General features: G+C 36.3%; 7 protein-coding genes and 1 non-coding gene across 8 annotated transcripts in view; 4 read left to right on the forward strand and 4 right to left on the reverse strand.

The window, feature by feature from the left end:
- Positions 8217–9248, forward strand: LOC109128377 (uncharacterized mitochondrial protein AtMg00810-like). Its single transcript, XM_019234589.1, has one exon. It carries the CDS (start codon positions 8217–8219, stop codon positions 9246–9248), a length of 1032 nt encoding a protein of 343 aa, XP_019090134.1.
- On the forward strand, positions 13432–14208 carry LOC104737119 (dirigent protein 13-like). Its single transcript, XM_010457223.2, has one exon. The coding sequence runs from the start codon at positions 13581–13583 to the stop codon at positions 14142–14144; it is 564 nt and encodes a 187-aa protein (XP_010455525.1). The 5' UTR covers positions 13432–13580; the 3' UTR covers positions 14145–14208.
- On the forward strand, positions 14936–15715 carry LOC104737120 (dirigent protein 13-like). The gene has a single exon (XM_010457224.2). The coding sequence runs from the start codon at positions 14977–14979 to the stop codon at positions 15529–15531; it is 555 nt and encodes a 184-aa protein (XP_010455526.1). The 5' UTR covers positions 14936–14976; the 3' UTR covers positions 15532–15715.
- On the reverse strand, positions 32189–32272 carry TRNAL-UAA. Its single transcript has one exon. It is a non-coding gene; the product is annotated as a tRNA-Leu (tRNA).
- On the reverse strand, positions 32897–34613 carry LOC104737121 (reticulon-like protein B2). The gene is made up of 5 exons (XM_010457225.1): positions 34161–34613; positions 33762–33942; positions 33519–33660; positions 33357–33426; positions 32897–33258 (listed from the first exon to the last, which is right to left on the reverse strand). Exons 1-5 carry the CDS (start codon positions 34402–34404, stop codon positions 33089–33091), a joined length of 807 nt encoding a protein of 268 aa, XP_010455527.1. The 5' UTR covers positions 34405–34613; the 3' UTR covers positions 32897–33088.
- On the reverse strand, positions 40803–45499 carry LOC104737122 (probable respiratory burst oxidase homolog protein I). The gene is made up of 13 exons (XM_010457227.2): positions 44877–45499; positions 44594–44765; positions 44457–44502; positions 43959–44078; positions 43095–43502; positions 42619–43005; positions 42447–42542; positions 42250–42365; positions 42008–42175; positions 41544–41916; positions 41328–41456; positions 41158–41236; positions 40803–41076 (listed from the first exon to the last, which is right to left on the reverse strand). Exons 1-13 carry the CDS (start codon positions 45496–45498, stop codon positions 40967–40969), a joined length of 2826 nt encoding a protein of 941 aa, XP_010455529.1. The 5' UTR covers position 45499; the 3' UTR covers positions 40803–40966.
- LOC104737123 (serine/threonine-protein phosphatase PP1 isozyme 6-like) lies at positions 60054–62257 on the forward strand. The gene is made up of 4 exons (XM_010457229.2): positions 60054–60488; positions 60916–61475; positions 61746–61958; positions 62054–62257. The coding sequence occupies exons 1-4, from the start codon at positions 60311–60313 to the stop codon at positions 62069–62071; spliced, it is 969 nt and encodes a 322-aa protein (XP_010455531.1). The 5' UTR covers positions 60054–60310; the 3' UTR covers positions 62072–62257.
- The window catches only part of LOC104738374 (protein SGT1 homolog B-like), a gene marked incomplete in the record, with an annotated part of 3194 nt that continues 700 nt past the window's right edge, over positions 62304–64797 (reverse strand). The window contains 6 exon segments of the mRNA XM_019235020.1: positions 62304–62608; positions 62716–62820; positions 62890–62969; positions 63090–63228; positions 63307–63372; positions 64385–64481. Coding sequence (XP_019090565.1) covers positions 62501–62608; positions 62716–62820; positions 62890–62969; positions 63090–63228; positions 63307–63372; positions 64385–64481 — 595 coding nt within the window.

Here is a 64797-nt window from a genome sequence, read left to right on the forward strand (position 1 = left end):
CGGAAAATGAGCTATATCCGTCTGCTATCAATGTACATATTTGTTGTAGTGGCACCGTGATTAGTTTTTTTTTTTTATTATCGGTAAAGCGAGTTTGATGTGAAAGTTCTTTAGATGCCTTCGTACAAGCCCTTTTGTGAACGAACATGTACGAACATGTATGTAACAAAAAGCTTTGTTTCGGGTTTAAGGTTTTTAAGAACTTGGTTTGTTTTTATGAAAGTTTAGATGACTATTGCGAGCTGAAATCTTTGTGTGTCTGTTTTTATGTCAGTCTTTGTCCCCAAATTCTCCTAGACAACCATAAGTCGCTAGTGATTTATAAGCGTCGAACGCTTAGGCCGCCGACTCAATCTTTCTAACTGATTTAAATACTATTTACTTCTTAATTATTAACAAACCGACCTTATCCAGTTGGTAGAGCGGAAGCCTGTAATTGTTGCTGTAATATTTAGGTCGCTCGTTCGATTCCGGCAGGTCGGAAATTGTATTTTTGTTAATAAACATAATTCCCATTTTTCTTCTTCCTCTTTTTTTTTGTTTTCTTTTTCTTTTCTTTTTCTTAATTTTAAACCTTAATTTAGGCTTTACTCGTTCAGTATTTGTCACTGGACTAATTAATTAATTATAAATATTAAGATTTGGTACAATCTTTTTAATTACTCAAATTGTGTCCTACTATTAAGAAAAATTATTGGGTTCATCCCTAGGGTAAACAACTCTCATTCACCCTCTCTTAATTAACCAATTAGAATACAACAATATACAAAACAAATAAAAAGAAAAAACAAATTAAGGAAACAAATTATGTAGATCCTTTATTAAGGAAATTATGTTGCTTGAGTTTATAAAACAGGATTAGGGTTTAATGAATTTACTCTTCAGCAAAATATCCACGAACTTACTCTTCAACAAAATATCCACAAACTCCACTACCATCTCAATCGTTTCATTACCACTAGCTATTTACGATGGTTAAGTTTAGTTAGCCTCTCCGAATTAAACAACAACAATACAGCAAGAATGCCGCATATCAAGTTGGTGGCGGATTGCGTGAGACGAGCGAAAATGTGTTTGCTTTGATGTGTACCGCCTCTTGGGGTGTCGCTTGCAGTTTCGACCATCCTCAATCTCATCTATATCGTTGTAGCAATCGTTCTATCCGTGTCACTATCTGAGAGATGGTATAACTAATCAAGGGATGATCAAGATTCAACATTACTTATGGTTTAACTACTGCAAAATCTGATTCTTAGCTCTGTTTTCATGTTACACCATAACTAAACAACACCAATTACGGAGACGAGTAATTGTTACAATATATAGATTATAAACGTTGCAAAAGTTGGGGGATTGATCCTCACCTTCTAAAGAGAATGAGGAAACAAGTTAAATAACCATTAAATAAATGGACATATTTGAGGTTCTGAATTTCTCATTTTAATATATATTCTCTAAACACATAATAATATCGAATACTCTAAACACATAATAATGTCTAATACTCTAAACACATAATGTCTCATTTAAGAAATGAGCTGGTTTCATTATTTTACAAGTACTTCTTAATTTTCTGTTTTCTTTATGGCTGCAAAATATGAAAACTAATATGACTATTTTAAACACAAAAAATCATATCGTCTTCTATAAAACCTCCAGGTTTAATCCCTAGTATAACTAAAAGATATAAACACAAGACGACGAAGAAGATTGAATAAAGCTAAAAGGCTTTCCAGCTTTGGTCCTTTATTGGTAGTATTGATTAAAAAGTCAGACAACGAAGAAAGCATGCACGTCACGATTGCTCAAAATCCTTACCCACTCCAGCAAGAATCATGGTGTGTATATACTACTTCCTCTAATTCTCTTCTTTCTATCGCTGCTTATGGCCAAGAGGAGATGCATGCACATAGGAATTTGCCTTTCTTCTGCCTTCAAAAGGCTTGTAGAACATATATAATAAAAGATCAAAACCAGCTTTACTTCTCTCTTAGTCTTGGTTGGTACTTCAATAGTCATTTCCCATCGTGCTTGCTTGCTAGAAACATATTGGGCAATCAATACCCCTAGGCCACATCCTAAAATTATTATTATTATTATTTTTATTTTATGTTTAGATGTTTTTGTGTTTAAGTGTTTGGAACTACAAAATTGATCTTTATCGCATTTTCATCTTTTATTGTATTCAATAATTGATGCAAAAGATTGTACATTTTATTTCAACTCTAGTAAAATTCATTTAAATATTTAAATTAGACTAAGTTTTTTTTTCTAAAATAATGAAAAGACCACATTTTAAAATTTAGCTGTATGCAGCCTCTCGAACCATAAGCATCACATAACCTAAAAAAAAAATCTGTAGATTATGTTTAAGCGTGAAGAGCTAATAATTTGTTACCATTTTCAAGTTTAGTATCTAAAATTACTTTTGTTGTTGCATTTTTTTTTCTGCTATTAACGGAATTGTGACTAAAATAATACGAAAGCATAGTAAACAATATTAGTTGGACATTTAGTTTTGCGCACTGTAGCACTAATAAAGTCCCGTTTTATTTGCACCTAGAAAGCAGATACATGGATAAGACTGATATGTGGTATGTTGAGTACCTTATCTCATTTCCTAACAGTGATTTTTTGTCTAATCTTAAAACAGTTTGATAGGGGAAAAATAGATCTGTACTGATGTGTCTGTATTTTATAGGTTTTAACCATAGTTTTTACAATTGTTTTGAGTCATTTATTGAGTCAAAGTGTGCTTTTAAAGTTTTTTAGTCGTTTGTGAGTCTGTACAGGTTCTAGGTTGCTTTTTAAGAAAACTGAGTGTTTTGGTGATGCAAACGTGCATCTGGAGCCAATTTGGTAAAGACTGATCGGACTAGCAAGCAGATGGAGCAAACACAGAAAAAGCGTCCAGGATCGACCGATCCCGTACCCGAAACAAATTTTCCTTTTTCATTTAAACAAAATTTTAGGGTTTTATTTTAGTATTTAAGCACGTGACTCGACCTCTAGAAAGATAACTTTTATTCTACGCAGATTCTGAGTACTTGTAAACTTTCGGAGAAGATCTCTAATCCTCTCTAACACTTTGGAGAAGATTTCTGAACCTTTTTTTTATTTCTTTTGCAATACAATTATGTCTTCATCATCTTTGATTTGCTGTTTCTGCCTATGTCTGAGTAGTTTCTCTGTTGAGTTTCGGGTTTCAAAGGGGTTTATAATTCTCTAACAATGGTGTTTTAGATTGAGGATTGATTTATTTTGTTCTTTATCTATTGTTGTTCTTAAAGCCTAAACTAGATTAGCTACCTAGTTTATGATCATAGGTTAAATTTATCATGGCACCAAAAGTGTTGTTGAGTTACATGAAAAGAACATAGGTGAGCAAGGTGATCCTTAGCCAACAAGAGTTGAAGTTAAGATACCTTGTGAACTAATCAAACCCGAACTTTTTAATGCTTGCTTGGTTTGCTAGATTCAAACGAGAGTTTAGGGTTTAGTAAATTCATTGCTTAGTTAGATAGTTAACTCTACGAGAGTGGATAAGCTTTACAACCATGATTTAAGTTTTAGAACGGTGTCTAAAGCGTCCCCATCTAATCACCTTAGTCCGAGAATTATATTCCTCGTAGATTCCTTTTGCCCAATATTTCCTTTTTGATTTAAAACAGCTTATTTACTTTTCGCTTTTGATAGTTACTTGTTTCACAAAACTTCCTCTTTTATCTTAGCTATATTTAATTTTCATAATTTCACAGTGCAATTAGTTGGTCTCTGTCGATTCAATCCTGGAGTGTTATGATGACACCACTAGATCGTGGTTGAGTGCACATTAGATTTTAATTGACCTTCTGATCATGTACTCATTATGCTCTCCTTTTAGCATGGTATTTGGAATGTTGAGTATCATCCTCTACGTATGTGCACACTATGGAATATATAATAGGAATTTTCCTTCTTCTCTCTTGAAAGATCAAAAGTCTCGTAGTATTGGTTGGATTTTCAGTGGTCATTACCATTTGTGTCTCTATACCAGCAATTTTAGTTAAAGTATTTTGTATTTGTATCAAATTCGCTTTGAAAACTGACATTAAATCAATATTGTATGTTGGTGATGAATTAACTACAATATTTTCAATTAATCTTAAAAAAAAAATTATTAAGTTTGTAGGGTATAGTTTTGAGATAGAAGGGTTAGTATTTAGAAATTAGAGTTTATTTTTGAAAGTTTAATTGCATGATGTTGTTTTTGAAATTTATAAATGACGTGCAAAATTTAGAAACAGAACTTATTTTTGTTGTATTTGTGAAAATTGTCTCTTTTTTTTAATCAAAACAGATTTAAATATATATTTCTCATACTTTTTTTGTTTAAGGATCTTGAAAACCTCAGGCACAATAGCCCTTACAAAATCCAACGCCTTTGGGTTCCTTCAGGCTTCCGCTTCCTTATTATAGAAATAAGATGTTGAAGCATGTGCCGAAGTTTTTTTGACATCGTCAGAAATATCTTTTAGAGTTGAGATTAGTTTAATACGTGGTACGATTTATAATGGTTAATTATTTGTGAAAAGTTAATAGTCTTATGACTAGTTAGTTATCTCTCTACTCTTTAGTAAAGTCAAATTCTTTCTCCATTTTAGTGAAGTTAAAAATCTCATTCCATTTACATGCTTACTTTTACCGATTTTAAACACACAATCAAGAAAATTTTACATGAATAGACTTTTATCTCCATCTTTTCATATCATAATAAATAAATAAGTTGTGGAGGCTTCATCTACTACAATCAATAATCTTCAGTCTCACCAACTTTTGGATAGCTGCATTTAGACTTCCAAAAGCCTGTGTAAGAGAGATTGACAAGTTATGTTCAGCTTTTCTATGTGTTGCCTCTTCTTTAAACCCTAAAAAAGTAAAGGTTGCATGGTCTGATGTCTGCTTGCCTAAGAGTGAGGGCGGTTTAGGTTTACGCTCCATCGAAGAAGCAAACAAGGTGTTTGTCCACAAGTTGATTTGGCGATTTCTTTCTGTGAAAGGTTCATTATGGGTGAGCTGGGTTAAATGAAATCTCATTAAAAGTGGTTCTTTGTGGGCAAAGCAAGAACCATCAACCTCTGGTTCGTGGATTTGGAGGAAACTACTAAAATACCGGACCATAGCAAAACAGTTATATTGAGTGGAAGTACACAACGAGAGTCTACCTTCTTTTGGTTTGATAATTGGTGCGCTTTGGACTGTCTACATGAGAAACTGGGTGACAGAGGGATAACTCTTGGGATACCACTCTCAAGTACAATGGAAGATGTTATGAAAATGAACAGGCAGAGGAGACATAGAGAAGCTCTGTTAAACCAAATAGATAAGGTGATTTTGAATCATAAACTTAGTCGCAATGGGGAGGTGCAAGACGATGCTCTCTGGAAAGGAAGAAATGATTGCTATAGCACGAAATTTATAACCAAGGACACATTGTCCTTCATCCAGGTTTCTCACCCAATTCTGGAGGCCTCTAAAGTGATTTGGTTTCCTTTTGCAACTCCGAAGTTTGCTTTTCTTACATGGCTACTAGTAAAGAACAGACTTACAACATGCGACAAAATACAAAGACGTAATCCAGGTTCTAACCCCAGCTATGTTTTTTGCAGGGATCCATTGGAAACTATTACGCATCTCTTTTTTTAGTGTCCCTTTTCACAACATATCTGGTATTGATCAATGATGTGAGATCAGTAACAAGTGATCCTGTGTCTGTACGACTGTCCGTACAACTGTCCGTACAAGTAACTAATGGTCTGTGATCCATATGAGAGTGTGGTGAAACAGAGGCCCTATTAGTACCAAGACACATTGGAATAGAAGGATCTAGATGATGGTGATTTCAGGTCGTTGTGGGCAGAATTCGAGATGGTTAGACCAAACACCATGGACCCGGCGGTTCTTAATGAGAGAAGAGAACAAGATAAAGTCTTTTCTCTCCTCCTAACTCTCAATCCAACCTTTAATGACCTTATTAAGCATATCCTTCGGGCGGACAAACTTCCTAGTCTCGATGATGTCTGCTCGCAAATACAGAAGGAACAGGGCTCGCTTGGTTTGTTTACAGGAAAAGGTGAACTTTCAATGGCAAACAAAGGAACCTATCGACATGATGAGAGAAGATCAAAGGGAGGATGTGAGCATTGTAAGTGTAAGAACCACACCAAAGATAAGTGTTGGTTTCTGCATCCTCACCTAAGACCAAGTATGACCAACAAGGAGCCCAGAGCCAACATAACCAAAGTCAAAGAAGAGCAAAGTGAAGTGGATACATCACAGACTGGAGAAGGGATGGTGTCAGGAGATTATGTGAAGAAATCAGACCTGGAAGCCTTCTTCAAATCTCTAGCTGCCAATAAAGACTCTGGTAAAATCCACTTCACTCATAGCTCAAATAGGTCTCTTGTTGTTGACTCTGGTGCATCACACCACATGATTAATAACTCAAACCTACTTGATAATATAAAACCAGCTAGAGGTAATGTCATAATAGCTAATGGTGATAGTGTTCCGGTTCAAGGAATTGGTAGCTTAAGGTTATTTGATAGAAAATCAAAAGCTTTTTACATGCCCAAGTTTACCTCCAATCTCCTCTCTGTGAAAAGAGCAACAACTGATCTAAATTGTTATGCTATATTTGGGCCAAATGATGTACTATTTTAGGATATTGAGTCTAAAAAATTACTTGGAGAAGGTGGTACCAAAGATGATCTTTACATTCTTGATGACACATCACCAAGTGCTTCTAAATCTACCTTTGCTAGTTGTTTGAATGTTTCTTTAATGCTATGTGGCATGCTAGATTAGGCCATCCTCACTCTCGAGCCCTTGAATTAATGCTTCCTAATGTTCTGTTTGATCACTTTAGATGTGAAGCTTGTATTCTTGGCAAACATTGTAAAACTGTTTTTCCCAAGTCTACTACTATCTATGAAAATGCTTTGATCTACTTCTTTCTAATGTGTGGACATCACCATGCATATCTAGGGACAGTAACAAGTACTTTTTGACGTTTATTGATGAGAAATCCAAATATACTTGGATTACGATGCTTCCATCAAAAGATCGAGTGATTGATGCATCCATAAACTTTCAGAATTATGTATCTAACCAATTTAATGCTAAGATCAAAGTATTTAGAACAGATAATGGAGGTGAATATACAAGTACTCGATTCAAAGAACACCTATCCAAACACGGCATTGTGCACCAAACAAGTTGCCCATATACTCCGCAACAAAATGGAGTTGCATAGAGGAAGAACAGACATTTGATGGAGGTTGCACGCTCAATGATGTTTCACACTAATGTTCCTAAAAGATACTGGGGAGATGTAGTGATGACAGCATGTTATCTCATCAACCGAATTCCAACAAAAGCGTTGAGCGATGTGTCACTATTCGAGGTACTGAATACTGTAAAGCCACCCATTGATCACCTAAAAGTATTCGGTTGTGTTTGTTTTGTGTTTATACCAGGAGAGCTTCTAATCAAGTTGGAGGCAAAGAGCATGAAGTGCATGTTCCTCGGCTACTCAACCACACAAAAGGGATACAAATGCTTTGATCCCACCAACAACCGTATGTTTGTATCAAGGGATATTACGTTTCTGGAAAATCAAGGCTACTTTGATAAAAAGGACTGGAGCGACTTGGAAAACTTGGCAACACCAACTGATAGATCAGCTAGTCTCAAGTTTCTTCTTGATCATCTTGGAGCCTCGTCAGGAATTGAAACATCACTGCAGATACAAGGCGACACGGTCCCTAAAATTGCAGAGGAAACCTCGACTAAGCCTCAGGAAACTCCACATAATCCACCTGCAACCCTGATCGACTTAACGGTTAGTGAGTCAGAGGGGGAGAATACAAATACAAATCCACCTGAAGAAGTAGAAGAGGTGGAGACAGCTCACCAACCATTAAGACGTAGTGCTCGTACGAGACCTCCTATGTCGACTTGGAGAGATAAAGATTTTTACTATAACAATCAAGTCGTTGCTCATCTGATCCAAGTAGTATGTTCACTAGCACGACTACCAGCTGATCATCAGGCCTTGAAGACACTATTGCTCCTGGAAAAGTGTTACAACTAAGGAAAGCTATATATGGCCTGAAACAATCCCCAAGAGCTTGCTAAGCACTACACTCCTAAATCATGGTTTCAAGAAATCTCACATGGACAATACTCTGTTTACTCTTCAAAGCGCTGAAGGTATTGTTGTTGTTTTCATTTATGTTGATGATTTAATCATCTCTGGAGACAACACAAAAGGTATTAAAGAGGTTAAGACCCATCTTAAGTCTGTTTTCGATATAAAAGATCTTGGAGAACTTAAGTATTTTCTTGGGATTGAAGTATGTCGATCTCTGGAGGGTCTATTCTTATCACAAAGAAAATATACTCTTTACTTGCTATATGAGACAGTAAAACTAGGAGCTAAGCCAGTAGGCACACCACTTCCTGATGGATACCAAGTTGAGCGAAAGGGGGAGAGGAAAGATCCATCTTATAAAGATCCCTCTCGCTACCGGCGACTTGTAGGTAAGTTAATATATTTGACTCTGACTAGACCTGATCTTTGCTATGCGGTGAACCAGGTGAGTCAGTATATGAAGTCTCCTACAACGTATCATTGGAGTCTTTTGGAGAGAATACTCCACTATCTTAAAGGAAGCCCTGGACAAGGAATTTGCATGGGAAAGAACGCTAACACTGAACTTGTGGGCTATTGCGATGCTGATTGGGGTGGTGACAAGACGGATAGAAGATCCATCCAAGGCTATTGTACTTTCATTGGAGGTAATCTAGTCACATGGAAAACAAAGAAGCAAAAGGTAGTCTCGATGTCAAGTGCAGAGTCAGAATATCGAGCAATGAGGAAGCTTACAACCGAACTCACATGGCTAAAGGCACTACTAGAAGACTTAGGCATCACGATTTCAACTCCTATTACTATGCATTGTGATAATCAAGCAGCTATCCACATCGCAACCAACTCAGTATTTCATGAGAGAACCAAACATATCGAGATAGACTGCCACAAAGTTCGAGAGAAGATTGAGGAAGGAGTTACTCTTCCCTGCCACACTCCAAGTGAAAACCAATTAGCTGATATCTTCACTAAGGCTGCAAGTCTCAAGGTTTTCTCACATATCTCCTTGATCACAAATCCTCTCTCCGTGATAATCACACTCTTTTTCCCTTGATATATTTTTGTCCTACAAGGTTTTCTATATCGAGGTTTTTAACGAGGTGATAGGTCACGGAGCTCCAAGTTTAGCCACTACTTAGGCTAAACTTGTGGGGGAGTATTGATCAACGATGTGAGATCAGTAACAAGTGATGTTGTGTCCGTACGACTGTTCGTACAACTGTCCGTACAAGTAACTAATGGGTTGTGATCCATATGAGAGTGTGGTGAAACATAGGCCCTATTCGTACCAAGACACATTGGAATAGAAGGATCTAGATGATGGTGATTGCAGGGCGTCATAGGGAGAAGTCACATGTTGTTTTGGTGAACGAGCTCAACGAGTCAAACAAGGCAACACAAGTCGCTTTCAATATGAACGTATGTAACAAGTCTATGTTCTGTCCCTTTCATTCTTAATGTCTAACAACGACAACATGTGTAGTTGTAGACTCTCTATATATGGTCTGTAATTTACAATTGACAAAAGGTTAATCTAAGTATTCTATTCTCTTTTCAGTTTCTCTTTACACAAATTCTACTTCCGCAATTCTAACATCTGGGAGACGCTAGCGAAAAAGCTTCTTCTGAACAAGTATCACACCGACTAGCAAGAGATTATGGCAATGTTTGGCGACGAGGACCTCGACAAGACCACAAAGCTTATCATCGGCTATGCTTTTCAAAACGCATTACACTCAATCTGGCTGGAGAGAAATGACCTGTTATGGAAGAGGGGCTAATAAAACTCATTGATAAAAATATCAGAAACCGGGTCCGCACCATTCAGAACGGAGAGGGTAGAGGCATCCAAATTTGGATTGCTGCAAGATTCTACTAAACATAGTTACATGAATTTTTAAGAAGTTTTAAAAGGGTTTTACCACAAGCATTGTAAAATGTTTATTTTTTTTCAATATAATTTAATATTAAATTAAAAAAAAAATAAGTTATGGAGAATTTTAGTTTTACATGTAAAACAATAGAGATAATCACTTTATGAAGAGATTTGAGCTCATTTTATACATGCGTTGCCTGTAACTACAATAATGAAACTTTCACTTTTGGCTTTGAGATGAAAATATCCTTCACAGAAGAAAATGAAAGGACTTGAGAATTTTTTTTATTTGTAAGGCTGCTAGCTATCTTAAGAGGCAAACCAAGACATCTGATAATTCCACCATAGATCTTTCATTTTCGATCCAGCTTTCAGTTCAGCTTTTTGCTTTCAAAATTTTGGTTTATAAATATATAAAAAAAAACATCCTATCTTTTGGTGCACACTCATCTTTATAAAACTTTATAAAGTCTTTATAATTTTTTTAAAAAGTTTAATCTTTATAACAGTTTTGAGATTATCTAAAAAAAAATTAACACAACTTTTTTTTTTTAAATTACAAAGTGATAAAACTGAGATGATATTAAAATTACATCACTCATTGAAACAAAAGAAAAAAGCAAAAGATGATTTAACAACGTGGGATAAGGCGTACATATAAACCACCACCGAATTGGTGGCTCTCGTTCATTTTTAATCATATTTTCATCTTTTATATTATTTTATAATTGATGCAAAAGATTGTACATTGTTTTTCAACTCTAATAAATTTCATCGTATCTATATATTTGTTGATACATATTCTTTGTTCACCTTCACATAGTTGATTACAGTATATATAATATATATAAAGGAAACATTAAGGTTTTGCATGTCTCATGGCTATATTATATATATATATATATAAGAAACATTAAAGTTTTACAAACATTAAATTAAATCTATAATCTCGATAATCATATACTCACTGAATCCGTCGGATCATTCCGATTCTCAAAACATAAACGTAAACGGTATATTGGATCAACACACACGATCGATATATATCGAAAACACCATAGACCTATTTGTTATCAACTTATTGATACTTTGTTTACACTTTTTTCTTAGACATTTCACCAATTGCTCTATTATCACTTTGTGATGACACATGACGTCATTTAACAATGGTGGAGTCACAAAGGCTAAAGAGCTATACAAACATTCAAACTTTTATGGGGCAAAAGTAAATAATTCTGATCTCCTACCACGCATGTGTATGATTGTTTCGATCCAATCTTCAGTTCAACTATTTCAATTCGCATTTCTTTATAAAAAACAAAACGAAATACATTTCAGTTTCGGGTTCATTTCATAATTAATATATTAATATATGTATATACCTGAATCCAAACATAAAGAAAAAAATATGAAACCAAAACTGACATTTGTTAGGATTCAGATCTACATATATTAATTTATGACATATATAGAGATTTTCATTAGCTAGTATAAGAAAAGAAAAACTAAAAACAAGAATGAGAGTAAAAATATGTGTATGTAGATATTTTCTTACTTATCTAATAATATTTTAAATTTTTATGTCAGTTTTTTTCACGTTCTAAAGTTGGTATTGTGGAACACAAAAGTCAAAACTCAAAACCACAGAATAACTTTTTTGTTTTTTTTGTTAAATGGTTTGCTTCAATTTATGGAATGCAGTATTACTTAAGATGTTGCTTTAAAAAACAAAGAAAAAGGAATACAGGATCACAACTGAGAGAAGTACAAAGAGAAACAAAAAAATTTCAACAACAAAAACAAAATTAAAAGCAGTGAAATTGAGCATTTACACAAAGAATAAGCGCGAAGTGAGTTAATATGAAGAGACACACGAAGGATCCTTTCCCAACCACTGCCCGTGGGAAGATATGAAGCCCAAGTAATTCCAATCAGGTAGTAACTAACATTTGGTTTGGAATCATTTATTAATATATAAACCTACTATATTGACAACTCGAATAAAATTATAATTATAAAATTATAGTCTACGTAATAAAATTATAATTCATATTATCATCTCATAATAAAGTACTTTTCAAAAGTGTTTTGAAGATTTTCTAAGAGAGTAATTTATCTCTTTTTTTCTTTTCTCAAAACATTTAGCCATGGTTTGTGTTATCATCAACTGATGTTTTTACACAATGACAATTGCCGATCGGTTGTTTTGTTTCTACTTAAGAAGGTATGTCCAATTAGAGTTTCTCAGTTGAAGACTAGACTTCTTTTGTTTCTTGTCTTAATGATCTGGTAATCACTATGTGTTGGAGTTTTAGGTCATCTTGATTAGATCTGCAAATGATTAGATAAATAAACCCAAAAAGGGAACAAACAGAAGTTTACAAAAGAAGACTACGTACAAGTGAGAAGACAACAAAACAAGGATACAAAGGAAAAATGATTTCTTTCTAGAGTGTAGGATATGATCTGGCATAACAAATAAAATATTAGAACTTTAATATTACTAATTAACCGGTGATATGCCACGAAACACATGTAGCTCGTGGAGTCGTGTGGTAACTGGTAATGAAATATGGATACACTAAATAATGATACTTAGTTTAAGAGTCATTCGACATTCACCCAAAAAGTATGCAAATTACATTTTTATTAGTTTACGACTTAGTTTACATTTTTACATTTTATGAGAACATTTAAAATGGTCTAAGACAAATGACATGAGCTGATTGGATTAGTAGAAACTGGTATGATTTATATTCAACGGTCTGTTTTAGTTAAGTTCTCTTGTGGTGAATCTCTCTTTCAAAGTGATGTTTTAACTAAGTTTTCTAGCTAAAGTTTTATAAAATCTGTGGAGTTCATTTTTGATAAGAAGCTGTGTCTTCTTCTACATAGTTCCTGAAAACTGAACCTTGATACAGTTTGATTCAATTAAAGGTTTACATACAATTAAGAAACATGCAATTAGTTTCTCTAATGAAAGGGTGATTTTGTTAGTTGTTAGTGGGTTGTTTTGATTGGTTTAATTTTGAGAAATTTAGATTGGTAATTACACCTCCAATGAATTATATAATTAGTTTAATTTAAATCGATAACGATCTCTAATTATATAATTAGTTTAATTTTTATCAATTTAGATGGGTTTCTCTAATGGATATGGTCTTATGGATATTACTACCAAAAAGAGTCATCTTTTATTCACAAGGAGTTTAGGGATTCAAGATCAAGTATCTAATTTAAATAACAGTAAATCAAATAGTAGTCAACCCAATAATTATTTAACCATCCACGTGATTTCGAAATCTTTATATTCTATTATTAAACACCAATTTCGGCATTCTAGATCAACAACCCAATTATAGGTGTCTATCACTTTTTTTTTTTTTTAATGCCCAAAGAAGGAAAGCACCTGAATTATTATGAATAAAAAATAAAGGTTCCCAAACCCCTCTTCATGCTCACAACAAAATCAGTAATACTTGCATATTGTTCTACCCAAACACTCTAACTATGGCAAAACAAATCTACAAACAAGTATTATCCTCCTTGATCTTCTTGTCTGTTTTACTTTACCAATCCAACACCGTCTCATCTTTTCGAAAATCACTCGACCTAGCGAAACCATGCAAGCGTTTCGTCTTCCACCTCCACAACGTTGCCTACGATGGTGATAACACTGTTAATGCCACATCAGCAGCAATTGTCAACCCTATCGGACTAGGAGACTTCAATTTCGGGAAGTTTATAATCATGGACAACCCTGTGACAATGGACGAGAACTATCTCTCCAAACCGGTGGCTCGTGTTCAAGGCTTTTTCTTCTACCACGGTAAGTCGAAATACGACACTTGGCTCTCTTGGTCAGTAGTATTCAATTCAACACAACACAAAGGGACATTGAACATAATGGGGGAAAATCCGTTTATGGAGCCGACCAGAGACTTACCGGTCGTTGGTGGGACTGGTGACTTCATCATGACTCGTGGGATCGCTACGTTCACGACTGATCACATTGATGGCAATAAGTATTTCCGTATCAAAATGGATATTAAACTCTATGAATGTTACTACTAAACTTACTAAGTAATTTATGTTTTGGGTTTGATGTTTGTGTGTTGGAATTTTACTGCTTTTCTCTGCTCGTAATCCATTGCATAATCAATGTCATTATTAATAGTATGTCGAACAATTATTATGTAAGTTCCGGACAATTCAACTATCCAAAAAAAAAAAAAATGAAAACAACCTCTTAATGTACGTAGTTCACGTTCACGGTAAAGATCTCATCCCATTTTCATGATTTTCTTCTTCTTGAGGTGCATTGACGAATATTAAATTCACAACCAAGAAAAATTAGCATAAACAGATTTTCATATATGAAATAATAGTTTTGTAAATTGTAATATTTTATGGCTCACAAAGAGTAATCCTGCCATACATATAAGACAGTGGAGATACTCACCTTATTCATTACCTGCATAAAGGAATCTTTAGCAAAAGAAAAAATAAAAAAAGAGAAAAAGAAGAAAATATCTTTCATAGTAGAAAATGAAAGGACTTGAGCAAAAAAATAATTAAATAATAATAATAATAATAATAATAATAATAATAATAATAATAATATGGTGTTATTGAATCCCTAAAACATCAACTAATTTGACAAAAAGCCATAACTACTAAAAACCATAACTACTTTTGAAATGGATGGAGTAATAATTTTTCAATTATTCACATGATTTTGAAATCTCCATTCATATGTGTCATTCTCATATTTTTTTTACTTTTTTCAGCGCAAAAAATGATAGCACGTGATTATTATGACTATAAATGAAGGTCCCCAAAGCCCTCTTTCATACTCACAAAGTCACTAACACTTGCTCATATTTTCTATCTAACACTCTTAACTATGGCAAAACATATCTACAAACAAGTATTCACATCCTTCATCTTCTTGTCTGTCTTACTTAACCAATCCAATGCCGTCTCATCTTTCCGAAACCTAGCAAAACCATGCAAGCGTTTCGTCGTCCACCTCCATAACGTTGCTTACGACGGTAATAACACGGCTAATGCCACGTCAGCAACAGTCGTGAAGCCTGTAGGACTAGGAGACTTTAGTTTCGGGAATTTTATAATAATGGACAACCCTGTGACAATGGACGAGAACTATCTTTCGAAACCGGTGGCTCGTGCTCAAGGCTTCTTCTTCTACCACGGTAAGTGGAAATTTGACAGTTGGCTCTCTTTTTCAGTAGTATTCAATTCAACAAAACACAAAGGGGCATTGAACATAATGGGTGAAAATCCGTTTATGGAGCCGACCAGAGACTTACCGGTCGTTGGTGGGACTGGTGACTTCATCATGACTCGTGGGATCGCTACGTTGACGACAGATCTCATTCAAGTCCCGAAGTATTTCCGTATCAAAATGGATATTAAACTCTATGAATGTTACTATTAGAGTTACTAGTAATACATATTTCTTGTGCTTGATGTTTCTGAGTTGATAATCTTGTTCCGATGTGTGTTTGTTGGCAATTTATTGCTTTTCTCTGTTTATGTACGTTGTTCCAAGTTCCAATAAATGTTGTATTCAAATCTGTTTGCAACGGGCTCTTTAATAAAACAGTCTCTTGTTTTACCAAGTTTTAAACATGTAAGGTGTGTCAAGGGAAATAAATATGTTCTTATGTTGTGTTTGAAACTTTGGAAAATTGGAAACATATATGTTTCCAAAATATGATATTTGATGGGCCGTAACATACTACTCCACTAAAGAGCATGTTGTGATATGCTTCACCAGAAGAGTCTTATGCTTTTTTAAAAGGTAATACAAATTTTGGTCAAAAAACTAGACTAGGCTAAATCTGTCTTACTTCTGTTACATTTTTTAAAGTTCATTTCCACCTGATTATAAGTAAATTCTATTAGAAAAAGATATCTAACTTTGGAATAATGCCTACGATTGCATGATTTCGGGATCGGATTAGACAAAATAATCACATGGTGTAACATCCCTACTCATTAATGTAAAGATTCAAACCAGTGGTAGGGTTCCATTTCGTATAAGCTTTCTAAAAGACTATCTTAAAAGTAAAAGCGGACAGGTTCATAATATTCATTGATTGGTTTATTGACGTGTCCCACTTTTTTTTTGTTTCTTAAACATTTATTTTCTTATATAATATTATTATTTATTGACAGTAGAAAAAGTAATATGACTCATTTCTTATTATTTAGTAAAATAATTTCTTATATAAAACCCACTTTTTTATTTGTAACACTTGACATCATCTATTCTCTTTTGTACATCATAATTAAACGAATAAATCATTTTTTCCTTTTACAATATTTTTGTTTAATAAAATTACATCACCTTATCCTACTGTCCACCAATTTTATTTCATATTTTTCACTTTATTCATGTTTACTTTTTGTGATCACATATTATTGATCATAATTAATATCAAATGAAATTCAAATACGTAAAAATTAAATAATTTATCTAATAAATTTGGAGTTTCTCTGACGAGCAGGAGTTGAATAATCATCTTCATTTGTAATGGTTTCATAAACACCACTCATACCACCAAGAGTCGTTTGTCTAGAAAATTCGGAAAATTCAGCTTCTCTCACATTCGTATTAGTTTCACTACCCATTCGAGAAAAAGAATAAGAGGGTGTTTGAGATGAATATGACATCATCAATCCATGATATTGACAAAAATTTGGAACAGCTCACGGCATGAAAAAATTTGGTGGATATCCATAGTTTGGTATATGCTGAGAATGGTTGGGAGATTGATTTTAAAACTGATAATTATTGGGATTTGGATAGTTTAAAGGGTAATTAGAAGAATTTTGGGAGCTAAAAGGGTTATTATTAAGATCCATTTTACAAAAAAAAACGGGTGAAACAAAACAACAAGAGTTTGTGAAGGTAGATAGCAAAAATATAATAGAAAATATGGGTTTTTTGTGTCCAATGAGTTGAACCCGAATTAAATGAAACAAGTCTATATTTATAAAGAATGAAAAATGATGAATTTTGGTATTAAAGTTTTAAAATATTTTTTTTGAATTCTGTGAGGTGATCTTAGTGTAGTAGCCAATGGAACGTCCAATTGTAAAAGACACCATCACACCAAGGGTCAAGTCTCGCTCTCTACGAATGTAGGGATTTGGCTAATGGAACGGCCTGTTGTGGCCTAATGATTGACAAAAAACATGGATTTTGTAAGATAATTGATCTCAAATAATTGGGTTGGATAAAAAATATCTGAAATCTTCCCATTCAATATAAACAAAACATATTTCTTTATCTAAATATTATCCTATGATTAAAAATTAACTCTTCGGAACATGCCACGTGGTGAGCAAACTCACCACTTTTATATAAGTTTAGAAAGCTTTGAATAAAGAATAACTCTCTTTATTATGTTTAGAAAATAACTCAAAACTAAACACCAAAGCTCTCAATCCCTCGTACCTTTGATCACAACTCAATCAAAGATATTTATAGTCATAATACAACTTTGTTATTCCTATTTTGATAATGGAAAACTTCTCTTTTCCTAATCCTAATACAATTGGAACTTTTCCTTTTAAGCCTATCTTGTCATTAACCAACTTGTTAATGATATCTTGGGCTTCAAGACACAATCTTCTAGAAGCTTACCTAACAATCACCCCCTTAAGCTTCAACCTTGTCTTGTCCAAGTCTTGAACACCTAACAAACTTCTCCTTTCCTTAAACTTGATCCATGCCAACGCTTTAGTCAATATATCCGCCTTTTGTTCCACACCCGGTACGTGTTCGACATTAACAAACTCGTTCTCAATGCACTCTCGTACAAAATGATAGCGTTTATGAATATGTTTGGTTTTACCATGAAAGACGGGGTTCTTAGTGAGTTCTATTGCTGATTTGTTGTCAATGTGAATGGTGATCGGCTTAGTCTTCCATCCGGTGATCTCGCTTAGTAAATCTTGGAGCCAAATGGCTTGTTTGGCTGCTTCCGTTGCTGCCATGAACTCGGCTTCACATGACGAGAGTGCAACTGTGTCCTGTTTCTGTGAGCACCAAGTTATCGGTGACGACCCAAAGTAGAAAACGTGACCAGTAGTGCTCCTTCCATCGTCTGGATCAATGTTGTGGCTACTATCACTAAACCCTACCATCTTCTTTGATCCTCCACGATTAAACTTCAGACCAAAGATAACGTAGTCTATGCTTCATTACCTCACCTTGTGATTTACGAGGACTTTGCATATACCTGCTAGCAACTCCAACAGAAAAAGCCAGGTCATGTCTTGTATATAATAAGTATCGCAAACAACCTACATTCCTTCAGTATTTTGTCGCGTCTATCTCGATTTCTTCTTAAGCTTTAGAAACTACCAATCCAAACTCCATAGGTTCTTGAGTTGAGTTGTAGGTTTCTAAACCACCTTCCCTTAAAATTCTTTGAGCATATCCCTCTTGCTTAATTTCGATTCCATCTTCGACTTGAAGCACTTCGATCCCGAGATAGTAACTGAGTTTTCCGAGATCTGACATCTCAAACTTAGAGGACATCCCAGCCTTGAAATCACTTATCACTTTTAATGTGTTTCCGGTCACAAACAAATCATTGACGTAAATGGCAACGATAAGAAGTGTTCCTCCTTCTCCCTTGCGATACACAGAACTTTCTTTCGAGCATTTTATAAATCTCATCTCTTTCAAAATCTGATCTAACTTCGTGTTCCAAGCTCGTGGTGCTTTCCTTAAACCATACAAGGCTTTCTCCAGCTTATAAACCTTGTGTTCTTCACCTTTTACCTCGAATCCTTCGGGTTGATCAACATAAACATCTTCTCTTAGCTCTCCATGTAAGAATGTTGTTTTTACAATTAAGTGATGAATTTCCCATCCATGTGTTGCCTCCAATGCAATCAACAACCATATGGTCTCTAATCTAGCAACTGGAGCAAAAACTTCATTAAAATCTATGCCGGATTCTTGTACGTATCCTTTAGCCACAAGTCGCGCCTTGTACTTATTTATAGTACCATCTGCATTTTTTCTGAGTTTGAAAATCCACTTGAGACCAATCACCTTTCCACCACTTGGTCTATCAATTAAAAACCATGACTTGTTTTTATTGATAGAAACAATCTCTTCTTTGCATGCTTCTCTCCACTTTGTCGAACCTTTTGCTTCTTCAAAACATCTTGGCTCATTGTCAATCGAAAGTAGGAGTTTCTCACATTCTACGGCAGCTTGTAAAACGTAATCATTAAGATAAGTTGGTTTGTTTACTTGACTTCCAGACCTTCTTAGTTGAGGTTGTTCTTCTTGTTAAGGATGTTAGTCATTCTCATGTGGAATTTGCTCGTCGTTGTTCACGTCCTCTTGATCACTATCGTCATCATTACTCTCGGACTCGTCATGTTCATGATGTTGATTGTTTTCGATGATGACGGGTCCTTCTCCAGCATCTATTATTTCTCCCCACCTCATGTGAAACATCCCAGGATCCCTACTTGATCCATCTCTTGTTTCATTCCACGTCCAGCTTGCTTTCTCATCAAAAACCACATCTCGACTAACAACGATCCTCCATGTCGTTGGGTTGTAAAGTCTATAGGCCTTTGATCCAGGCTCCATTTCAAGGTGAACTAGAGGCTTCGATCGATCATCGAGCTTTGTGAGGTTCGCAGATTCAACCATCGAATATGCTAAGAAACCGAACACTCTTAAGTGATCAAGACTTGGTTTCTTCTCTTGCAAGCATTCATACGGAGTCATATTTTCAAGGGCTCTTGTTGATACCCTATTGATTACATATGTAGAGTGTCGAACCGCTTCTCCCCATAAGTAGTTTGGTATCATCATAGCCTTTAGGATACTCCTTGTCATCTCCAATAGTGTTCTATTTCTCCTTTCAACAACACCATTTTGTTGTGGGGTGTAAGATGCCGTTTGATCCCGTTCGATTCACATAAATCATGAAACTCTCTTGAAGTAAATTCTCCTCCTCTATCGGTTCTTAGTGTCATGATTTCTTTCCCAAGTTCCTTCTCCACAACACTTTTAAATACCTAGAACTTACCAAAAGCTTCACTGTTTTGTTTTAACAAGATAATCCACATATATCTTGAGAAATCATCAATAATAACAAATATGTATTTGTTATGAGCCAATTTTGATGGGGTTATCGGTCCACAGAGATCAGCGTGTCAGAGCTCTAGGGGCTTTGACGCATGATACATTGTTGCTTTTGGGAAACCTTGTCGTGTTTGTTTACCTACTAAGCACGATTCACACAACCTTTTTTCTTCTCTTACTTCGGGTAGACCGTAAACCATCTCTTGGTTGGACATAGCTTTGATTGTATTGAAGCTTACATGTCCTAACCTTGCGTGCCACCTCCAAGTATCGTCTTCTATGTTTGTGTGCAAGCATATTGGTTTTCCAACGGATAGCCCAATTTTGTACAACATATTGGCTGAACGTGTAACTTTAACCAACAATCTTCCACGAGGGTCGTGTAGAGTTAAATAATCTTGTCGCATTCGAACATCATACCCAACTTTCGTAGCTTGCCCCAAGCTAATAATGTTGCTCTTGAGATCGGGAATGTAGTAAATGTCAGTGACAAGAATTTGCTCATCCGTTTTGCTTTGAAATAGAATAGATCCCTTCCCTTCTATTTCAACACATGAACCATCTCGAAACTTAACCTTCCCTTTTATGTTTTTGTTGAGTTCGGAGAAATACGTTTGATTACTGGTCATGTGATTACTTGCTCCGTTGTCGAGATACCAAATACCGTCTTCAGCTTCATAGTTCTTTGGTATCACCTTGTCTTCGTTTAAGAACACTACTTCATGCATATAAAGTGCTGGGTCGGCTTCTTCCGTCTCAGTTTTATGCGCCTCTTTTAAGTTTTATGTTCTTTCTGGACAGGTGGAGGCATAATGACCAGGTTTGTCACATCGGTAACAAATCACTTTCGAAAGATCCTTCTTCTCCTTAGCTTGATTAGGATCCTATTGATTTATTGTTCTTTCTTGATAATTGAATCTTCCTCTTTCTCGTCCTCTATATCCTCCTCTGCCTCCTCCGCCACGTCCTCTCCCTTGTGATGGTCTGAAGTCTTGTTGTTTAAAATTGGAGAACAAAAACTTTCTTTGTGTATCTCCATGATTCTCCTCATCGAGAATTCTTTCTTCATAAGTTTTAAGTCTGCCAACAATATCTTCAAAAGGTGTTGTGTTTAAATCCAGGACTTGCTCGAGGGAGGCAATAATTTGAATATATTTGTTCTTTGGTAGACCATTGAGAAATTTCTTCACAAGTTTGACCTCCTTAATAGGGTGTCCAAGCGAGGCTGCCTTCGACGCTAGTTCCGATAACTTCCCTGAGAAGCTATCAGTTGAGTCTGTATCTTTCATCTTAATTCTCTCAAACTCCGACATTAGCGTTTGAAGTCTAGCTTCGTTGACTCGATCAGCACCAAGATGACAGGATCTAATAGCATCCCAAATCCCTTTTGGAGTATATTGTTCACCGACTTGCAGAATAAGAGCCTCCGGGATGGATTGAAATAGCAACCCTATTGCGATATCGTTCTTGTTGGAGTCCGTTGACACACTTTCAACATTTTCCCACACCTTGTTGATTCGTAACACCACCTTCATCTTCATGGCCCAAACAATATAATTTATAGCGGTAAGCATAGGACATTGAATTGACGAAGAAGCGAACTCCTTTGAACGTGGGGTATTGACATCTTCCATGATGGGTTATGTCTTCTTCTTTCGAGTCTCTTAGATCGACTAACCTAGACACTCTGATACCAAATATAAGTTTAGAAAGCTTTGAATAAAGAATAACTCTCTTTATTATGTTTAGAAAATAACTCAAAACTAAACACCAAAGCTCTCAATCTCTCATACATTTGATCACAACTCAATCAAAGATATTTATAGTCATAACACAACTTTGTTATTCCTATTTTGATAATGGAAAACTTCCTTTTCCTAATCCTAATACAATTGGAACTTTTCCTTTTAAGTCTATCTTGTCATTAACCAACTTGTTAATGATATCTTGGGCTTCAAGACAAAATCTTCTAGAAGCTTACCCAACATTTTAGGCTTCAACGGAGTTGAATGTTTTCAACTAAATTGTCTCCACCTCATCTCTTTTTTTTTTTAACATCTCCTTACATTGCTTGAATTATTTATTCAACTTCTTAAAACTACACCATTGTAAGTAGCCTTATTATTTGCAGCAGAACTCAGTTTTGTGGAAGGAGAAGATTAAATCAAATGACACAAAACAGAAGAATTACAAAAAAAAAGACCACCCTCTTTTGGGCTTAAGACCTCCTTTTCTCCTAGTGTCTTCGATTAGGTTGGAAAGTGAACTTTTAGACTGAAAAACTTGTTTCCTTTTAGCCGCAATCTCCTGTTTATTACTTTTTCATCTCTTTTCTTTGAAATTGTAGTTCTGCTGAAAGGTTTGTGTTTGATTGTTCTTATTTTCCTGAGTCAAGATCTTCGTTTTCTTTCCTTGAGCGTTGTGTTTGGAGCTCTGGTTTCTTGGAGAGTAAGTGTTTGGTATTGAGTCAGTGGTTGGAAGGTGCTATCGGTGAATTAAGTATGTCGTCGGCGATGGACAAGGCGTTGATGGCGATGTCGCTAGAAGAAGAGGAGGAGGTTCCGTTTGAGATGCCAGACCTCCCTGAGTTTATGTTTATGGAGAGAAATGCTTTGAGTCTTATTGGGAGAACTCTAAATCCATCTGTGCAATCTATGAAGGATCTAATTCGGGTTATGCCAAGGAAATGGCAGAAACCTGGAAGGATGAGGGGAGTGGCTCTCTCGAATGAAAGATTTCAGTTCATCTTCAACTCAGAACATGATNTTGGAGTCCGTTGACACACTTTCAACATTTTCCCACACCTTGTTGATTCGTAACACCACCTTCATCTTCATGGCCCAAACAATATAATTTATAGCGGTAAGCATAGGACATTGAATTGACGAAGAAGCGAACTCCTTTGAACGTGGGGTATTGACATCTTCCATGATGGGTTATGTCTTCTTCTTTCGAGTCTCTTAGATCGACTAACCTAGACACTCTGATACCAAATATAAGTTTAGAAAGCTTTGAATAAAGAATAACTCTCTTTATTATGTTTAGAAAATAACTCAAAACTAAACACCAAAGCTCTCAATCTCTCATACATTTGATCACAACTCAATCAAAGATATTTATAGTCATAACACAACTTTGTTATTCCTATTTTGATAATGGAAAACTTCCTTTTCCTAATCCTAATACAATTGGAACTTTTCCTTTTAAGTCTATCTTGTCATTAACCAACTTGTTAATGATATCTTGGGCTTCAAGACAAAATCTTCTAGAAGCTTACCCAACATTTTAGGCTTCAACGGAGTTGAATGTTTTCAACTAAATTGTCTCCACCTCATCTCTTTTTTTTTTTAACATCTCCTTACATTGCTTGAATTATTTATTCAACTTCTTAAAACTACACCATTGTAAGTAGCCTTATTATTTGCAGCAGAACTCAGTTTTGTGGAAGGAGAAGATTAAATCAAATGACACAAAACAGAAGAATTACAAAAAAAAAGACCACCCTCTTTTGGGCTTAAGACCTCCTTTTCTCCTAGTGTCTTCGATTAGGTTGGAAAGTGAACTTTTAGACTGAAAAACTTGTTTCCTTTTAGCCGCAATCTCCTGTTTATTACTTTTTCATCTCTTTTCTTTGAAATTGTAGTTCTGCTGAAAGGTTTGTGTTTGATTGTTCTTATTTTCCTGAGTCAAGATCTTCGTTTTCTTTCCTTGAGCGTTGTGTTTGGAGCTCTGGTTTCTTGGAGAGTAAGTGTTTGGTATTGAGTCAGTGGTTGGAAGGTGCTATCGGTGAATTAAGTATGTCGTCGGCGATGGACAAGGCGTTGATGGCGATGTCGCTAGAAGAAGAGGAGGAGGTTCCGTTTGAGATGCCAGACCTCCCTGAGTTTATGTTTATGGAGAGAAATGCTTTGAGTCTTATTGGGAGAACTCTAAATCCATCTGTGCAATCTATGAAGGATCTAATTCGGGTTATGCCAAGGAAATGGCAGAAACCTGGAAGGATGAGGGGAGTGGCTCTCTCGAATGAAAGATTTCAGTTCATCTTCAACTCAGAACATGATCTGCTAGAAGTTTTAGCGAAAGGGGCTCATACTTACAATGATTGGTCAGTGGCAGTGGATAGGTGGTATGAACATCCGCCGGCTAATTATTTGCAAGTTATACCTATTTGGGTCCAAATTTGGAATGTTCCTATCAATTTCTATACAGTTAAGGCTATTACGGCTTTGGGGGAATTGATTGGTGAAGTAAAAGAAGTAGCTTTTGATACAGATAAACCTCAAGTGCAAGAATTTGTGAGGGTGAAGGTTCTTTTTGATGTTTCCAGACCGCTGAGGAGATCCAAGGAGGTTAGTTTACCTCAGGGTGGCTCTACTGTGGTGCGCTTTCAATATGAGAGAATTCAAAAAAGGTGCTATGAGTGTCAGAGGTTGACACATGATCGAGATGCTTGTCCTATTTTGGTTAAGAAAAAACAAAAAGAGACAGAGGCTCGGAGAACAGGGAATCCTATCCAAATCTTTGCCAAGCCCCTGTTTCTTAAGGAGTCTGATCCTTTGTTTGGAGTATTGAAAGAAGATCAAGTTGGGGTAGATCCTGCTACTGGTAGACAAAGGATCGCTAATGAGGTCTTGGAAGGAATGAGGCAGTACATTTTGGTAAATAATAATGAAGACAGGTCGATTAAGATAGCCAGGATAAGGAAGTCAATTAGTGAAGTGGAAAAAGATCTTATTGCTAAGAAGACCATTCTCATAATGGAAGCGGCCCCTTTGGTTCATCTGGATGTGAACAAGGATAAGGGTCTGGTTGTTGGTTTTGACGAAGGTGATCAAAGGATGTTGGCGGGGTCCATTGCAGGTAATACTACGAGTGGAGTAGTTCCGGATGTGAGTTCTTTTCCCAGTAAAGCTTGGGTGGAGGACTTCCATAACTCTGTGGGCAATAAAGAGTTTGGGGATTATTTGGCTTTGTCGCAACCTTTTCAGAATAGAGTAACGGGTTTTAGGGCTGGCTTCTCAGAAGCAGGTCCTTCCGGCTCTAATACAAAAGCAAAGGCAAAACCAAGGAAAAGACTTCCATCCAGATTAAGGAAAGCTAAAGCAAAGGATTCAAAGCTTCCAATAGTAGCTCAAATGGTGCGGATGGATTTAGAGCGTGGGGTGAAGGATAAAAGAAAAGCAGAGAATGAAGGTTCTAGCACTGCTAAATGTTTAAAGCTAAACCCTTTGAAGGTGATCCCAAATGAGGGATCGCCCAATGGTTAATGAGCATCATTAGCTGGAATTGCCAAGGCTTGGGACGGTCTCAAGACTTGGTGATTCCCCGTCTCAAGGAAATACGTAAAAAGTATTTTCCTGAGATCTTGTTTCTGATGGAGACTATGCATAGTAGAAATAGGTTGTTTGATATTCAGTGTCTTTTGGGTTATGATCGTTTATTTACGGTGGAGCCAGTGGGTAAGTGTGGTGGATTGGCTCTTTTGTGAAAAAGTAGTGTCCAGTTGGACTTTTTGTATGAGGATAAGAATCTGATTGACATCCAAGTGCAGTTCGGAGCTGTAAACTTTTTCCTCTCTTGCGTGTATGGTGATCCGGATAGCAGTCTGAGGGATAAGGTGTGGGAAAGAATTTCTAGATTTGGAGTTGGAAGAAAGGACAGATGGTGTATGGTAGGTGATTTCAATGCCATATTACACAATGGTGAAAAAATTGGTGGTCCGAGGAGGCAAGAGTCTTATTTCAAACCTTTCTCTCAGTTGTTGGAAGCTTGTGGGTTGATGGAGCTGCCAAGTACAGGAAATAAATTTACCTGGGCAGGAAGAAGAGGAGATTATTGGGTGCAATGCAGGCTTGATACAGCGTTTGGGAATCAAGCTTGGTGTGATGCCTTTCCTGCAGCCAATCAAGCTTTCCTTGAAATGAGAGGGTCTGATCATAGACCTGTTCTCATTTTTTTAATGGCATCTCAGGAAGTTTACAGGGGGCAATTTCGATTTGACAAAAGGTTCCTAAACAAAAAAGAGGTTAAGGCTGCTATTAAAAAGCGTGGAAGCCAGGCTTATCTAATAGGGGTTTTCTGGTGTCTCAAAGATTGAGAGATTGTAGAAAAGCGTTGAGTTCTTGGAAAAAGAAGAATAATCTCAACTCAAAACAGCGGATCCATCAGTTGGAAGCAGTTCTTGAAAATGTTCAGTCTCAATACTGGCCCAATTTACAGAGATTGCATGTTTTGAAAAAGGAGTTAGCAAAAGCTTACTTCAAGGAAGAAGAATATTGGAGGCACAAAAGTCGAAAGAAGTGGTTGAGATCAGGTAACAGAAATTCTAAGTTCTTCCATAATGCAGTTAAAGGCAATAGGGATCATAAGAGAATAGATCAGTTAAGAGATGCAAATGGAGAACTTATGAAATCTGAAGCTGCTAAAGGGGAAGTGGCATCGGCCTATTTCAATCTTCTTTTCAAATCGTCTAATCCTCAATCCTTTCAGCAATGGTTTTCTGGTTTCCCAGCCAGAGTAACAGAGGAGATGAATGATTCTCTCATGGAAAAAATATCGGCTGAGGAGATTAAGGAGGCTGTGTTTTCAATTGATCCTTCCAGTTCTCCGGGTCCAGATGGCATGTCTGGTTTGTTCTTCCAGAAATATTGGTCGACAGTTGGTGCACAGGTAATTACGGAGATCCAAGGTTTTTTCGAAGATTGTGTATTCCCTGTGGAATGGAATTATACACATTTGTGTATCCTGCCTAAAACCCACAATCTGGTTGAAATGAGTGACTTGAGACCAATAAATCTTTGTTCTGTGCTTTACAAGGTGATCTCCAAAATATTAGTCAAGAGAATGCAACCGTTTCTCCTGGTAATTGTCTCTAGCAACCAGTCTGCGTTTGTGTCTGAAAGATTGATCACTGATAATATTTTGGTTGCACATGAAGTTGTACATGGTCTCAAAACTAATAAAGAAATCTCCTCCCAATTTATTGCAGTTAAAACGGATATGTCCAAGGCCTATGATCGAGTAGAGTGGAGTTATGTGAGAGCGTTGCTAAATGCTTTGGGATTCCATAGTCGGTGGGTGGAATGGATTATGCTCTGCATAACGACAGTAACCTTCTCGGTTCTCATTAATGATCAACCTTTTGGTATGATCTTTCCTCAGCGAGGTCTGCGTCAAGGGGATCCATTGTCACCCTTTCTGTTTGTGCTCTGTACTGAAGGCCTGACTTATTTGCTCAATAAAGGACAAGAAGAAGGAAAATTACAAGGTATCAAATTCTCAGAAGATGGTCCGGAAGTTCATCATCTCTTATTTGCGGATGACAGCCTCTTCATGTGTAAGGCGGACATGGAGCAGGTGTCCTTTCTCCAAGAAGTATTGAGTAAGTATGGAGCAGCTACGGGTCAAACTATAAATCTGAGTAAGTCCTCAATTACCTTTGGTTCAAAAGTGAATCCACTTTCAAAGAGTGGTATCCAAGCAAAAATGGGTATCTCAAAGGAAGGTGGTGCATGTAATTATCTGGGTATGCCTGAAAGTTTTAGTGGGTCAAAGGTGGAGTTATTGAGCTACATCAAAGAGAGGCTAAAAGCAAAACTGTTGGGATGGTATGGAAGATTCTTATCTCAAGGAGGCAAGGAGGTTCTTTTGAAATCAGTCGCTCTGGCGATGCCGGTCTTTGTGATGTCATGCTTTAAGTTACCAAAAGCTACCTGTTCTACTCTGGCTAGTGCTATGTCAGATTTTTGGTGGGGTAATGCTGAGCATACAAAAGGAATACATTGGCAAAGTTGGGAGAAGCTCTGTCTACCAAAAGACCAGGGAGGTTTAGGTTTCAGGGACATACCATCTTTCAATCAAGCCCTCTTGGCGAAACAAGCTTGGAGAATTCTTCAATACCCCAACAGTATCTTTGCTTTGGTAATGAAGAGTAGGTCTTTTCCGGACTCTGACTTTTTGGATGCAGTGCTTGGTGTTAGTCCCTCTTATGCTTGGAGAAGTATCCTCCACGGAAGAGAGCTTCTATCTAAGGGACTAGAGAAGAATGTTGGTAATGGAAGATCTATTCAAGTGTGGATTGATGACTGGATTGAAGATGAGGGGTGGAGAGCTCCATGGAGGAAAAATAATTTCTTCAATCCAGCTCTGAGGGTGTCGGATTTGATTGACAGGGAGAAAAGGGATTGGGATAATGAATTATTGGAATTTCACTTGTTTCCAGCAGATATCATTCTAATAAAAAAAAATCAAGCCAGTAATGGAGGTTGATGATTTCTATGCTTGGAAACATAACAAAAGTGATGATTTCTCAGTTAAATCGGCTTACTGGTTAATATCTCAATCAGCCAATCCCAAGATCAGAGAGGAGGTAAACCAACAACCTTCAACTAACCCTTTAAAGTCTGAAGTTTGGGCATTGCAAACAGATCCAAAGCTCAAGGTTTTTTTGTGGAAAGTCTTGTCCGGGGCTCTACCTGTTACGTTTACTTTGAAAAAAAAAGGGATGAAGATGGATGATACTTGTCAGATTTGTGGAACTGAGGAAGAGACGATAAATCATGTGTTGTTCTCTTGTTCTTTTTCGAGACAAGTTTGGGCTCTTTCAGGTATTCCATCTTCTGAAAGGGGTTTTCAGGAGGGTTCTGTTTTTTCCAATGTACACTATCTCATGTCAAATAGAAGAAACAGGCTGTGGCCGGAGGATTTTGGTAAGATTTTCCCATGGACTATATGGAGGATTTGGAAAAACATAAATCTTGTTTCCTTTGAAGGTAAAGCTTTCACTCCTCAAGAATTGGTTCAAAAAAGTCAAGATGATCTGTTGGAATGATCTGAGGCTCAAATTCTTGATAGCGTTGAGGAAGAAGATGAAGTTGAAAAGGGTAGCAGAGACTTTGAAGGAAGGTCCAAAGAAATGAGACAAGGTAAAAAGGAATGGAAGGCTCCTCCTCTGAATTGGTTAAAATGTAACATTGGAGTTTCATGGTCCTATAGAAACAAATTGGCGGGTGGGGCTTGGGTCCTTCGAGACCACAAAGGAGTTGTTCTATTGCATAGTAGGACAGCTTTTACTTTGGTCAAAGACAAGAATGAAGCTCAGTTCAAAGGTTTAGTGTGGGCTATGGAAAGTATGCACAGTCATCGAGTTGAGAATGTGATTTTCGCCTTGCAGGATGAGTGCTTGGTAAAAGCGATTGCTAAACCTGCAGTTTGGCCTTCATTTAGATATCAATCTATGGAGGTGAGTTTTTTGTGTACATATTTCAGAAAATGGAAATTCTTTTTGGAAAAATTCTCCTCAAACAGAGGAGCTTCTCTGATAGCTAAGAGTGTGACCGAAGAGGGACGTTTTCACTCATATGTTGTCGTAAGTCATCCATTCTGGCTAGATGGGCTATTTGCTAAAGAAAGAGCATCAGCTGCTGTTTGAGTTAAAGTTTTTAGGTCATATGGTAGAGTCTTTGTTCCTTGGTAGTTTGGTTAAAAGCTAGTTGTAGTGTTTGGAGAGTCGGGAGATGAAATTTTGTTTCCTCCTGGACTAGTTGTTGTTGGATTTATAAAAAGTAACATCCTTCTAATATAATTGCAGTTGATAAAAAAAAAATTTGCAGCAGAACTAATAGTAAAATCACTTTATGCTTTTTACATGTTATCTTTAAAAGCCAAGTGACTTTAATAGTAGTGGACATAGGAGTAAGGATTTCATAGAAATATTCATTTTTTGTATGAAGTTCTTTTTAAAAAAAAAATGATTAAAAAGAGAAATGGGCCAATTGAAAATAGACAAACAGACAGCAAAAATAAAGAGATTGGTCGTGGACTCGGGGTCCCTCGCACGCACTCTAGGACCTTTGATTGGTTTTGCACTCTAGATTAATAATTGTAATTGTAAATAGTTATTTAATAAATAAATAAGTGTTTTAACATTATTACCCTCCAATAATTGTAACCGGAGCAGTCGATTAAAAGAGAATGCGTGGAGCATAATTGGTGGCAATCTACTCAGGAGTACTATTGTCTCCCACTTAAAACAAAAAGTTACACGTCCTTAAAGAATCTCAAATAAATTATGGTGACAACAAGAACTACTACTAATCCGTTTTGATTTTTGTTTTTCTTAGTTCAAAACTTTTAGATAAGAAAGATTAATATTATGTGATAGAGGTGGTTTAGCTAGTGTAGTGTACAAGCAAGCTACACACGCACACAGAGTTTCAAATTCATCAATAGTAATATGTTTTGGTTTCTAATTCGAGATATAGATCTAATTAAGTTTTATAATTTTTTTTGGTTACCTAAAAAAAATGATTTCGTTTTTACCATACTCTCAAGTCTCAAGTATGAATATATAATGTTTTCAGAAAAAGTATAATATAATTTACATTTTTTTTGGATTTAAGTAGTAGAAAGATAATTTTAGTGTATGGCTCTTTACCAAGAAGATCCTTAAAATAGAGATCCTTTAGTTATTTTAACATCAAAAGCACTCGATTAAATAGTTAAAGAAAACAAAAAATGCTATATTATAAAGATTTTTTGTGTGTGTGTGTGTGTGTGCAAAGTATGCTGTATATATAGACAAGAAGTAGAAAGACAAAGACTCTCTCTCTCTCCCCCCATTTTTAGCCATGGAAGTTTAATCAAGAACTCCCTAATTTTGGATAAAACTCAAAAGCTCTATTAAGGTTGATTCCAAAATTGGGGGAGCTTGAGCTGAACATCCATGGAAGCTTCTAGGTGGACCGAAGGGTTCCACCAAATAGATGTGAAACACAATGTTCACTCCCTGCACTTATTTAACCAGCTGTGTTTATAGTGAATCTTCAAACCGTTCTGGTTAACGCGGTGGGGTTGAACCGGCAAGTCACGGAACGGCGGATGGGCTCGATCATCTTCGAACCTACCAAGGTCTTATATCGGCTCCTTCTCTACTATCCAGGGTTTTGTTATTATTTTTTTTGTCTTTGAAATTTTCCATTAATGTTAATCTTGTTGTTTTGTCAATTTGATCGGTTGTGTTTGTTTGTGCAATTTAAGGAGCTACGATCTTTGAATTTGTTTAAAAGTTTGTATGTTTCTATGATTGTCATATATAAGAAACAAAGAGCATTTTAAATTTTAACAAAAGTGTTATATAAGTTTCTTAATAATTCGTTCAAAAAAAAAAAAGTTTCTCAATAATTATGCTTAATTTTCTTGAAGAATTAATTTTTGTAGTGATATCGATGTACAATATTTCAGATTCTTTTTGGTATTACCAAATTTAAAGAATAAAGTTGTGTATATGGTGTACTTTTATTGTCAACTGATGTGTGTTGTTGTTTGGCTGTTTGCGTTATCTGATTCTTGATTGATTTAATTTATGTAACAGAAAATACCCGTGGAAACATGAACTAATATTTATAGAAGACATATGAACTAGCAGATAACAAAATTAATGATATTGCTACATTTTTCTGTAACTAATCATATGTTTTCACTATATAAACTTTTTTTTTTTTTACAAATCATAATTTTTGTGTGTTTACAAATGATTTTGATTGTTGCAAACCATGCATTATAGAATTCATACATGGTTCTCATTCACGCAAAATTAATATAGTTACCCGAAGAATTGAACACGTTTGGAATTGGATGTTTGACATGATATGACGATTTGCCATATTTTTGCTTAAGAGAAAACATAGAGAACATGTTGTGCTGAAACGTTAAATGTTTATGACAAGGTTGTGATGAGATGGTGCTTTTTGTTACGATAATTTATTTTGGAAAACAAGAAGTGAAGTCGAACCCAACTGTATTGTTACTTATTCACCATTCTGGTCCATATTTAGCAGTTATTTTATATTGAACTGATGTTAATTGAGAAACATATACAAATCGTGAAATTAAGAAGAAAAAAAGGTTAATTACGTCTTCAAATCATTAAGCTTAGTTATATAATACAAAATTAGGCAAAAAATCCTGTCAGAAGTGGGGTTTGAACCCACGCCCTCGTAAGAGGACCAGAACTTAAGTCTGGCGCCTTAGACCACTCGGCCATCCTGACTTTTCTGATAATATGCAGTATTACTAATATCTATCTAATAGACTAATACGAACGAGCACAAGCACCACCCAAAGACAATTGAAAAAACCTATTCTTCGTTCATTATGTCGGAATATAAATATTATATCATAACTAAAATTCGTAAGACACAATTATTAGTTGTAATAAAAAATCGATAAATAAATTAATATGCATATAGCAAGATCACGACTACAAATTTGGTCCTCAAATTCTCATGCCACACACACACAACACGGCAAAAAAAAAAAAAAAGGAAAAATACATGCAAAGCTGTTAGGTAAAAATTGTATTATGATATCAAAAAGAAAACTATTTTTATTGTCAGAAGTGCGGTTTGAACCCACGCCCTCTTACGAGGACCAGAACTTGAGTCTGGCGCCTTGGACCACTTGGCCATCCTGAAATTTATGACTCAACTGCGTACTGCATATATCTAGGAATTAATATATCTAATTAACATAGCTAAGATGTGTACTCTCTCTTTTGGCCTCTCGAGTAATCGAAGCATACAAGATAACAAGACACACATATTACTACACTAAAGTCGACCAAGATCAAGAATAATACATATATAGACCAAGAGAACAGCTACAAATTTTGTCCTTCTTCCCACAACACCAAAATAACCAACCACAAATCAAAATAAAAAAAAAAGGAATTTGTTAAAGTAAAATCCGGAATGAGAGCTAACACATAAACTTTTGAGATTTACCAATTCACAATACAAACCCACATTTTAAAAAAACCAGAGTATTGTGAGCATTACACTCAAAAGAAAACCCCACAAAAAAAAACCTAATCTTTCTTCTTGTTCTTCAAAGGTCCTCTTGGGATTTTGCTCAAAACCTTTGCGTCAAACACAGCGTATTGCTTCTTCAATTCAGCCATCGCTTTCTCACCGTATGGGTCTATTTTGTCTTCGTACTTATCGTAGATAAGAGGAACAGTGAAGAGCAGAACCAAAGCTGTAAAAATCAAGACCCATATATCCCATCCATCAGAACTTGTTTTGTTATAAGAGACAGAAAAAAGAAGCAATACTTAAAGAAAATATAAGTGTTACCTATGTACGCTAATGTCAAGAAACTACAGCAGCCACCCAAGATGGATAGAACCCACAATCCAAAAATTGCCTGATTCAATCAAACAGTACAGTTATTGTCAAAAGCTTAAAAGATGAGACATTACTAAGAACGGATTAAGTCCTGGAGAGTATTAAACATACAGAGAGAAACTTCTTGATATCCCTTCCAGATGCAATCTCATGAAGAGAAGAGAAACCACGGTTGATTTCGATTCTGAGACCCGAAGCAAGCTGAAGAAGAGGATCTTCAGGGATATGAATTTCAGGAATCTTTGGTGGTGACCTGAAATTGGTACCAAATAAGGGTCAAACTCATCTAAGCTTTCAATCTATGATGCAAACAAAGCAACTTCCATAAGATTTAAAGATCACAAAGAAACTTACTTATGAATAAACATGGTGGCATTAGACCATAGAAACAACACAGCAAGAGCAACGATCATCACATGACATAACAGAGTAAGAAGATGATACTCCATTAATTCAAAGAGCACCCAAGCTACTGTAGCACCACCAATTACACCACCTGACATCTTCTTGTTCTTCCACATAAATATATCCGCCGCTGCGCAAAATTAGGGTTCTTCTATAAATCAGAGAATCTCAGAAGATCATTAATTAAAATCAAACAAATCTAATACACAGATTCAAACTATAACATCGATTAAATTTAACCATCTTCTTCACCAAATCCCTAACGAAAGCAAACCAGCGATAAAATCAACAAGATCAATTTCAAATTCGTATTAAATAAAACTGAGATCGGAGTACAAAAAAACGTACGTTTTCCACCGCCGAGAACCTTATGAACAGGTCTCTCCCTACCAAACAAACGATAAACCTTCGATTTCAAAGACCTCGGAGACGAAGAAGACGATGTTTTCTTCTCGTTCTCTTCATCTGATGAAGACGAGGAAGACGAATCACCTTTGTGATGGATCTTCTCCGATAACTTCTCCATCAACGATTCTCTCTCTACAACCTCCACCGCTGGTGAAGATTCTGCATGCTTATGTTCATCCGCCATTGATTCCGATCGCAGCTTTTCCGATTCAGTCAGAAGTACTTGTTTCTTCTTCTTCTAGGGCTTTCTGGAGAAGAAGGATCTCGAAGGAAGCCTTGAAAAAATAGAAGGAGAAGATTTAGAATCGATCTGAACCGTTGAATAGATTGTTTTGATCTGAACCGTTGATTTCAAATCTCAGCGACGCTTGGGGGAAACGATTATAAATAAATAAAGACATGCTGGGGACGTATATATAAAAAAAAACGGACCGAGAGTTTTTAACGCCGTTAATAGCCACGTTGTTTAACGGTGTCGTCATTAATGTGGTGTTGAGGTGTCACGCGGCTGGACTATGAGAAAAGGTCGAACCAGTAGTATTGTGACACGTGGTGAACTTTCGGTTTTTCTATTTAAAAGACAGTGATAATTAAATTATTATATCTTGATGACGATAAATTAAAAAAAAATATTATAATTAAGGAAGTTGGAACCGTCTTAAATTTTTTGATTAACAAAGTTAAAGACGTGTTTAAGAAAAAGAATGTTCTAGAAAGTGACGAGGCATTTAATTTAATTTTTTAATTTGACAGCGTTAGGTTTATGGGCCCAAAATGAGCTGAAGACAATGATGAAGCCCAGTTGTAATTTTCTTATACAAGAAAGCAATTCAAAACCCCGTAAAGAATTTTCGATTTGATGTTACTTTTTTTTAAACGTTCACTCCAAATAATATGAAGACCGGCTTTGTATATAATAAGGAGGTTAATCTAATTATTTGCAAATAGGTGAATGGTGACAAACGGGAAAAGGGTGTTTTAATATCTGTACAGTTTTAAAAGTATCAGTTTCTACCTTTACAAATATTTAGTGTTAATTTTACTTCAACTAAAATTCAAATTTCAAATTCAATTAATATAAGTGGTGCCAATTTCAAAACGGATGCTGACTCACATGACACATATGAGAGTGAGGTGGCATTATCTTGGTAACTCAGATGACACAAGTGAGAGAGTGAGGTGTCATCGTTTGTAAAAAACGACTGTCGTTTTGATATTGCGACTTTAAAAAAAAACAAAAAAAATTCTAACAACCAAGATTTGTACTCAGATGCATTAACATTTTTTAAAAATATATATTTATATTTATAAGATATTAAGTACATAATATATTTTAAATACCAAACTTGGTTATATTGAAACTATTACCGGATAAACTAAAGTGTGAGAGCGGTGACAAACTATACACTTTTCTCTTTTATATTTCTTAATTATCTATCTGTTTATTTTATTTATGGGAAGGTTTACCACACATGATTTTCTTCTAATAGTACAATGAATTAATGTTTTTAATCATAAGTGATTTGTGTTACATACAAAATATAAAAGATTATTTTTATTTATTTATTATTCTTTGTGTATTTGTATACAAATGTTCATTTGAAACAAGAACATCTACCCAACTATCTTTTTTCTTCATCTTTCAAGATTTTTTTTCCCAATAAAACAAGAATATAAAATGTGTATGACAGCAATCTTGAACACCTTGGGAATTCCCTCTGAAAAAATTGAAGTTATAGGAGTACACGATAAATTATCCCGAATAAGATTTCCTCATATAGCGATGATTTCCCTATGTCGCTTCGCAGTAGAATGGGGCAGCATAATCGCATACAAAAAAGACACAAACTTTGTCCTTTCTCTATTTAAATATTTGGGGGTATTTGGCATATATAGTTACGTTTGTAAGTTGTTTGATTGCTTTGTTTCTCCAAACTCACCAAATTCGTGTTTTAAGTCTTTGAGTCTGATGGTTTAGTGATGGAAATACACTCAGATTGTGGGAGTTCGAAATTGTATATCAAGGGCTATCCGGTATACCGCGTTTAGGTTCATATAAGCTTAGAACGAATAAACAAATTATAGTTTTTATTACTAAAAAGGTTAAAAATGATATATATATATATATATATATATATATATTAGATGGTTACCCATGCAATACGTAGATGATATGTATTTTTAATAGTTTATATATTTATATTATTTTATGATTATAATAAAATCATCTATATTTGCAAATTATTTGATTGTTTGATATATTGAGTATAGTTTACATTAAATTCTATATAAATATAAATTGTATGTGTGACTGTTTATATATGGCAGCAAATTAGTCATTTTTTGGTTCTTTGAAATGTTGAATAGATATTAACAAAAAATAAGCAAAACATATGTAAAATATGAACAAAACATAAGTAAAATATTTGTACGTATATGTTTCTATAACACATAAATTAGACTCTCAGATATCATATCATTTATTTTTATAGTCATACTAGCATTTTGTTAGTTCATTAAAAATATCCTTTCGTTTAAATTATTTTATACAAGTTCTCAAATTTTATTGTGTTTTTCATTTTACTTTTAAACATCTAATACATTATATAATACTCTATTAATACAAATAAAAATATGAAATAAGAAGAATTAATAACAAACAAAAAAAAAATTCCACAAATAACAAATAAAATACATAAACACATTTTCAAACTAAATAAAATAAAATATCATGGACTTTTTAGATAAAAAGCATAAACACATTTTCAAACTAAACACATAACCTAACTAAAAAGATATATGGTCTTACAATTTTTTTACTATTTTGTGGCCTTCTTTTCTCTAAAAGCAGCCTTCTTACTGTTAGCATCAAAACCTTCACATAAAAGCTTCTTCAATGTAACAGCCAAGGACTGAATTGCAATAGCCATATAGGTACCTTCGAAGATACTAATACCATCATGGCCACAGAAGCAATCCCATTCACCATTCACCAGACCAAAGTTTATGTAGACAAGGTTTAGAAATGTAACAAGATGGAAATACGCAGAAATGACACATGTCACCAACATCCAAAACAAGAAGAGATCAGATTCTTTCTTGTTGGGAATCTTATCTTTCAATAGAGTAATAGACCACTGACCACAGGATGATAGTTTCTACAAAGGACTGAAGCAACGCAAATAAACTTCCCACCCCAGTTTGCTTTGCCATTGACATAAGGAGGGAGTACAACCTTGGTTTTAAAAAGCGCGCATGTGGCGCGCCATGGCGCGTTGCGCACTGCTGTGAGGAGATGAGGGAAACAGCACACTATGGCAAGGCGATATCCATGATGCGAGCGAAACGATGAGCCATAGCCGATGCGACCATTGCGTATGGCGCGCAACATGGTTTATGGCTCAAAGGTAAAAAATCATTCTGTAATATAGTAGTTTACTTATAAATCAAACGTATATTTGATTTTCTGAATAATATCTTTCATTATTGATTTTATGTAATCAAAAATCTTTGATTTGATCATTTTTTCACCCATTATATATACGAAAACCCTAGTTTATTTAGTTTCCTCATCTCTTTCATTCACGAGTCCTAAACGTGAAGACGTCAATCGACTTTACTACACGTCTACAACTACTGCAAAAGGTAATCATCTACTAATCGAAACTGTTGTATACTTGTATTGGTGGAGGAGAGCTCTTTCAAGATACTATTTTGGATCGTGATGACTATGAGTTTGAGAATACTCAATTCGATTAGAGCCTTAGTGGTTTACTGGGTTTAAGAACTATCTCTGTTTTTTTTTTGTTTTAACTTTCTTAGTTTCTTTTGAGATGGATTGGATTGTTTTATGCTAGTTTATTCTAAAGTTTTAATAAGTTTCAGCAGAAAACCTCTTATTTTCTTTCTTTTAAACACCAAGCGCCTCATATCCATGTTGCGATGCGCCGCATGCACCATGGCGTATGGCACATTAACAGGATGTTTGTGCCACAGTGCGCTTTGCGCGATTTAAAACCAAGAGTACAACCATAAGTACAATATTCAGGACGAAGATAACAAAAATGACTAGCAGTACTTTAGAATGGAACTGCTCATGGAGGTAGAGATATGTAATCATAGAGGCTGATACAGCAGAAACGACTATAGTCAGTATTGCTAGGAACTCCATAGCCAAGTAGGTAGATACGGGTAGTACCAAAGAAAATATAGTCTTCATGATTAAGGTGCAAGGAACTTCAAAGGAAAAGGAAAAAAAGCGAGATGGGAGATGAAGATAAAGACAGAACAGAGAGACTTGGGAGATGAATGAATGAATGAATGCTACCTTCTTAAATCTGTTTTATATAGGGCTAAATCAACCAACAACATTAAAAAGTAAAACAAAGAATTAAAAAAAAAAAAAGTTGTGATTTTGAAAAGAAACGAGGTTTGTTACTTACTCATCAATGTAAACTCTTACCTCAATTCTAGTCAGCATTCAGCAATGCAGTTTGTTAAAGTACTTTTTTAAATTTCTTACTTGATATAGGGCATGAAAATATGTTTACATGCATCAGACTTATTGTTTAAGACTAACCACTTTTTTGAGTAAGTTGATTAACATTGTTAACTCGCAGATGATCCAGTTTTTCTATAACAATCAGGCTCTAGAACATTCTACTTTGAATACATAAAAGCAGGTATAAGCAATAGCTTCACACGTTCTCTCAGATATATGGCTAAAGAGTAAAGACTATAATAATTTGATTATTAAGCTTATCTCTTTTGCATTGCAATATAAATCTCCACACACAAGAAATATAAAGAGGGGTAAAGTTATAGGATATCGATACTACATATTAACCTCTCTATTTGGTATCTTTATTAAATTATACTTCTCTGGTACTTACTAATCAGAAATAGTAAAGTTTAGAGGATTGATAAAAAAAAATTATAATAGATTTACAGAAAATTTTGTTAATGATCAATCTACTATATCAATCATACGCAGAGCCGGCCCCCTCAGCCTGTGCTTGCGGCCCGGAAATATATGTAATATTTCGGCCCTCAATTGTTCTTGTAGTCTGCGGTTCGAACCATATCAACACCAAGTTTTACAATTTTTTTTTCTTTCTTTGGTCCACTAAAAAACCAGCCTTAACATAGCTTTGGGCTTGTGGCCCCAATATATTGTGCGACGGCTTCATACGGCCTATAGCACCACTAGAACATGTTAAGTTACATAACAGCAAGTATAAGCACACGTTTGACTATTAAGCTCATTTTATCGTTTTTGCATTACAATAAAATAAATCACACATGAGAAAGAAAAAGAGACGGTGAATTTAGAAGAAGATTGATACAACTAACCTCTTTTGGTATTTCTTGCATATACTTCTCTGTCTTTCCTTTATACTGATTGTCCCTATAGTTTACCTGTCAGCATTATCATCAATGTTAGTCACAAAAATTTTGAAGTGTAAATAAAAAAAACTATGATTTTTTTTATAAGTTGAACTTGTAAAACAATACATGTTATTTCATATCGTATTATGCACTGCATTGCATGCCTTTAATATATATATATATATATATATATATATATATATATATATTTAATTTTATTATTATTAAAGCAGTGACATGAGTCACACAGTCACTGCAGTGCATGCCTTTAATATATAGATCAAATAACTCTGTTTACTGGAATTTTTAACAAAGAAAATGTGATAGGACATTGGTTAATTAAAAAAAAAAGTATGTGAGGCTAACAGTATGATCAAAAGTGCACAGCGCGAGCTTTGCAAAATCCATCAAGCAAAAAAAAGGAACTAGACTCGCTTAGGGAGAGAGATTGAAGAAGGCTATTTAAAGCAGAGACCCATAGAGTTCATTGGCTTCAAGTGAGTGATGCAAAAGATGGCAACGATTTGGGAAAGCAAAAGATGAAGATGACGATGATGATGACTATCACGTGTGACTCATGTGACTGACTCGTTTATATGGGCTTGGGCCTTTCGCTAAATCTTCTTTTTTTTTTTCTTTTCTTTTCTTTTCTTTTTTACTCATTGTAATTTTCTTTTTTCACAATACAAAAAGATGAACCAAACTAATTCATACATACAGTATAGAGCTTTTGTATGCCTCTAAATTAGTGTTACAACATTATTAACCGGTTATAGCTCCTGTGATTGACCAATTATCGGTTTACCGGTTTACATCAAATGGTTAACATAACCAAATTCAATCTAATAAAGACTCGTCTTCCTCATAAGTTTTTTTATTAAATTGTTTTATAAAGCTTTTGTATACTACTTCTTTGGCTCATATCAACTTGGTACCAGATCGTCCTGATAGGAAAAACTAATTCTGATGACGTTGGCAAGTAAAGAAAAAACTCTACTTTGAAACCATATACAAATAGATTACTAAAATCATCGAATTATAGAAATTTGACAACAACATGATTTGTTCAAAAAAACAACAAATAATAATCATTCGTAAATCATCTGCCATTTGTGCGAACTTCTCTTTTTCTATTTGTCTTTTTTTCACAAGCTTTAACTGTGATTTTTTAAAACATTTTTCACAGTCCTACTCTAAGATGAAATGGTTAAAAGTGTGTGATACACCAAATGAAAAGAAAAAAAAACAACAAGGATATGAGAAAAGAACATTGCATGAACAATTTACATTTATTCCTTGATTCGATTTCATTCAAAAACAATAAAGGTGAGGGACGACTATATATTGTTTTTTTTCCTTTAGAACTGTTCTTTGTGGAACTCGAACCTGGAGCAACCCGTCTGGTTAAATTCATGGCAGAGTGTTGAAAGTTCCTTCCCCAAACTCGGTACTCCACAGTAGAACACTCCTAAAAGAACAAATCAGACTAGGAAAATATGGACCACGATATCGATTATTAATTTTATGAACTGATTTTTTGTATGTTTACCTATTCTTGCGTTCCTATGTTTGGTGCTAATCTTTGATAAAACCTTCTTCCATTTCGGCCTCCCAAAATGCGTCCTTACCTATAATAACCAAAACTTGTTATTATATGCAAGATCACAAAAGTGTTTGTAATTTGTAATAAAGTAATCGTTAAATTAAAAAGATCATTGCCTTGGTTCCAGAAAATATGTCTACGCCATTTTTAGCATGGTTTAGCGTTTGGATCATGGTGAGAAGAGTTGATCGAGTATCTCCTTCTTCGTACACACTAGTCAAGTAGTTGTGCATCTCAATAACACCCTTTTTTATTTGTTTACAATACAAATATGTTAGTAAATAACGTGAAAATGTACAATCTATTGACGTTAAGGATAAGTGGTATGTTACCTTTATATCCAAATCAGCAATTTCGTTCATGATTTCTTTAAACCAATCGAAGGAACCTTGTTCTCGTGTCACCCAGTAAAAATAAGCGTTCTTGGTCATCAATGTCCTCGTTTGATTTTGTGGACTTCTAATCCGAGCTTCCGAGTTTAAGCAACTAGAACTGTGATCCGACGAGATGTTGCTGTTACTACGACTACCTGACATACTGATCACAGCTTGTTCATTTTGCTTAATAATGTTGTTGAGTAGATCTCTCAAAATGCTAATGAAAGGTGTTGCCCCGATTCCAAGGCCAACTAGTAATACCACATCATACTTCCAATGGTCTTGCGCTGGAGCACCATAAGGTCCATCTATCAACAGCTCTGGCAAACTAAAATTTCAAGAGAGAGCAATCAAAATTTCACATTCTGAAAATGTAATAATATATATGGAAACAAAATTCTAAGACATTATAAATGTACCTTCTTTGGTTTGGTCCGTCTGCTCTGAGAAGTCCACTTTTTCCAGGTTCGGGAGCTTGACATACCACTGAGAATGCCTTCTTAATCCCTTCTGTCCAATCACCAAGCTGACGAATGTGGATGCTGAGATAATCATCTCCAGGGGATGAAGTAATGGAAAACGGATGCCTGTAGATGGAAGCTTTGAGTTTAGTCTTTGTGTTGTTCAAAGAACATAGTGTTTAGGTTTTGTTTGGGCTTACCACTCAAATTTTGATACTGCAGGACACTGGACATATATATATTGTCCACTCTTGTAATCAAATGAAGTAGGCTTAGACATACGTAGCACAATAACGTTTCCGGGATAAATTACAACCTGAAACCAAATAATTTGAGTTGGTCTAAAGATACCAATATCCTTTTTTCTATATGGCTTTATCCAATATGTAAGACATACCTTGCAGATTTCAACGGTGTAAAGCCTCGAACGAAAGAATCTAAGTATCCTTTCACCAGCATAGAGTAAAACTGGCACAGAAAGATACATCCATATCTGCAGGAGGTAGCATTTGTTATTATTTGAGAACAAAAAAAAAGAGTAAAATGGCCAAGTGTTATATGGAATTTACCGTTTTGCGGTACCATTTATGCTCGAGATATAAGGAAAAACCGTGGATGACTAAAAGAACATAAACCATTAGAAGTAAGTGATGTGAATACCAGAAAGCATTATATCCTGTAAGTTTGTCAAATGGTTTTGGCAACTTAGTAAGGTTCCGTCTGCATCTTCGGCTGGCTAATGTGAATGCAATTACCATAAAAGCAACCATTATAAAACCAGTGATTCCCACTGGAGTGTTCACCAAGTCAAAGTATGTAGGTCTGATCACACCAAAGTAATGAACCAAGTATCTTTTGTAATCAGCTTCTGTAGATGTTAGAATCCTTGGGAAATCACAAGCAAGGTGGCTTGATGAATGTATAACCATGGCAACAATGATTGCTAGAGAGATCGTCTTGCAAAAACGAAAAAGTTAAGGATTCAGCTGAAGCATGTATAGTCTCTCTCATATGAATGGTAAGACAAAATGGTTTGTATATTAACCTTGTGGAAGTTGATACTCTCATCGAAAGGCACTGCGTAGGACAAACCAGTGGATCTAAGATAAGTGATGGTGTTTCTACAGACAGGCAAAAGGATAAGAGCCATGTTGAACTTCAAAGTCTCAGCTGCACCTTTTGCCACGACAAGGCAGTAACCCATTACATGGAATGCGTCTTTGTTTTTGTACTGAACACATTTCCACATAAAGAACCATGCCATGATCACTAACCACAATGTCAAAACCCAAATCCTCTTCCAATTGTCTTGCAAAGAGTAAAGCAAGCTCCTGATTATTCCCCATCTTTTATCTTTTAGATTTTGACTTAAGGCTCGGCTTGTTTGGCTGTACGGTTGGCTGTAACTATGAGATATGTCCTTCTCTAGTAGTAGCATCTCTAGGTCCTTTAACTGCATCGTTTCAAATCCATAACATAATACATCACATTAGAAAATGTGTAACAGAGTTCCTCTGTTTAAAACTTAAGTGTCCAAATAGTATTCTACTACCCATCTTGTGTATGTCTCTCAGAAAATATTTGTTATTATTACTCTTAAGGTTAAGGTTTATTATGTGTGGACCTCTACTTCTTTGCTTCGTCAAGGTTTTATTCTATTAAAGTCTTCCTAATAAAAATGAAGCTTCAATATCATTGGGTCTTTGACTTAGTCAAATGTCCCTATCAGAGAACTTTAAAGGTAGGAGAGAGCTCAACGTCGTCATCAATCACTAAGGTCAAACTTAACAACGAACCCTTCTACTCTCCCTCATTGAAAAGGACTGATCTGCCTACTATATCAATTTAGTATTTAAGCATGTTTTTGTGTTATGAGCTTTTCACAAGATGACAAATAAAAACCATGCACCTCTATGTACTGAGAGTCGAGCCCATCCGGAGCCAATTCTTCCATGATCAGTGCTGCATACTCTTCTGCTCGTTGTCTCAACCTTGATAGATTATTTGCTGATGCACTTAGTATAATTATCTATATGTTGTCAAAATCATACACAATAAAATTAGTTAATGCCATAATTAAAGAAGCTTCTGCTTAGAAAGATTCAACGTACAAAACTTAGTGGTTATATAGAAATATCATATCTTTGATTGGTAGTTACAACTTAGAAACACTACTTCTACAAGGTCAAATCGCAGAAAACAAATAGCAACTCAAAAGTTTTTATATTCTTGCATTGGTTTAGAAAGGGAGACATAAGAACTAATTATATCAGCAAGAGGGATAATACAATACTAAAAAACATAAGATAATGGGACTCATGTAAGATTCATTATTACGTAGTCAACAATTCAATGCTGATTAGAGAATACTAAAACTAGGAAGATCGATGGAAACATAAGTCATCACCTCTTTTACTTCTTTCTCTGTGATTCTACCATCTCCATTTTTCACCCTGCACGTATAATACAAATGTTATACCAAAAAAAAAAAAAAAACAATCAAGAACTAAACTCATGTTGAATAAGTAAGTAATCAATATATACATGTTAAAGAAGATTTGTAGCCGAGAATCGAAGCTATCGTCTGTAATCTGATACCAAAACTCATATAGTTCTTGAAGATTGATCTTGTCAACCATTAATCTTCTTCTCCTACACAACGCGTCGAACAACTCTTCTCCAAACTCTTTTGAATCCTCATTCTCATTCTCCATCCCTTTTTTTTTTGCAACACAAACACACAACAAATTCGTCGTCAAAATGTGTCACAATCTAATGCATATGATTTGATTATAAGACAGAAATGTGAAAATCATGTTTTTCAAACCTATGCAAATAGCGAAATCACTTCGGCTAATATGACCATCTTTGGAAAGATTGACGAAATTGTTTTGAACTTGTCTCCAATCCGCGATCCCGTTATCTTTACTGCTTATGAATTTCAAACCATGAATCGCTCTCTGCGTTGACGTTCCAATACGATTGGTGAATCGTTGTGTTAAAGTTCGACATAGAATAGCATGATCGGTAACATTAGGAACCACAGGCTCCGGTGCAGACCGAGAAGAATAGCCTAATGAGATCCTTTGAAGCTTTTGTTTAAGATCTCTCGAGAACTTTTTGGCTCTTTCAACCGTGTGAAGCTCTGAGTTCCGATGACTAGACGACGCGCTCCACCCTAAGCTACGAGACATTGTTCCTGAGTTAGAAGCAGAGCAAGAGGTGATCATCTCTTGATCGGTGGTTGTAACAGAGTCGATGTTTAGTAATACGCCGCTTGGGAATTCGATTGTTACTTCCACGAGCTCTTCACCGGAGGAGGAGGAGGAGGAGAAGGGTGAGTATGGTGCAGGCAATGATTGAGAGCTTTGTGTGAATTCTCCGGCGGAAGCTAAATTGGATCCCCAACGATCGTCGTCGTGAGTCCCGCCGGAGAATGACATTGACATTTTCGAATTTGTTGAGGGAGAGAGAGAGAGAGAGAGAGGAGCGAATAAATAGAATTTTTGAATTACCAAAGCAGAGTTGAACCATGAAACGAAATATTAAAAATAGGAGTTTTATTTTATTTTATTTGGTGTTGTTAAATATACATATACTAGTATATGCCCGTGCATACGCACAAAATTATTATTTGTCATAAAACAATATATAACTAATCGTTAATTGGAAAAAAGTAATAGTAATTTACAATTTCATTTGGTTGAATATTAGCAAATTTTGATGTAACTACTAAAAGTAAATTAATATTTTAAATACTTTATAATATAATTTGGTTGAATAATTGTATTTTTTTATGTTACTACTAAAAGCAACCGTAGTAGTAACTATAAAAAATATAAAATAAAAGTTTATAATCAATTAAAAGTCAAATAAAAGTAAATGTAGAAAATGAAAATGTTGAGATAACAGTTTGAATGTAAGTAACTCAGGTGAATTACATACATAACAAACTAAATCATCGGAAGGTTTTTTTTAAAAATGTAATACTTAATTAAAAAGAAATGAGAACTGAGTTATATACAGAGGAAAGAAGAACGAAAAATAGAGCATCACAAGGAAATAATAGTGTCTAGCAAAAATGCAAAATAGAGTCTCACCTCCTGGTTGAAGATGGTTTCAGGCAGGGGTGGGCAAAAAAACCGAAATCCGAAAAATCGAACCAAACCGAACCGAAATAATAGGTTTGGTTTGGTTATGATTAAATTTAAAAATCCGTTTCGTTTTTATTTTAGTTAAGCATTTGGTTTAGGTTTGGTCTGGTTAAAAACCGTAAAACCGAATGGTTTTTTTAGTTTTTAAAAAATATTTAGGATAAATTAGATATAATTAGTTTCTCCGACTTATAACTTTATATTGTATAACAATATCAATATTTTTTTCTTTATTGGGCTTATATTATTGATCTCTTAGTAATTTATCGAATTACAAAACCCTAATCCTAGGTCTTTATTCCCTAACCTATATATATTCATAATTACTTGTGGTCATTGTCTTTGTTCCCTACGTAGTACGTGCGTCTCCTCCTCTGCAAGTTCTACAATTCAAATTACCAAAGGTTTTTGTTTGTTGTCTATTTCTCTCTGTTTTTTTTCCGATAGGATTTACTTTTTAAAGTCTAAATTTCATTTAAGAACTTGGGTTTACAAAACTAAATTTGGATTCTATTTTTTGAATTATGTTTAAGTTTTACTTTTATGCTTATTTTTTAGCTATGTATCAACTATCTAATCTTTAAAACATGGCATAACCGTTAAAAACCGGAACTAAACCGAAACCGAACCAAACCGTGATACATATGTGTTGGTGTTGGGTTTTGCAGATATGGGCCGGAAGACAAAGCCCGTTAATAGGTAGTTAATGGGGATTTCGAGCTCGGCCCACGAGAGGCCCAGTAAGCATAAGACGATTGAAGAGGATTCCGAGTCAAGCGAAGAGGGGGAGCTCGAAGTGGTGGAGGAGATCTCAGAGCGATGAGACGAGACTCAAGGAGGAAATTCAGGGCGTGGTTAGACATGGCTTTTTGATATATAATTGGCTTCTCTCTCGAGGGAGAGGGCACTCGATGTAACACGAATCAAACCTACTTAAAACAAAATCCAGTTCGCAGATCTTTACAGTTTCTATCGATTTAAACCGAAAGTCCGCCCATATCTTATTTCATAATCAAATCAATTTAGTTGTTGTTTCCTGATCCAACAATTTGGCGCCGCCTGTGGGGACTTATGTCTTTCTATTCTCAAAAATCGATCACTTTAAAGATATCTAGGCGAAATGGATCCATCTACAACCGACGCAATCGCTTCCGAATCTAGCCACGAACACACCAGCATCATCACGCCGCCAGCGACTCTCTGAGAACATACAGTCGCTCCCGCTCGAGGCGAGCAAATCCGAATCCACTCTGATTGAGAGATCCAAAATTCGGCCAGATCTAGGACGGACCCGCTGCCTAGCGACACCCAGACGCCGGACTTGGATTCCTCTGATCATTCGGATCTCGCCCGCCAGAGATTCATTCCGGCCCAGGATCCTGGCTTCCCAAACCAGGAGATCCCCATCGGGGTTACCTTCGATCCCCACGATCCCGTCGGGAAGCAGAAACTAGTCATGGGTGTGGATTCGCTCTGAGAACAATATAACGAATCGACCCGGGCAACATCCGACGCCCCTACCATCCTCAGGGGCTCCCAGCGGGACCAATCTCTCAGAGATACGAGGGATGCTCGCCGTTTTGATCGATAAGACTCAAAACCAGGATGCGACGAATCGAGATCTCATGAGCCATATCGAGCGGCATGAGCAGGAGCTCGCCTTTTGTGGAAGCCACGACTTCCGTCGGGAAACCACACACCCTTCAGAAACAATCTCAACTGATTCCGCGGAAAGAGCGCTGCCTCAAACCCGCCTCAACTTTGAGACAGTCCACATCACCCCACCTGGGCTTAGAACATTATCTGTGTTCGCGACCTCGGAAATCCGTGAGCTCCGAGCTTAACAACCTTCAACGAGCCAGCGAGCTCTTGACCTGCTGACCAGCCTTCGGTCGAGAATATTGGGTCAGCGGCACGCGATGTCAGCAATTCAAACGCTCCAATGAATCCCCCAGTCAGGACAAACCCAGGTTTGACCGAGGAATTCGTGGACGGAATGTCTCGCCATGCGGCAGCAGACAACTTCGGTATCCCCGGCCCCCCGAGGAACGACGCAGTCAGCGCCCAATTCCTCACCGAATACATGAATAAAGTAAGAGCCGAGATGGCCCAAATCCGTTTAAAGGTCCACCTGGCCACGAGCGCTGCGCCGGACATCGATCGCGTGATCGCAGAAACAAGGCGCACCCCATTTACCGATCGGATTGCGAAAGTTCGCCTTCAAGATATGAATAAACTACGCCTCCCCGAGTATGCAGGCATGTCTGACCCCGGAGCACACCTCCGGGCTTTCAGATTGGCAATAACCAAGGCTTACCTCACCGATGATGAATGTGAGGCTGCCTACTGTCGATATTTCGCCGAAAACCTAGTTGGACCGGCACTTGAGTGGTTCGCGTCTTTGGAATCTAATTCCATCGACTCCTTTGACCAACTCATCGCCGTTTTCTTGAAGCAGTACTCAATTTTCTTCCAAGCCAAGGTGACCGAATCCGACCTATGGCTTTTGGTGCAAGGGAAGGATGAGTCGCTTTGCGAGTACGTAACTCGCTTCAAGGAAGTCAAGGCCAGGATATCAAACTTGAACGACGAGGTTGCCCTAGCGGCCCTCCGACATGGCTTATGGTACACGTCAAAATTTCGAGAGGAGCTCACTGTCCGACAGCCTCCTTCGCTTGACGACACTCTTCATAGGTCAATAAACTTCGCTAGAGCCAAAGAGGAGCGAGCTGCCATGGCCGAACTCGATAAGTCAGCGAAAACTCCCTTCAACCCCTCTAAGAAACCCTTCTGGAGAGATCCGCTCGAATCCGGAGTCCACACTTTTGCGGTGGACTCCGCGTCCAGACCCAAAAATCCGAACTTCGATCCCGAAAAGTTTTGCAAGTATCACAAGATACGGGGTCACTCGACCAAGGAGTGCAGAACTGTAGGACACCTCCTCGCAAGAAAACACGAAGCAGGGGATCATCACCCCCTCCAGCCCCGAAGTAACGTATCGATCTCGTCTTCTAAGGTCTCACCCTTTGCCGCACTTCATCTAAATCAGTTTATATGCCGCCTCCGGCTCCTCAAAAACCCGCGAGCTGCTGACCTCCCATATCCCGATGCTTTGGGAATCTCGACAAGAGCCATCGGGTCGACTACATCACGGGAGGATCCGCCTTGTGCCGCATCTCTGTTAATTCAATCAAAGCGTACCAACACAGGGTCGAGAGTTACCACCGGGAAAGAAAGCCACGCTCTGAACCCGACTACGAAATTACTTTCTGGGAGAGCGAAACTGCCGATCTGGACAAGCCACACGACAACGCTCTGATCGTCAGGCTAGACGTTGGAGGGTGCGAGCTGTCTCGCATAATGATAGACACCGGTAGCTCGGTCTACCTCTTGTTCTACGACGTTTTTAAACGAATGGGATATTCGGATTCCGAACTTAAAGGGGGCAAAACCCCGCTCATGGGATTTGCCGGAGACACGACTCTGGCCAAGGGCACAACCCATTTAATCGTAGAAGCCAGAGGGGAACGAAGTTTAGTCGACTTTGTAGTCGTCAACCACCCCGCTCCTTTCAACGCCATCCTCGGCAGACCATGGCTCTACGGGATGAAGGCCGTCTCGTCCACCTACCATCAATGCCTGAAATTCCCAACCCGAGGCAGAATCGCGACTATCTATGGAAGCCAACGCGCCTCCAGACAGTGTTATAGGGGCGGGTACGACTTAATCAAAAAGTCCAATCAATAGCAATTAATGATCAACTACGAGGTTCAAGCTCGTCAGCTCACGGGTCGAAAGGATCCGGTCACCAGAAGTCCATTGACGACCAAGGTCGACCAAATTTCTATCATGGAAGGCCACCCCAACCAATGTGTCGGAATTGGAGCTGACCTGAACGTCAGCACAAGGGCCGAACTGATCCAGTTTTTGGGGCATAATTGCGCGACTTTCGGCTGGTCTTCGTTGGACATGAAGGGAATTGACATAAGCGTCACTTCACACCAACTGAATGTCTACCCCACTTATAAACCAATAAAGCAAAAGCGTCGTAAGATCGGCCGCAAAAGGGCAAAAGCAGTAAACGACGAGGTGGATCGAGTGCTGAAGATTGATTCCATTCGCGAGGTCCAGTACGCCGAGTGGCTGGCCAACCCCGTCGTGGTCAAAAAGAAAAACGGGAAGTGGCGAATTTGCATCGACTTCAAGGATCTTAACAAGGCTTGCCCAAAGGACAATTATCCCCTCCCGCACCTCGACCGGCTGGTCGAAGCAACCACCGGGCACGAGACCTTATCCTTTATGGACGCGTTCTCGGGGTACAACCAGATCCTTATGGACTCTGCCAACCAGGAAAAAACCGCCTTCATAACTGGTAGGGGTATTTATTGCTATAAAGTGATGCCCTTTGGGCTCAAGAACGCTGGAGCAACGTACCAACGACTGGTAACAAAATGTTCGCCCAACACCTCGGGAAAACTATGGAGGTCTATCACGTCTCCCATCTCGAAGTAGATCGTGAAACTGAAACATCAGGAGATTCCTCGAATATTCGCCTTTAACTCGACCTTCGAGTTAAAAGGCTGTGGGGCAATTGTTGGTGTTGGATTTTGCCAGATATGGGCCGGAAGACAAAGCTTATTAATAGGTAGTTAATGGGGATTTTGAGATCGGCCCGCGAGAGGCCCAGTAAGCATAAGACGGTTGAAGAGGATGCCGAGTCAAGCGAAGAGGGGGAGCTCGAAGTGGTGGAGGAGATCTCGGAGCGATGAGACGAGACTCAAGGAGGAAATTCAGGGCGTGGTTAGACATGACTTTTTGATATATAATTGGCTTCTCTCTCGAGGGAGAGGGCACTCGATGTAACACGAATCAAACCTACTTAATACAAAATCCAGTTCGCAGATCTTTACAGTTTCTATCGATTTAAACCGAAAGTCCGCCCATATCTTATTTCCTAATCAAATCAATTTAGTTGTTGTTTCTTGATCCAACAATATGGTTTTTATATGGTTACATTTTTGGTAAAACCAAAAAAACCGTAAACCGAAACAACCGAACTGTAACCAAACCGAATTGCATATGGTTTCCTTATAGTTCAATTTTTATAAAACCAAAAAAACTGTGAACCGAAAAAACCGAACCGAAACCAAACCGAAAAACTGAACGCCTACCCCTAGTTTCGGGGAATAATTGAAGCTTCTGGTTGGAGACGGTTTAAGAATGTGTATGACGCAAGTTTTGGATTGATAGCGTCAGGGATGAGTCTCGATGTACCGAAATGGGTGGCTAGATTGTTGACGTCGGACGTCCGTTTCGTTCTCACAACATGGGATAGCTCGTTGCTTGGAAGAGCAGCCTGGCCAGAACCATGTCAATACGATGAAAAGGTGATGAGTATATTGAGGTTGTGAAGCGTGGCCGTACACAGTCCGGATTAGTTCTTTTGCCAACTAATTGGTCTTGGAATTCATCTGCTTCACCACAAAGAGTACATGCCTATACTTGACCCCATTTTCATGGGGAGGATTTTGCATAAGAAATATATAGAAGATTCAGAAACAGAACAAACTAATAAAAGGTAACAAAAAAAATTAATAGAATATTAACAAAAAATTGTGAATAACAATAATTTTAAATTTTAATTGTAGACATATTCACTAACTAAAGAGTTACCTCGAGGAATTTGTCTGAGTTTCTCAACTGAAATTCTAACACAAGAAAAGACTCTACGACGTACATAATTACATAATTACGAGTATTTATAGAAGGTTAATTAAGTCTGAAACATGTCAATTTAGAGAAATAGTGGGGAAGTTAAGAAAGATCATGAAAATAATCATTTTTCATGATTGTGTGGGAGTTAAATTAGGAGTTTTCAAATATACAAATTAACGACTTGTTTATTATTATTACTGTTATTTATTTATTTATTTTCCAACTGAAGTTATTTTTCTGAAATTGTTCAATTGCTCTTCTTTTCCTTTTTTTTCCTTCTTTTTAGCATGAAGCGTGTTCTTTTTTTTTTGGAAAGAAATAAATGATTTAACATAATTTATTTATTGTTTTGTGACGAATAATTTTTTTTATAATAATTAATTAGTTTGGAGAATTAAATTATTAATAACTCATAAATTTAGAATATTTTTTTTCAAACTATATGGTGGAAAACGTAAAATTAATAATTATGAGTTGATAATTGAGAGTGATTTTAGGACTCTTTAATTAAAATCATGAGGTATGTTATAGTGTTAAGGGATTTATAGCAAAAGTATTATATTTTTTAACATTTATTTTTTTGGTAGAAGTTTGTTTTAATATATATTTGAAAACTAAAAAGTACTAATATACATTCTTGTTCTACGGTAAATTAGATATTGGTTTTTTCTTTCAGAAGTTGTGTAACCGTATTCTTATTTACTTTTACTTTTTTTTTAATTACTTAAATTATGAAATAGAAATCTATGTGATAATATTTTATTGGTGAAGTGACTTGTGCTTTATAGTATAAAGGATACATTTGCATGGTTTAGTGTAGACAAAAAAATATAAAACAAACTTGTATTTTTATATTTTATTCAAAGATTAACGTAAATGATTTAGTGCCTTTATATCATTCTTTTTTTTTTCTTTCTTTCTAGATTTCAACATTTTTTAGATATTTTTTTCCATACTAAATATACCAGCACATACATGTATATACACTAATACAAGTGTATATAATTATTTATTTAAAGTATATAAGTATTAATGCACGCATGGATACAATTCTTAACAAATTATAATGTAATCACTATATAAGAATAGTCGATAAATATAACAATTCAAAGTTTTTTTCTACTATTAATAAGTTTTTTACATGATAAGTTTTGGTTATATGAAACATTTTTTTATTGGTTATTTTTTTTAAGAAGCATATAAATACTTTATTTTCTTATTAGTTAAAATTAAAATTATTTTTAAATTAAATTTTTAATACAAAGTGAATAATCTAACATACAATTTGCAAAGAATCACGTGCCAAAAAAATGTATAACAAAAAAGAACTTAATCAGTCCAAGAATGGTTAGTATCATTTATTATTCTTATTCCCTGTAAAATAACTTTAAGATTGGTTAAAACTTATGTAAAATCTAAATACTACACATATATAAATCTAAAATATTTGATTTCATAAACTATTTGGGCACCCAAAAAATACTCATCAACTTTGAAATTAATTAAGCACAACAATAAGTATATTTACATAGCTTTTTTTTACCTATTGAACATATGCAAAATTAAATACAAAATCTCATTTTCTCTCTCTAAACGAATATTTTTATGCTAGAAGAGAAACAAAACAAATGTTAAAAAGTACTAAATGATCTATAATGTCCGTTTGTTACAAAAGAAAGCAATGTATCTCAATCTATATATTAAAAATTTGAACTTCGTAATAATCTAATTTTAAATATTAAATTTATTTTGGTAAAAATAATTCGTATATAATACTTACTAGTTTTATATTGTAGTTAAGGTTTTTAAAACAAATTGGAACTATAGAAAAATCTTCTCATCATGCCTAGTATGTGTGTTTAATGTGTACGAGTTTTATTCAGATATAAAATTACTAGATAACAACCAGCACCATGTGCGGAGTAAAATAATTATTAAATAATTTGTTTGTGTAGTATTTATTTTTCAATTTTATTTGAATATACAGTTTTTTGTATAATAGTAAAGATTTAACCGTATGAATTATTACAATATCAGTTTTATATTATCATGCCATATACACCAAAAGTTCTTAAAATTCATTTATTTTTTATAAAAATATAGTTGAGGGATACATTTGAGATAGAAATATAATATAAAATTTAATTTTAGTTGTTATTTACTTTTTGGAAAATACAATGGTATATAGATGTAAATATTATTAAAAACTGAGGGCAAATTAAAAAATAATTTGTCGAACTCTCTAGCCACAACACATAAACTTTTCTCAAAAAATATTTTTCTATTAATATAAGAATGCAAATGTATTTATATGGTCCCGTGTCGAAAGATTCCAAAGGTGATCATGAGAATCGAGATGATTGTGAGAAGAGAGACAATAATATAAAACTAGATAACAACCAGCACCATGTGCAGAGTAAAACAATTATTAAATAATTTGTTTGTGTAATAAATATTTTTTAATTTTATTTGAATATATAATTTTTTTATATAATAGTAAATATTTAACCGTATGAATTATTATAATATCAGTTTTATATTATCACACCATATGAACCAAGAGTTCTTAAAATTCATTTTATTTTTTATAAAAATATAGTTAAGGTATACATTTAAGTTAGAAATATAATATAAAAATTTAATTTTAGTTGTTATTTACTTTTTGGAAAATATAATAGTATATAGATGTAAATATTATTAAAAACTGAGGACAAATTAAAAAATATTGTGTCAAACTCTCTAACCACAACAAATAATTTTTTTTCAAAAAATATTTTTTTATTATTATATAAAATGCAAATGTATTTATATTGTCCGATGTCGATAGAGCCCAAAGGTAATCCTGAGAAGAGAGACGAGCATTAGGAGGAAGAGAGCAAATATGATGTAAACATTTCGGAAAAGGAAGATGAGAAAACAAATTGTAAAAGCTGAATTCTGACTATGATTTGTAGAATGCGAATGTATTTATACTGCTCTTTTCCTCTGTTTCTTGGCTTTTATATTTCAACAATAATCACTTAAAAAGTATTAAATTAATTTACATCTTGGCTTTATATTTTTGTCCAAAAAAAATTAAAAAGTATTAAATTAATTTACATCTTGTCTTTATATTTTTGTACAAAAAAATATGTTTACATCTAGATAACTAATACGTCGTCCGTCTCTTCTTTCTCCTCTTCTTTGTTCCCTGACTAGGTTGAAGCTTTGTACTCGTTGACTGTTGTTTTCCATTTTTACTTTTATGGGGTTTTTATTTATTTCTAAGGACTTGAATATTGGACATGATATAATTTATTGATATTTAAAGAATAATTATAGTTGGATACAGTGAGCTAAGACAAAGTCAATATTTTCTCATCAATGTGATAAAACCGTTGAAGTTAATTTTCTAAGTTAGAAAATCTTTATCTGAATTTTATCTTATTATTAAGAATTCATTGTCTGAATTTCAAAATCCCTGCAATATACTTTAGATTTAAATGTAATAATTTACTCATGAAATATCAAGATATTTCTTTCGATTGGCTTAATATACATTGAAGATTTTAAAAGCTATTGAGTTTAAATAACACTAAGTTGTAATGAAGTATTTGAAATTCTAATTGAATGACACTAAGGGGGATTGTGATTAATGTAGAATTATGATGATTATAATGATTGCAGAGTTTAATTTTTTTTAGAGAGTTTAAGAAAGATTTCACTTGTATTTTCTGGAGAGAAGATCGACCACCTTACCATTTACTATCTTGAAAGTCCTTAAAAATTGTTTCAAATGAACAAAAACGTTTTATAGTCAATCAATCAATAACTTATATATAATTTGAGGAACTATTGGTGTCCTCTTGGAGGAGTGATGTGACGACTCCAGTGGCTTTGAATGCTTTTAGGGATGCTTTGAAGAAATGAATAAGGAAGTGTTTGGAGATGTTAATAGGCGTAAGGAGGAGTTATTGACTGAGGTTAAGCGAGTACATGATGAGTTAGATCAGTACCAAACAGATGATCTTTTGCGAAGGGAAGTGGATTACTAAGGGGGATCGAAATACCCAATTTTTTCATATATCAACAGTGATTTGAAGGCGTAGGAATCGCATTGAATCTTTGAAGGGTGATTATGGTAGATGGATAACAGATCAGCAGGAGTTGGAGCAGCTTGCTATGCAGTATTACCAGAGGCTTTATTCTATGGAGGACCTGGAGGAGCGGGTGGAGGGACTCCCACGAGAAGGGTTTCAGAAATTAACTGATGGGGAGACACGGGGGTTGTGCAGACCGATTGGTGGGTCTGAAGTTAAGGTTGCCTTAAGGAGTATGGGACAGTTTAAAGCCCCTGATCCAGACGGCTTCCAACCAGTATTCTATCAGCAGAATTGGGAGGTTGTTGGGGAGTCTGTGATGCGGTTTGTGATACAATTTTTTGAAACAGGGGAACTCCCACCAGGAACAAATGATGCCCTCCTGGTTTTGATTGGTAAAGTGGATAAACCGGATAGGATAACACAGTTTAGGCCGATTAGCTTGTGCAATGTCCTGTTTAAAGTAATCACGAAGGTGATGGTGTTACGGCTAAAAGGGTTGATGTGTAAGCTGATTGGTCCTGCACAAGCTAGCTTCATACCTGGGAGGTTGAGTTTAGATAATATAGTAGTGGTGCAGGAGACTGTCCACTCTATGAAGCGCAAAAAAAGAAGGAAAGGGTGGATGCTTCTGAAGTTGGATTTGGAAAAAGCTTACGACCGCTTCAGATGGGATTTTCTGGAGGACACGCTTCAAGCTGCTGGTTTGTCGGAGGTCTGGGTTAGATGGACTATGCAGTGTGTTACGGGGCCTATGATGCATGTACTCTGGAATGGGAACAGACAGAGGGGTTTAAGGCGTCTAGAGGTTTGAGACAAGGTGACCCCTTGTCACCATACCTGTTTGTTTTATGCTTGGAGCAGTTGTGTCATCAGATTGACAAGGCTACAGCTCGAAAGGAGTGGAAACCAATCCGTTTGTCGCAGGGTGGTCCCTTCTTGTCTAATATTTGCTTCGCTGACGATCTGATATTGTTTGCTGAAGCTTCGGTTGCACAAATTCGGGTAATAAGACGAGTGCTGGAGAAGTTTTGTTGTGCTTCGGGACAGAAAGTGAGTCTTGAGAAATCGAAGATCTTTTTCTCCACTAATGTGACTCGAGAGCTAGCCACACGTATTAGTAATGAGAGTGGCTTCAGGTTGACAACAGAGTTAGGAAAGTATTTGGGAATGCCAATTTTACAGAAGAGGATGAACAAAGAGACCTTCAATGAGGTCTTAGCACGGGTATCGTCAAAACTGACTGGGTGGAAAAGTCAGTGTCTAAGTTTTGCTGGGAGGATGACACTTACAAAAGCAGGTTTAACCTCCATTCCTGTTTACATTATGAGCATGATTGCTCTGCCTAAGTCCCTGTTAAATGAACTTGAGAAGGTATCTCGTTTGTTTCTCTGGGGTGCACACGAGAAAAAAAAAGAAACAACACCTTATAGCTTGGGAACGTGTTTGTTTACCTAAGCAGGAGGGTGGACTTGGTATTAGACGGGCATGGGAGATGAACCTTGCGTTATTGGCAAAAGTGGGTTGGCGCATATTGCATGATAAAGAGAGTCTATGGGCTCCTATGGTGCGAAGTAAGTATAAAGTGGGAGATATTCAGAATTTGGATTGGTTGGTTCCTAAAAGTACTTGGTCCTCGACCTGGCGTTGTGTGGGGCTGAGTATGCGAGAGGTTGTTGTTTTGGGGCTGCGTTGGGTGATTGGAAATGGTCGTGATGTTAGATTTTGGGAGGATAGGTGGCTGCTACAAAGGCCACTTGCAGAGTATTTAGTGACACATTTACCGGAAGAGAAACAAAATGAGCATGTTCGTGACTTGTGGAGGGATGGAGTTGGTTGGATTCTAGATCAGATTGTTCCTTATGTGTCTCAAGAGGTCTGTTTACAGCTTTACTCGGTGGTACTGGATAATGTTACTAGAGTTTAGGATAGATTGTCGTGGGGGGGAGACGAGTGACGGGTTATTCTCTGTTACCTCAGCCTATCATTTGATAACTCGGTCAGGTTGTCAGGGGGTTAACATGAGTATGTTTTGGTCACGAATATGGAGTGTTCAAGTTCCACAGCGAATAAGGACCTTCTTGTGGTTAGTGGGGGCAGCATGCTGTCATGACCAATGCAGAGCGTTTTCGGCGGCATCTTTGTGACTCTGCTACCTGTGTTGTGTGTAAAGGAGGGGATGAGACTCTCATTCACCTGCTGAGAGATTGTCCCGCGATGGCGGGGGTGTGGAGAAGGTTGGTTCCAGTGAGGAAACATACACGGTTCTTTACTTTGTCTTTATTGGAATGGTTATATGCAAACTTAAGCAGTGAGCATTATGTCATGGATTTGCCTTGGTCGATTCTATTTGGGATAGCAGTCTCGTGGGGGTGGAAATGGAGATGCGGGAATGTGTTTGGTACAAATGGGAAGTGTCGGGATAGGGTCAAATTTCTCAAGGATATAGCGAAGTAGGTTGTTGAGGCTAATACTTCTATACAGAGGCAAGGCGCTGGGATTGTGAGAGCGGAACGGTTGATTGCTTGGGTTCCTCCAAGGGAGGGTTGGATGAAGGTTAACACGGATGGTGCTTCTCGGGGCAATCAGGGATTGGCCACAGCTGGTGAGGTTTTGTGAGATGATATTGGTAGTTGGGTTTGTGGTTTTGCTTTACATATTGGGATATGTACGACAGCTCTGGCAGAATTATGGGGTGTCTACTATGGCTTACGAATAGCATGGGAGAGACGGGTCCGACGTTTGGAGTTGGAGGTGGATTCAAAAGAGGTGGTGGATTTTCTTGTGACAGGGATCAGTGAGGCTCATCCGCTGCCGTTCCTGGTACGGCTGTGCCATGACTTCATCTCACGTGACTGGATTGTCCGTGTTACTCACACGTATAGGGAGGCTAATCGTCTTGCAGACGGATTAGCAAACTATGCCTTTTCTTTGCCCTTAGGGTTTCATCCGTTTGGTACTGTTCCGAGTGGTATGGAGCTGATTCTTTCGGAGGACGCTCGGGGAGTTGCAGTCCCACGTCGTGTCTGTCTTTAGTTTATGTTTTGTTCAATAAGGGGGACCTAGTCCCCTTCCCTCACCAAATATATATATATATATATATAATTTGAAAGTTAGTTCAAGTATTTTTTTTTATTTTTTAATCCAGTAACGCATGATTTTGAATGAATTTCTAAAATGATAAATTCAATAACACATCACTTTTAATGAATTTAAGCAACTTTTTATTATTGAACCAATAACATATAATTTTAATATAAATTTTATAAGTCAAGATTGATTACCAATAAAATTTTCAAAAGTTATACCTTTTTAAAAAACACAAAAGGATGATATTTAAATTTCTTTAATTTTTTAAAAAAAGAATTCCTTACTTGAACAAAAAAAACATGGAAATCTTCTCAAATCCTGTAAAATCATTAAAAACAAATCCTCATAAATGTTTTCAATAATATTAGATTTTCAAATCACTAATTCAACAACAATGAATTTTATTAAACTTTTTAAAATCTTTAATTGAATAACATATAATTTAAATTTTAGATCAATCATTTAAAATATTACATTCAAATAATGTACATCTCCTTAGTTTTTTTTAGACAGGTCAGAAATTACCGGTCAATTCAAGGAGCTTTGGGTAAAACCGTAAAAGTTACCAATCCGAACCATACTCGGTAGATAACTAGTTCTTAACCAGTTCTATGATCGATTATTCAAACCGACCCTAACTACATCTAAACCGAATTTCTATCATAACCAAATTGTTCCTAAACCGTTTTAATACCCGAAGTTCCAAAACTCGAAATATGGGGAAATATGTGAACCGGACCGAACCTGATTGATACCTGAATGTGGTTTAGATTTAACCTGATTGATTGATACCTGAATGCGAGTCCCCTAATTCCTAAACTTAAAAGCATCTCATGTGAGATTGATACAATCACACGTGCAGATGAGAACTTGTCACGTGCGGGAACCAAGTAGGTCTCATCCTCACCCCTCACGCTCCTTCTTTGGCTTTTGAGTTTTGTGGATGATTAAAAATGAAAATTACCGCCTTTATTAAAAAATTTCTAGGGTTTACAAAATTTTTCTCTCTCTCTCTCTCTCGCTACTTAAATCTCTTCTTCCCCGTCAACGATACGATATCCAGAGACGCCGGCGGTTATATAAATCGTCGGATCTCTGTGGATTCTTCAGCCGACAAGTTTCCGGTTTCTAATTTGTATGGTGTGAGAGTAAAAGAGAGAGAGAGAGAGAGAGAGAGAGAGAGAGAGAGAGAGTAATTAGGGTTTTTGGGGTTGTTTGCTTCGATGGACGAGACATTACTTGACGATATAATACGGCGGCTTTTAGCGACGAATAATGGAAGAACGGTGAAGCAAGCACAGATAACTGAGGCGGAGATACGGCAGCTATGTTTGGCTTCCAAAGAGGTTTTCCTCAGCCAGCCTAATCTCCTTGAGCTTGAGGCTCCTATCAAGATTTGCGGTATATTATCATGACTTCGTTTTTGGGTTGTGGGTTTTTGAAAAAATGTGATTTTTTTTTCATGTAATGTTTGGCTTTGTAAGTACTGTTGTTGGAGAAGCTTAGCTTTGTGAGCTTTAGGCTTTACTTTGAAATGATTTGAATATGTGTATGTTGTAAGTTAGTTCATTGCTCTTGCTGTTGAGAAAGGACCTGTTAGCTATATGATGCATAACCTGAAATTAGAATCTCTCCTGACATGTGACTATAAGGAAGAGCAGAACTTTTCATTTGATAGCCAATAGTTTTGTTTACTAGTGTCTGAATTTGGTGTATGATAATTATCTTCCACTGTGCTTACATTAAAATTTAAACAACACTCTCTGCTGCTATGAACTTTATGGTTTATAATTGTTTGAAGATTTTAAGTTTATATGTTGATGAGCAGGAGATGTTCATGGGCAGTTTCCAGACCTCTTGCGATTGTTTGAGTATGGTGGCTATCCGCCAGCAGCAAATTACTTGTTTCTTGGGGATTATGTTGATCGTGGTAAGCAGAGCATTGAGACGATTTGCCTTCTTCTTGCCTATAAGGTCAAATACAAGTTCAACTTCTTTCTTCTCAGAGGCAATCACGAATGTGCGTCAATCAACCGTGTGTACGGATTTTATGATGAATGCAAAAGAAGATATAATGTCCGCCTTTGGAAAACTTTCACTGAGTGCTTCAACTGTCTTCCTGTTTCTGCTCTCATTGATGATAAGATTCTCTGCATGCATGGTGGACTATCGCCTGATATTAAGAGCTTAGATGATATCAAGAGAATTCCTCGTCCTATTGATGTTCCTGATCAGGGAATTCTTTGTGATCTGTTATGGGCTGATCCTGACGGAGAGATTCAAGGCTGGGGGGAGAATGACAGAGGTGTCTCATATACATTTGGGGCTGATAAAGTTGCTGAGTTTCTTCAAACTCATGACCTTGATCTTGTATGCCGAGCTCATCAGGTAAAGCTAATCCACAAACAAGTTAGTCATTAAGTTTGAATAGAAAATGCTTGTAATGTTTAGGTGATATTGAGTATTTTAGGGGGGTGTTCTGGAATTCATTCATCCCTAGGGTTCTCTCAGAAAGCATAAATCAGTTGTCAAACCATATCAAATATATGATATAACTGCTGATATTAGGACACCTTTAGATTCATGGACAGTCTCGTTAGCGCAACGGTTTGTAATTTGTTCAGCAAATCATATTTTTTTCACATACTGATTGTGCAGGTTGTAGAAGATGGATATGAGTTCTTTGCAAAGAGACAACTGGTGACAATATTCTCTGCACCCAATTACTGTGGCGAGTTTGACAATGCTGGCGCAATGATGAGTGTTGATGATAGCTTAACATGTTCATTCCAAATCCTTAAGGCATCTGAGAAGAAAGGAAGATTTGGATTCAACAACAATGTTCCTAGACCAGGAACCCCACCTCATAAGGTAATCTATATACTATCTCCCTCGTTATAGATCCACTTTGGTTGATCGATTTTTTCAATAGAGATATCAGGTTGATATGTTAATTTTTTCTTCAGGGTGGAAAAGGTGGTTAAGTCATCATCATATTAATGTGGGAATCAATTAAAGAGTGAAGCCAATGGGTTCGAAGATTGCAACAGTTTGTTTGTTAGATTGTTTTTTGTTTGGTTGAGGCAACAGTTTGTTTTGTTTAGATTGTTTTGTAATATTGTGGAAAATGTACACAGCATTTTTCAACTGAAGAAAGTTGGGTTTATACATCTAACCTTTTAGACCACAATGCAAGAATTTTGATAAGTCTCTCGATGAAAGAAAAATGTACCAATACAACAAACTTGCGAGATTAGTTTTCTAATACAAATTCAAAGTATGGGAACGTTCTTTGAGACCACAACGCAAGAATGGAGCGACAAATTCAAGCAAAAGACAAAAGAAACCTTAACAGTTCAAAAGATTTGTCATAATTTTTTTGACAAAAACTAGAAAAGAAGATTATAAAAAGATCAATACTCCCACTTCTTGAGCTCCATGCCATCTGGTGGAGTGCTTTCCACTTTCTTAGTCCCAACTTCTTTCCAGTTTGTCGACAGTACCGTCCCGTTCGACTCAGCCTGTCAAACACAAAAACCACCCGAGCAGGCAGGCATATCATCAGTCAAAAGCAAAGGAGAAAGTTATTAAACCAAAAAAGTAAGGACCAAAGATTAGATTTGCTCACAAATGATTTGTTCATGGCTCGCCTCATGTCCTCATCCGCACTTGAGTATATGTCGCTGAAAAATTTGTTCATAGCTGCATCTCCATCAAGCTTCTCATCCTTCTCCTGCAAAATTCAAAAGTGATAAGCAGAAAGAATAAAGTAAAGCAAAGCATCTAGAGTTAAGAGACGGACCTGTTTCTTCACTTCAGCTTCCAGCTTGTCCCAGTCTTTTGCTGGCTTAGAAGATGGGTACACTGGTCTCTGCGCCACTGCTGCATATTTACACATAATTAAACGAGATAAGAGACTATTTTCAGTTTTGTTTAAGGTTATACAATAGTGGTTAAGAATAAATAAATTAAACGCTAGGAATGGTATGTTCTGAGATGAACCTGATGAGACATTGGGTTTGGGCAGAACACCTTGCCCTTTGCCATATTCAAGGGAAGCCCACGTGATTATCTCTGCTTTTGCAAGACGGATCTCAACTTTGGTTGACAATACTTCGTATCTGCACTTCTCTGGGATGATCTGAATAATTAAATGAAGAAAGATTTAGTAAAGCGCATATGAAATGACCACAAGACATCATTTGTCAAATTAACATACCTTCCCGAATAATCTCGGCTGAAGATGATAAGCTTCCTCACCAGCAACATCAATTACAACACTCAGCTGCACACATAAAAGTCCAGATAAATATCTCAAGTCAATACAGAGAGTGAGATTACAAGAGATAGGTTCAGTTAAAACTTTAAAAGTAATGAATTCATCTAATTGCAGGATACTCACAATCTGCTCACCAAACTCGACAGTTACTTTCTCCTTTGGTATTCCTTTAGCAAATATTGTCACAACCGCTTCCTCTGGCTTCTGGTAAAACTCATGTCTGTAGAGACATAAAGATATGAGTACATAGTGATTCTCAAAAATTAAATTAAGAATTTACGTGTTCAATAACTAGACTACCTGAACATGGGCTTGGCAGGTGCTGCAGGAGTTGGAACAGGAGGAGCATCAGCTTCTGTAGNTGATAAGCAGAAAGAATAAAGTAAAGCAAAGCATCTAGAGTTAAGAGACGGACCTGTTTCTTCACTTCAGCTTCCAGCTTGTCCCAGTCTTTTGCTGGCTTAGAAGATGGGTACACTGGTCTCTGCGCCACTGCTGCATATTTACACATAAAATTAAACGAGATGAGAGACTGTTTTCAGTTTTGTTCAAGGTTTTACAATTGTGGTTCAGAATAAATAAAAGTAAACGATAGGAATGGTATCTTCTGAGATGAACCTGATGAGACATTGGGTTTGGGCAGAACACCTTGCCCTTTGCCATATTCAAGGGAAGCCCACGTGATTATCTCTGCTTTTGCAAGACGGATCTCAACTTTGGTTGACAACACTTCGTATCTGCACTTCTCTGGTATGATCTGAATAATTAAATGAAGAAAGATTTAGTAAAGAGCATATGTAAACACCACAAAAATTCATTTGTCAAATTAATATACCTTCCCGAACAATCTCGGCTGAAGATGATAAGCTTCCTCTCCAGCAACATCAATTACAACACTCAGCTGCACAAAAAAAAGTCCAGATAAATATCTCAAGTCAATACAGAGAGTGAGATTACAAGAGATAGGTTCAGTTAAAACTTTAAAAGTAATGAATTCATCTAATTGCAGGATACTCACAATCTGCTCACCAAACTCGACAGTTACTTTCTCCTTTGGTATTCCTTTAGCAAATATTGTCACAACCGCTTCCTCTGGCTTCTGGTAAAACTCATGTCTGTAGAGACATAAAGATATGAGTACATAGTGATTCTCAAAAATTAAATTAAGAATTTACGTGTTCAATAACTAGACTACCTGAACATGGGCTTGGCAGGTGCTGCAGGAGTTGGAACAGGAGGAGCATCAGCTTCTGTAGCTAGTGGTGTTGAAGAGCCTGAAGGCAAACTCGGTGGCACTGGTTGAACCAAATCCTTCTCTTCTTCTGAACACGGATAGAAAGACTATTATTATAAACCTAAACTCAGGAGAACACAAAAATCGTTAAGTACTTAAATTCTTAAGCTGTGGAACATACCTGCAATGCGAAGATC

This window comes from Camelina sativa, chromosome 13 (genome assembly GCF_000633955.1).
Source record: "Camelina sativa cultivar DH55 chromosome 13, Cs, whole genome shotgun sequence".
Taxonomy (NCBI): Eukaryota; Viridiplantae; Streptophyta; class Magnoliopsida; order Brassicales; family Brassicaceae; genus Camelina; species Camelina sativa.

Bases quoted from the DNA above. Each gene is read 5' to 3' on its own strand.
- LOC104737123 (XM_010457229.2), top strand. From the start codon at position 60,311: ATGGACGAGACATTACTTGACGATATAATACGGCGGCTTTTAGCGACG. The intron at 60,489-60,915 runs GTATATTATCAT...GTTGATGAGCAG, and splicing joins GGCTCCTATCAAGATTTGCG to GAGATGTTCATGGGCAGTTT. The intron at 61,476-61,745 runs GTAAAGCTAATC...CTGATTGTGCAG, and splicing joins TTGTATGCCGAGCTCATCAG to GTTGTAGAAGATGGATATGA.
- LOC104737122 (XM_010457227.2), bottom strand. From the start codon at position 45,498: ATGTCAATGTCATTCTCCGGCGGGACTCACGACGACGATCGTTGGGGA. The intron at 44,503-44,593 runs GTATATATTGAT...TTATACGTGCAG, and splicing joins CTACAAATCTTCTTTAACAT to GGTGAAAAATGGAGATGGTA. The intron at 42,366-42,446 runs GTATGTCTTACA...ATTTGGTTTCAG, and splicing joins ACACCGTTGAAATCTGCAAG to GTTGTAATTTATCCCGGAAA.
- LOC104737121 (XM_010457225.1), bottom strand. From the start codon at position 34,404: ATGGCGGATGAACATAAGCATGCAGAATCTTCACCAGCGGTGGAGGTT. The intron at 33,427-33,518 runs GTATGTTTAATA...TGATTGAATCAG, and splicing joins ATATCAAGAAGTTTCTCTCT to GCAATTTTTGGATTGTGGGT. The intron at 33,259-33,356 runs GTAACACTTATA...TGATTTTTACAG, and splicing joins CTTGACATTAGCGTACATAG to CTTTGGTTCTGCTCTTCACT.
- LOC104737119 (XM_010457223.2), top strand. From the start codon at position 13,581: ATGGCAAAACAAATCTACAAACAAGTATTATCCTCCTTGATCTTCTTG.
- LOC109128377 (XM_019234589.1), top strand. From the start codon at position 8,217: ATGGACAATACTCTGTTTACTCTTCAAAGCGCTGAAGGTATTGTTGTT.
- LOC104737120 (XM_010457224.2), top strand. From the start codon at position 14,977: ATGGCAAAACATATCTACAAACAAGTATTCACATCCTTCATCTTCTTG.